The following is a 72,089-nucleotide window of genomic DNA, read 5'->3' on the forward strand; positions in this document are numbered from 1 at the left end:
GATGTCATAACTGCTAGCTAGCTTTCTTTGTCTTGGACTCTTTGGCTTTTTGTTTCCTCAAAGCTCAGAGTCGAGATGATTGCCTTTTGTACTGTAAGTGTAGTACATCCGCATGTTGTCCATCACTGGAGAGATTAGTTCCAACTGACTTTGCTCGCTAAATGAATCCACAGATGTTGATGATTCCATTCAAATGCCTGCAAATTAAACATTTAGTGGACAGGTCACATGTTGAGAATGAACCCCCATATTGACAGCATTTAGGAGGCCGGGAAATGGAAACGTACGGATCCACCGCAGGCTCAAGGAGATTTCACAAGGTCATGAGTCCAGCTCACCATCTTTGGTGCAGATCAAATTAATCTGTCATCTGGTTTCAACCTTACCCACATGAATCAGACACCTGGCTCTTTTTCAAACACACATGTTCACCAGTCATTATCAGGAATGTTTATATAGACGGCTGATTTATGTTGCTCTATCTCACACCACTGATCAGATTGATGAGGAATGATTCATGAAATGGGGTGGAGCACAGTCTCTCACGCACTTTACTGGCATGGGCTGATAATTGTGCAAGTTCGTCCTTGCAAAAATCTTTTGTAAATTGTAATGCCCAAATGGTCCCAAGTGCAGGAAATAATAAGAGATAAAAAAAAATACATATATGAGCAATTACCGCCCCCTCAGGTATGAATTAGTCAGATTAGTTAGAAACCAGGTGAGTGATCACTGCTGATGATTTTAAACACTGTCCATGCCGCACTGATCTCTCAGATCTCTAAACCTTTGTGAAGATTACAAGAGGATCACATTTCAAGCACAGTTTACATTCCCCTCATTGTACACATACCACACACAGAGACTTGGTTTGCTGGAGAGTGGAAATGTCCACAGCCCTTGAAGAATTAATTTTGAGAAGAGAGGATTTCCCAAAGGACAGGAATACAGACACCATTTCATTTGGCTTTGTACTCTTAGGTGCTTCATTATAAACAGGTGCTTTATGAAAAAAAATCCAAAAAGTGTTGTTTACATGAGTTGTGTGACCGGCTCCTGTCAGATCTTGTTACACAAATTCATGCATGAAAGGGGCGAGACACCTGGACTTGTGACATTCTTTTATATAACATCTACAGAGATGTCTGCTGTCTGTCAGATAAACATGAGTTTCCAAAGATTATGAGGAAATAAGGTGTGGGATGGTTCTTTTACTGACTAACAAGGAACAGTTGTTTTTTAAAAGGTGATACATTCCCAACTAAACAATACAACAAAAGGCAGCTCACGTGGCACATGACAGAAACTATAGCAAACATGCTCATTTCTCACCTTTCGCCTTTCTTTTCCCCTCTGCCATACTTCTTTTTGAATCTAGCTTTCGCAAATGTGTGACACAAGTCATATTGGCAATTACAGATGTTGTCATTGTGGTTGTTCAGACAAATAAATCTTTAATCTGAATTCATCAAGTCTCAATATGATTGTCTCAACATTTTGAGAGCTTTCTTTGTGAGAAACACAGCTGAATCACAGCCATAACAGAATATTCCTGGTGCCACATGGAAATGCAGCATATTGCCTGAGAAAGTCGGTCAGTTGGCACTCGGTATGTACTGCAACGTGGAGATTTTTCTCAATGTCCAAAAAGTAACAACAGATTGTAGATCTCATTCATAAAATATTTAGGTCAGCCAGTGCTAACAACCCGGTATTGAGCCATATGAAAATAAAAGTCGACCTAGTAAAACCATAAAATGCTACTTACATCAACACAAGATTTCTACAGAACACTCACACACCCAGTGATTACTGTTTTATATGCAAGAATAGAAGCTGTGATTGCTTTTGTTTAATTGATGGTTAACTACACTTGTGCTTAGAAATCAAGATCATAAAATGTTGTAAAAACATGAGGTAATGACATGATTTTACCACTTTACTGTCACTGATGTAGGGTCTGCTAATAACTAAACCCTTACTCATGATGCCACTGTCATTGTTCCACTTAAACCATGAGTGGAAACAATGTGCTCAATGTTCCTATAAGGGCAAAGTTATGCATATCAAGCATACGTTCAAACACAAGTGTTTATGTGTGGGAATTTCCACTGGGTCACCTTTCCAGGAGGATTGATTACAGATTTGGCATTTTAGTGAAATGTTACCTCAGTAATAGAAGTCATACGAACTAAACTGAACCTGAAGCAGCCAGGCTGTGAGGATGCAGTGATCTGAACTTAACTGGTCAGCTTAGTTTAGTCTATAGGCATGTTAGTTTTACAACTGAGGTTGAAGGGATTGTTGTTAATTTATGCATGCATTTAGTCATAATCCCAGCCCTTAAATCTCAGCCCTGTGATGGCACTATATAACAGTCAGAGGATCAATAATGTTATTAATGTATTTCCTTGGAGGAATATGAATGATCAGCTGTCAGTGAATGCACCAGATGCACAGCCAGTCCATCAAAGTTGTGCCGCACAAAATAAAATTAACTGATAGCGTGATGAAAAAAGTTAAGAGATCATTAAAATCTTTAGAAATCCTCTGGGGACTACGAATGTCTGGAAATTTTATGCTAATCCGCTAACCCACTAACCTTGTGGTGGCATCAGTGGAAAAAATAAAGGGATCACCAAAGCCATTGGGTTCATCCTCCAGGAACCATAAACGTCTCTGTCAATTGAGGCATTTCAATCCAAGTGGTGGGGTAGGTGACCAACATGGAAATTCCTCAAACCACACTGCCAGTGTGACTACTACAGTTTATGTATTAAAGGGATAGTTCAACATTTTGCAAATGTACAGCTGAAACTACATTCCAGACGTGGCTGCTGGGCGGAGTGATTTCAGAAGCGCAAGCTGTATTTGCTTCATGTGTCGTAATGTTACATAGTTACACATGATTATTTCATAGCGTGGTGAATGTGCAGGTCACAACTTCTCCATGAGAGCATTTTGGTGTGTTGGATTGTGTATTTGATGAGTTTGATGAGGGACAGGGCACCTGTACCGTTCACCTCCATTGTGTTTGCTGAGCAGCTCGCATCTCTGCCTCGCAGATCTCAAAACAACATGCACTGATAATTAAAGGTAATGAACCTACTCCTATGACTACAGGGATTATTTCAATAGGCGAACTTTCCAAAATGTTCAACTATCCCTGTAAAGCTCGGGCCTTCTCTGGTGCTATACGTACCTGCAAGAGGTTTTGCTTGTGCTAACAGTGAACAGAGTGGCTGATCTGACGCAGCTCTGCAGTGAGGCTGAAAAAACAGAGATGTGTGGACTGCAGCTGAGATTGTTAATCTCTTTTGGATGGCAGGTAGGAGCAGGCTAATTCACCTTCAGGAGAGTTGTGTGTATCCAAACTGTCATAAAAGATCCATTACTGCTGTCAGTGTGTGCGCAATCCCACTCTTATAGAGGCTGCACAAGGAATCGGTACACAACCAGATTGGAATGCACGCCCATACACATGTACTTCATACACTCACTCGTCAAACGTGCTGTAAACAATCCCAATTCACAGACATTACGAGTAAACTCGCACCAGGTTTGAGGCATTGCACTAAGCTCAGGTCTAGCTGAGAGAACAGATTCAGGACAAGTCTGGAAGCGTGTGGCTTGGAAATAAATATCATTAAACTCAGCTGTCAGATTGCATTTGGCTCTGGTGAGAGCGCCGCCATCCATAAGAACTTGGCCATCCTCCATGTGAGTGCTGTTTTTCTCTCTTTCTTCCGTCTTAAACACACACACACACACATGCACATGCATTCTAACATGCTAAAAAAAAAACACCACTCACAGAGAAACAGACACAAATACATCCACGAACACACACAGACACACAGACACACACATACACTTAGACCACCTGGGAGATCTGTTTATGGAATCCAACAGAGACCACACGAGAAACAGACGTGGCTTTTATTTCACTTTAAGCGCCTAAGATCTAAATAGCCTCATTCATTTACATCAAAAATCGAGTTTTGTCACTGGGAAGCAAGGATTACAAAGTTATCCTGTGATCACAGACAAAGACCTGCTGTTGTAAACATGCACAAACGCACACTGGAACAGGGTAACTGGTCTGTAGCTAAAGGCACAAGAGTAAATATTTTTTAACTGCTACCTTGCCTTGAAGCCTATTACAGAGATGGGGCAGTTAAATGAAGAAAGACAACCCTAGCAACAAAAGCAACCAATATATAGTATGACAACAAAACACTAAAAATAAACACGATGATAAAGGTTATCATTATCCTGGAACATTAAATCTTCTTGGCTATGGCATTTGCCCTCTGATTGACTCCTGTTTGAGTAGGTGTAAATAAGGTGTGTGCTGGTAAACCTGTGTTGGTTTCGTGCAAAGCCAACGTTTTACAGGCACTCACCTAAAGGGAGTTCCTCCTCCCATTTGCACGCACGGCCCTTTGTTGTCTACGCTGTGAGCCCTTTTTTTCACCCTGTCTTCTTTTCTCTCATTTGAAAATAACCCAAACAGGTCCTGTAGACGTAGTAACGGCGATATTATCTAAGCATACTTCACCTGAAGGGGATCCCATCACAGAGATTTTTTTTCCTGCCTGCACGAAGGAGGCCTGGAGGCCTGAAGGCAGGCAAAACAAGTTGAGCATGGTTGGGGCAGGCTAAGCCCTGCTAACAGCTTTTAGATTCTTTTTTTTTTAAATAGGTTGCTGTAATTGCTTGGGTAATACATACAAAGTGGAGCTGTCGCTTTGTACACATTAACGGAAAAGCAGTTAAATGCTATTACGAAATGATGACAGTTTTACCCAGTAATGTGATTTTTGACTTCAGATTCTTGGTGTTCTGTCTCTAATCTTTTTGAGATGATGTTGCAATACTTTAGTAAAGCTGTCAGCATGCACAACTTGAAAAACAGACTTGAAATACAGTATGATTAAAATGTTGATAGCATCAGAGCTTCCCCTCAAGATCCCACATGTCGATTCACGAGAGCAGCCTTAAATGTTTAGGCACAGGGCAGCAGAGCATGGCCTCACGCAACTGTTGTTCTTGGAGATACAGGCTGTAGATTACTGGTCAGACAGACCAGCATTCAGACTTGTTTGTAACAAGAGAAAAACATCACACCTACTCCAACCAGTGTCAAAGCTTTCCTGATACACTCAATTCACATTCAAAACCGACCTTCCTTTACCAGTTAGATGAATTTGATACAGTTTACATGCACAGCACTGCTAATGCTACTAGCTTCAGTCCGGTAATGAGTTGATTATTACAATTTGCATGTATGTTTTGATTTTAGCCTCTCTTATCGCATTTTTGAAGCCACTTCCATCAGTGTATTTCTGCAGAGGGGTTTTCAGTGTTTTCTCTCAGGAAGTGTGTTGTACTGTAGTCTTCCTCAGAGACCCTTTGTGCTGTTTTTTTTTTTGACATCATAAAAATCAAAGTTAGTGTGAAAATCAAAACAAAATATCAGTGACCACACACAGCAAAATTATTGAAGACAAATGTCCAGGTTATGTTGAATTTTATACACTGAAGTAATGAAGTGTTAGAGATTAGAAATAAAATAAAAGTCATCGTCATTTAGTCTCCGGCTGTAATGAAGAATGTCATAATGTTTACACTGTCTGTCTTACATTTGCATCTCGGGTGCCAGGTTGACTATAACCAGCTTTGTATAAGTCGTCATGACCAGAGAGGGAAATGAGGGCAACTTGTCGAACTGTTTCAGTCAAACAATGATTGAACTTCATGCCGTTGCCATGTAACCGCTGACACGGCAGCACCGACATCTGACCGGTAATATGCAAACAAGTGGAACAAACAGATGAGCAAGATCTGCTGATGTCTTTAATTACATACGGTGTGACGCAAACTAATATCAAAGAAATGAATATGAATTTGGATTCTAGCTGTATAATATCCTCTTTCAGTTTACACAGGGCGCCGACTCAGTGTAAAGGTCCGCCCCCGTTACCTTGATATTTTAATTCCAAACTTAAGCTCGTCTCGCAGCCGCGCTTTGATCGCTGCGGTTGCATATGGCTTCGGCTTCCTTTTGGAACATTTTGTATTTGATTGAATTTTACTAAATTTATTTGTTGCTATTGGCAACATAAGTTACAAGAAGAAAAGGGGGAAACATGCGTTTTAAGTGTTTACAGCTTTGATTTGTTACTATTTTAGTTGCAGAACATGGTGCCATGTTCTGAAGCTGTGGACATGAAAACAGATGGAAACAAAATGTTTAAAGAGTCTTGGTCAGAGTTGGTACAAGTGAAGTTACCTGCAGGATACGATGGACCTGCTGTAGCCCACACTGCACACAACTCATTTAGTAATCGTAGTTCTTTTGAGGGGCTTAATATTTATATTTTCAGGAATAACAGAAACCCCATTGCCTACTGGTTAAAGTGAGTTTTTTTAGAATCAATAAACTAGATTTTTTTCGTAAGTTTCAGGTTAATGCAGAGGGTGATTTTGTTTTTCTAAATAAAAAGAAAAACTGTTTCTCAAGGCCCCAACACAGACCTCGACCCAGAGCCTTGAGGAGGTTAAATTGAGAACCTTAAATTTTTAACTCTTTCACTGTCATCGCTCACACTATTATACTTGACCTCCACTCCGTGTGGAAAATTGCCCCCCATCCACTGTCAGTGCTGCGTCTTTTGGCATTCCGTCCTTTTTGTCTAAACATGAGAGTGGAGTTAAGTGGTGGACTCACACATGGCTCCCATAAGGCACATGCCACTACTTTTCCAACAAACCAGTCTATACCAGCCAACCAAACCTGGTCCCACCATGCCTATAATGGTATGTGATGGTGTATCAGAACAAAATGAGAACAGTTAGTTTTCAAACTCATTATTATCTCATTTTATTTTTTACAAGTAATACTGTTTTCTTTTACGGAGACCAGACTTGGATAATGTTGGTAGTTTGTCCGTCAGTGAATTTACCAACGTTTTATTTAGTCGTGCTTTTGATTGTTAATGTGATTCCACTAAAAAATGCAGATCTTTTAAATGATGCTGCACAGAGCAGACAAAAAGTGTATTGATAAATGGACAAGCTGGATAAACACAATGTAGTGCAGCACTACACCATACGTAAAAAGTAATCCTTGATAAATACGAAAATATAGGCTGGATATATAATAATACATACAGCATGAAACAGTTTTACAAAATAAGACACGTACATTGTTTGCTTAAGTAGGATACAAATGTAAAAAATGAACATTGAGAAATTCACTTCACTACCCGTAAAGAGTTGATTACACATCTGTAGAGGGTTATAGATGGAAAATATGATCGTGCTACCACAGAAAAATATTTTCTTATTTTGAGCCTTTTTCGCAATATACGTCTGGTCTGTGAACTGGTCCCCAGTCCCCACATGAAAGCGCAATGGGAATTCTTTTTTTGTTTTTGCTTCTCATTTGTTTGACAGCTCTTTTACCTCTGAAGTGACTCGACCAAGACAGAAATATCCAAAACCAGCAACAAGCAGCAAGGCCCTGCTTTCTTACCGACCTACTATTTTTTATTTTTTTTTAGTAAAACCAGAGATGGCAGAAATGAATGTGATCTTTATTTTGTGTCATCTTTAAATTTTGCATCTCACACATTAAAGGGTGAAAAAAATAAATGCTGAAGTTTCCAGGCAGTTACCCCTGAAAGGACGTGTGCGTGCATTTATAGGGTGGGAGCAGATATACATGAAGAAACATGTAGTGCCAAATATACAGTACATGAAGAAACAGACTGTTCTGTAAGCTGTCTGATGATGACTAAGGACGCATGCATGTTTGTGCAAAATCCATAATGCTCCAGTTGAATACTAAGACACTTAAAAACAGGTCTGTCAAAATACTATAATTAGTGGCTGATGAAATATTTGAGGTGTATTGTTCAGTGGTAACAAACATGCCGCTGCCATAAATAGCATGAAGGAATGCATGGAATCAACATGAAGTGCTGTTTCTATTTTGAACCACTGAAGACGTCCCTGACCGAGCGTTACGTTCTCAGCGGCGTAATCTTCTGCAAAACATCTGAACATGCAAAACGTTCAGTGGGAGTTGTGCAAACTGAATCCTCATCAGGTTGACGTCTTCACACAGTTATGTTTAGTAATAATACTGTTTACATTGTTCAAATGCTCAGCAAGGTTGAAATATTTGCGTACTTTGAAAAAATGTCCGTATAATCTGTCCTGATATTTAAGGCAGTTATTTTAGGGAATACAAAATGACAATATTAAACAAATATCACAGTAATATAACAATAGATCGTCAAAATACAATATCAAATACTATACAATTATATGTCTGATCAATTTACTATACACACACACTACATTGTCTGTTTGTTCTGATCTTTAAACCTATAGCACATCTTTATTTCTTTTTCCACATGAAGTTGAGACGTGATTGAGAAATCATTCAACATAAGGACATACACAATGTGTTGATGCTAAATCGACACTCGCATCACAAAGCATTTTGTGTTTTCCCTTCTGTTCCGTGTTTAGCCAGAGCTTTGTTCTTTACACCTGCAGTCAACTAAGAATATTTATTCCTTTTCCTTGTGCCCTCCAACAGATGACTGGAAAAGTATTTTCCTCTACAAACAACTGGACAGAGGGAACTTATTAGAAATAATGGGCCTGTGTCGTGAGTTACTGGTCTGCCAGCTCGGTGCTGTTTAACTAGAGCGTAGAGCAGAGCTCCGTTATGTTATGTTATGTGCCACACACACTAAACTGTAAGTAAGTTCTCATGCAGCTACTGTAGATGTATAGATGCATGGACAGTGATGTCCTGTCTTCATAATAATGTCTGTGCATGCAATTTATTATGCTGGCCTGATGTTAGTGATTCTTGGCTGTTTATAAACTGAACACAGAGCCAACAAATCACTGAACTGTTAACAACAACCAGGGTGTTGGTCACAGTCTGACTACATGCTTCATGTGTTCCACCTCCCAGTACATCAACAACAGATACCTCAAGGCCACAATCAAAGCTGCAGTGACAGTACATTGTACTGCACCCAAAGACACATTTGCATAAGAAATGTTGAGATTATATTTATTGTCGTCAGAAATATAGAGACCAAAGTGTATGTGCGTCATTATTATGCTGCACCCACTACAGCATTCTGTACTACTTTTCCATTTCCATATCTAACAGGTGTGTACTCCCAAAACCAGTGAATGAAAACTATAAAAGGCCTTATCTGATCTTACTGTCTGGAGGAAAAAAACAACAAAAAAAATCATCACGCTTTGATTTAACCTACTCGTAAATCTCACAACGCTGACGTTGCCAGAATCAGAGAATGGGTGAGTCGGTAAGAGCAGGAGCTTCTTGTGCAAATTATTTATGGCTGTATGTCATTGACTGGGGAAAATGTAACTACTGTATATCGACACTTATCCAGTCTCGTGTTTATCTGTCGTCTAAGGTTATTATGGCTGCCTGGCATTTGAGCTGCCATAAATATACTTGTTTACAATACATGCAGCCTATGTATTTATATTATATAAGGAGTTGTAGGAGTGGTAGGAAAGAATATGTACATTAGGTTAATTCAGTGCAGTTTGCTGTGAATATATATACATGACAAAATAGAATTCAAATCAGCAACAACATCATATTTTTTGTATCTTGCAAGTAGGGCTTTGAACTTTTTTTTATTTCTTTATTTGTATTTTTACAATGACTCATGCTGTATTAGTCAGTTATAAGCCATTATCAAACACTAATTATGGGTTGCCAAGTCTGTGCTAAAACAAAGTTGCTTTTATTTGGAAATAACTTATTATTATAATAATAATAAATATTTTTTTATGAATCATAAAGTTTCAATCATCAAGTCTCCAGTTATTAGTGATGAATTTTTAAAGTGATTTTGATCCATGCTGTCTGTAGTGGTCAAATGGTGATTGTATCTATCCTTGATACATTAACCATGACTATAATCATTATGCAAGGTGTTTTTTTTAGAAAGTGGTACCATTTTTTTCACTTCACACCTTTGGAAGCGAATGAGGCACACATATTCCTCTCCTGTGAAACCATAACACATAGGGCTGTTATTAAGTAGATTCTGATGTATACAAGAATGCGATGGCCTCGCAAGCTGCTACATGCTGTGAACAGAGTGAATACATGGTATTTGAGCTCCTGTCATTGTGTGGTTAGCTTACAGGAATCCATCCCTGACATGCCACCTTTCAAAAATAGTGACTTCACCGTGGATTGGGTGTCGTACTCAACACAAACAGATTATTACCTGAAAATCAAAACATTCACGCCAAGCACAAACATGCATAACCTACATACAAAAACAGCTTGAAAAATACAGTTTGTACGACAAAAGTTAAACCACTTGGCACATAGACAACATTTCAGAGGCTACATTGTCATGTCAGTGGTTTCCAGGCAGTGTCTGCGGGGTATAATTTCTTTCTTTTCTTTTTTTTTCTCATTGGATGTTTGGTGACAGCAAAACCAATGATACCAGTGATTTGGTCTGATAATTTGCAGGATATGAGACTACCAATTTGCACAAAGATGGGTTGCTGAGTTCACCGTGACTGCCGGATGAACCCAAGGGGAGTGTGAGGGAGGAGATCCGGCCTGTGGCGTGGTGGCGCTAAATCAGAATGAAACACTGACACAGGCTATAAAAGACATAATATAGACTTCAGAAGTGTCTTCAATGGGTCCGCTCACCTGTTGGCCTATGTTTTCATTATTGAGCCGTTGGAACCACATCACAAGTGACTCAAAGGTCTTCCAAAACCTTTAGGCAGTTCTTTCAGGAAGAAAATAAATCACCAAAAAGTAATTTGCTGGGTGAATCCCCTTATTCTGACATTAAGCAACAGGAAGGACCAGACCCACTATTTGTCTGAGGAGGGGAAAACACACAGTAACACTGGTTTCTATGTGGGCTGTTAAGCTGGCGTGAACATGTAAAGTTCACACCTATAAGCACAATGCAAATCTGGAGAGCACCTGTGTGTCTATATCCTGCTCACGTGCAGCATCCTCTCTCAATAGTTGAAAAAGACGACTACACTCCAGTCTAGAAAAACAGAACTGATTGCATTACACCAAGGATGTAAAGAAGTTCACTTTGTATAGGATATTTCTGGCTGACATTACAGTGAGGTTGACAAATGATATTGAACTACCTGGAGGCACCGCACCTTAAAAATACAAAGGAAACATACGCCACCTGGTTGTCTCAGGTGAAACAGTCCCAAGGTGTTTTGGCAGGATCACGTTTCACAGGTGAGACGGTCATAAAGCTGCACCGGGTTGTGTTAACACGTCACCTCTTACTAATTGTCAAATAGTTAAATTTAACGTCGTGATGAAGCTTTTGTTATGAGTCATTGTTTTGTTTTATAGACTATCATGCACGCAATAAGAAGATGTTGTGTGATGCTCCAAATGATCTAACTCCGCCCACTTTGGGGTTGGTCCTGAGGTGAGCCGGCTATAAACTGCTGCTCACACAAACCCGTAGGTGAGACGGGCGTTCAGTTCCTCTTGCAGGTATGACAACTGAGAAGGGAGTTGTTGGATCTTATTCAAAACAGTCCGCGTCTTGACGCACACAAGTTTACGGACTTTTACGCACGGAGAGAACAGTGGACAGATTTTTTCATTTTCATTTTCATTTTATTTTATTTTATTTTTTACATAGAACTAGCAAAGAAAGGCATAAAACATGAAGTTGGAGGTGTTGTGCGGGAGCCACTATGACATGAGACATTTGGAGATGTCTAGTGATGCAGAGGGGAGCGTGCGCTCTCCTCTGTCTGCTGAGGAGGAGCTGGGGTCGGATGGTGACTCCGTGGCGCACAGCCCTCCACCTGTTACTCCGTGCAGCGGCAGCAGCAGCAGCAGCAAGTCAAAGCCGTACACACGGAGACCCAAGCCGCCGTTCTCCTACATCGCTCTCATCGCCATGGCTATCCGGGACTCCCAGTGCGGACGTCTGACTTTGGCTGAAATAAACGACTACCTGATGAAGAAGTTCCCGTTCTTCAGGGGCAGCTACACCGGCTGGAGGAACTCGGTTCGGCACAACCTGTCGCTGAATGACTGCTTTCTCAAAGTGCTCCGCGACCCTTCGAGGCCGTGGGGGAAGGACAATTACTGGATGCTCAATCCCCACAGCGAGTACACGTTCGCCGACGGGGTGTTTCGACGCAGGAGGAAGCGCATCAATAAGAGGCTGAGCAACAGCAGCAGCAGCAGCAGCAGCACGGAGCAGGAGGAGCAGGAGGAGCAGGAGGAGTCCGAGCACGAAGAGGAGCAGAGGAGGTCCGCAGCCTCCGGCGGCACCGAATCACGCGCCAAGTTCACGAGCTCGTTCGCTATAGACAGCATCCTCAGCAAGCCCTTCAAGAGAGACTCAGACAGGGAGCTCTTCCCTCCCCTCCCCGCCTTCACCTGGCCGCGCTACACTGAACTCATGGCGCCTCGCTCACACACACCTGCCTCATTTCCATACGTCAAGGCACCTTATCATTTAGACTCCTGTGCTCCTGCGCACGTTCCCAGCATCTATAGCGCCGGGCTGCTCTCTCACACAGTCTTGCAATATCAAAGATAAACTCTCTTTAAAAAAAAAAAAGATGATTATAGATCATCGATGTGCACTTACAGTATGATGGACCCAGAGGAGGGAAGGGACCAAAGAGTGTTTTGGATTTGATATTTTCTGTGGTGGCATGCTGTTACACTTTCTAATATGTTTGTACATTTTTAAAAAAAAAAAGTTTTATCAGATCTGGATATTTTATAGACATGTGTTTGTTGTAAATGTTACTGATAATAAACATGTCGAAAAAATAGATGCACTTTGACTTTCTGTGTTTGTTTCGCTCTTTGCAATGAAATGAAAATAAAATCTGACTCATGCTGATTTTGTTTTCTGTTGTTGTTGTTCTTGGTTCATGTGGAGCTAAAATAGAACTCACCTGTATGAGACAGACACCTGTTAGATGCCAATGTTAACGCTCACCTGGGCGTGGTCATGTTACTCCACCTCGCTCTCTTCCTGGGGTGGCTGCAAGGGGACGGAAATAAAATATTCTTCTAATAACAGTGATGTAATTAACCCCAATAATCGCATTTTATTATATTATATAACTATTGACATGTGATGTCCCCCTCTATCCTTTACGCTGCCAAAAGAAATAGCCTTATAAGTATTTACTTTTCTGTGTTCAAGAAGCTCGCTGCTGCCGGATAGGGGCATTCAATATTTATGTTTTCTGTCTGGCGCTGCAAATAGCTGTCGCCTCAGTCACCCGCACATGCGCAGAAAAGAGTTTATACAAACGGTGCATCCTGAGCAAACCGAGCTGGAATCCACAATAGGAAGAAATGTCTAGCAAAGTGGGACCCATTCTTCTGAGGCTAGAAAGTAAATTTCCTTTTCAAAGCAGCTGCGCATCCTGAACGCAGCAGGGTCGCGAGTTTTGATGTCGCCCGGGTTGTGTTGTAACTCTTGCTGGTGTGTGTGTGTGTGTGTGGGGGAGATTATTTCACGTCATGCAGTGATTAGCTTTAACTTTCAGTGAATTCTAGTTGTAGGAAAGGATATTTGAATATTATTATCTGACTTTTTCCTTGGAACATTTGTCTTCTTCTTCTAGATTTTTTACAATCAATTCATTTCTCCAGGGATGTAATCCAGGCCCCCAAGAGGTAAACTGACTCTTATGCGCTGTGTGTGGTATGTTGGCACGCTCTGATGGAAAAAGCATGCTTCCTCTCATGTCAGAGCTCTAACCCTGAACAGATCCCAAACAAATCAAGACCCTTTCTCCTTTACACCTTTTCAACATTAAAACCACCAGCAGGCTTTGTCACTTTTTTGTACAGCTATTACGGGAGGGGAGGGGAGGGGAGGTGTCATTTATCCAAATTGTGCCTCTTTATACATCGCGACATGTCAGGATATCGGGCCAAATATTGGTCTGACAAATGTGGACAGAGGTGTTTTGGAAAGAGAGTGGTAGGAGGAGATTTGTCTTACTCCACTGTGCCGTGTCCGGCTTCTAGTCTGGATCCTGGCCAGATGGGGAGGGAGTAGTTCCTGGAGATTTCTTGGAGGGATTTGTGGGATAGCGGGGCAGAGAGAGATTTAAGAATTGATAGGTGGTCGAGTTGTGTTTGGCCGGGTGGATATGCGCAAGCAAAGTCTTGGAGCTTTATTCCCCCCCTCATATGGGATTATTGCCAGCAATGGACAGAGAGAGGAAGGAGGCACAGCGGCTGGCGTTTCTTGATTTTCACTCCAATAGACGCGCAGAGCATCGCACTGACCTCTTTAATTGTCACATTAGGGGTCCTTTAATAGTGTTTGAAGTATAGGGAGTTACCCGAGTGTTAAAGAGACCTCACAGTGGTCGGATCCAAAAAAAAAAGAAAGAGGCGCAACCATGACGACCGAGAGCTCCCAGCAACATTTGGATCCATCTAATCCTCCGCGCTCCAGCCCAGCGGCCGGTGCTCTGAACGCAGCTCTGCTGAGCGCTCAGCCAATGATGGAGAGCGCGCACGCTGCATCAGCGAAAGGGAAGAAGGGAAACTCGGGATTGAGGCGCCCAGAAAAGCCCCCCTACTCGTATATTGCCCTCATCGTGATGGCAATTCAAAGTTCCCCGACCAAGAGGCTCACTTTGAGTGAAATCTATCAGTTCTTGCAGGCCCGGTTCCCTTTCTTCAGGGGATCGTACCAGGGATGGAAGAACTCCGTCAGACACAACCTGTCCCTGAACGAGTGTTTTATAAAGCTGCCCAAAGGGCTCGGCAGACCCGGTAAGGGGCACTACTGGACCATCGACCCGGGGAGCGAGTTTATGTTCGAGGAGGGCTCCTTTCGTCGCAGACCCCGGGGGTTCCGCAGGAAATGCCAAGCTTTGAAACCAATGTACAGGATGATGAATGGCATCGGCTTCGGTGCGTCTATGTTGCCGCAAAACTTTGATTTCCAGTCACCCTCAGGCTCATTAGCATGTCATAACGGCTATAATTTAGACCTGATGGGCAATCCGGTGCCAGGTGGTTTCGAGGGGATCGGAGGGGGGCACCACGTCCCACAAATGTCATCAAGCTCCGGGTCATCGTACATGGCTGCCTGTCAGGGGGGCTCCACCGCAGACTATTGCCCGGACAGCAGCAGCAGCCCCCTGCAGTCCTCTCCAGCCATGGTCGGCACCCTGGACTGTCAGGCGCCTTATGCAAATGCAGCCTCACACTGGAGTTCACCGGGTGTGCCTTCTTACATGAAACAACAGTCTTTGGCATCAAGCAGCCCCACTTCTTCCGCTCTGCACACGGGGATGTCATCCTACTCCCTGGATCAGGGTTATCTGCATCACAATGCGCGAGATTCCTCTGACATTTCAGGTAATGCCTCACCTTTCCCTCATGTGCGGTTTTTAAAAAACATTTTTTATAAATATTTGCACATTGACAAGTCATAAGGATCAGAGTTAACTTATATCACTCCGAAATAATCACACATTCTGTCATTAAAACGTAAAACAGTAAAATAATAAACATCCAAGTGGCATCATCACAAAGCATATTTTATCATTTTATCAAAATCCGTGTTTGACTTAAAATATCAACCACTCAGAACGAATCCTCACTTACAATAAATGAGGTAACACACTAATGAGCGTTAACCGATTATTGAAATAGATGAATCATTTCGAAACTAAAACCCTTAAAACAAATCATTTTCAGTTTCTATTTAGTCACTTTTCATTAAATTGATTGTAAAAATGTGCAGAGCGTTTAATGAAAATGGTCAGAATGTGATTGCAGTTTTGTTCAAGCTTCTTTTAAAGGCCTCGGTTATAGTATAACTGATAATACGCACACTTGAAATAAATAACGAAATGGACTTTAAACGCAGTCAAAAAATGTTTTATTCTTATACATGAAAGAAAAGAAAACAATTGACCAATTTCAGTGGAACTTAATTTGGGCCTTTAACATGAGCAACAGCATCTCAATAAACATTTTCTTTACGCGGACTATTTATATATTTTTTTTTTCATCTTTTTTTGGGTAATCATGTTTGTGATACATGTGGATGGGACAAGCTCCACCAAGGTCTAATAAAAACCTGGCTTTATTAATGTTTTACAAATGATTTACTATAATCCATTAATCGGAACAACTTTTGAGTTGTGTTCTCCCCCAAGTGCCACGTGCTTTGTCATTTTAGCTTAGTTTATCTGGAGGATCTATAGCCTACTCACATACGCAGATTGAAAACGTGCATTTTAACCATAACGTGTTACCACAACATCAGACCATCATGGTTTTTATGAATTAGAACATTAGAAATCCAAAATCTACCAAATGACGATAAACATTAGCCACATGAGTTTCAAGTGATCTATAAAGCCTTAGTAAACGTTTAAAATCATTAGTAAAACCACAGGGATAACACACTTAACCTATTGAAGGGTGTAACAAAACATTTGACCTCATGCATTCGTCATAGAAAATGTATGTTATCCAACATTTGGACTAAAGAAAACAGACATAAACCATACAGAGAATACACACACTGCCTGACTAATGAAACGATGGATTAACCTCTCGCCCTGTTCGTTTCCAGTGGGCCTGTCTCGATACTCCAGCCACTCAGCTCCTGTGTGTGACAGGAAGGACTTTGTCCTCAACCTCAATGGAATCTCTTCCCTCCATCCCAGCAGCGGAGGATCTTATTATCACCAGCTTCATCACCACCATCACCACCAGAATGTCTATCAGGACGTAAAGCCATGCGTCATGTGACAGAAGAAAACGCAAATGGCCTCTAGAGACAAAACCCCTCAGGTGGAGTTTTTATACTAAGAAAACTTGTGGTGACGAACAAGGTGATTTTATTCACTGCAGACTCATCGTGGAAGCGGATCCACTTTTCTTCAGTGAACTTTGACCTTTTAACCCGTTTAGTAATGGGTATGATATGGGGACTTGTCGCACTTCACTTCACTAATGGATAAGCAATATCTACATTTGTACTGCAAAAACACACAGAACACGTACCAGAGTTAATCTTAATTCATGCACTTAATTTTGTTTTCCCGAATTTTACTGAAATTGTTGTTGATTCTTTGCAACAAGTCATTAAAAAGATTTATTTTTATTTTCGAAGTGTTTCATGTTTTGGGGCAAAATGTTTCTTTTGGTTACACAAAATTGTTCTTGACCAGCAATCTCATTCCATTTTTTCCCCCTTCTGCCATTGAATTATTATTATTAATAACGCGAAAATTGAGACAAAATCTGACCGCTGACTTTAGTTATTTGTCTCTCCTTTATAGCATGCATGAGACTAGGCATAATAGAAAATATTATGATCCATCTTTGAATTGCGACATTTTAGCCGTATATGAAGATGATTAAATAAATAGACGTTAAGTTAGTAAAATGAATATGAATATATTGATTGCACCACTATGATTTTCAGTTCTTTTGTTGAATGGTAATACTTTAAGGTCGGGCTAGGTGCGACAATTTAAAATGACCCATGCTGTAGATTTTTTTTTTTTTGCAATTACTGTTGCTTGAGTTTTAAAAAGATTTTCTCTTCTGTTCATGGGTTGAGAATCATTCAGAATAATTCGTGTCCCTTCTCCGTGATGTAAATGTTATTATTATATTAGTTAGCAGAGAGACACAAGGATGATATCAAAACTTAATCCAATATAAAATGAGAATTAATTTTGAACAGGAGACTGAGATTAACAGAGATGTTTCACTCTTCACCGGTCCTGTTGGCTTCCACGTGACTGTATCGCCACCTAGTGGTGATTGAGAGTCAAATGGCTCCAACAAAATCCCTTGCTTTCTTTCTCCATAGTGGAAAACGTGTCCAAACCACGTTCAGAATCAAAAATAGAGATACTGCTAATGCTTGTATGTTCATGGTCCCCAACTACGTATTCTATTCTCATATAGGCCATCTGATAGGTGCTTCAATAAATAGGTTTCAGTTCACAGACATCATTTTCTGTCAGTGCAGCAAGTCATCTGTGTGGCAGTATTCATTTGATTACTCTTTATAGGCGCACAGCAGTCTGTAACTCAGCCTTAAATATTATAACTTTAGTCAATGAATGAATCCATAGCTTTCATGTTGACAGTTATTGTCATATAAATGAACAGTAACATCATGGCAGGAAGGGTGCCAATAGTCTAGTGTTATTTTTTTTTTACAGTTCTTCTGTAATCGACTTTACATTGTGTAACTTTTACAATATGTGTTGAATTACGGTACATTGCCATATTTTCCCGATTACAACAGTAGCCTGCTGTACAGGGTAAATGACCATTTTCTGTGCTTTTCATTATTGTAGGGTTGATAATTAAACTGGCAATATGAATGTTGATCAGAGTGATTCCAGTGATCAGCATCATTTTCCAGAAGGAACTTTAAATAGTTTAGTTTGAAGAGAACTGTGAACATATTTTAGCTTTATCATATTATTATATTTTAGATGCTTTGCAGTTATACGTCAATTTGAAAATATCAGCGTAAGCCACCAGATAGTTCACTTGAATCTTTTCTTTTTCTTTTACAATATTGCATTAGAAGATGAAGCAGAATGACTGGACTTTGGAAAATCCTAAATATGCACAAACACTAAGTCAGACATGAATGTGCCATGAGTTTATGATACCAAAGTTTCATTGTAATACATCTACATTTATTCATTTTGGCAGATGCTTTTATCTAAAGCACATAATAAGGTGCTCTCTGAGTCTTATTTTACCAGCCATGGGTTGCTAGTCAAGGTCTATGAGCAGCAGAGTGACATTTGCCCTTTGAGGCTGATCAAAGACCAGGAACGCCACCACATTCTGGACCATCTGTAATGATATGATAGTGTTTAGAGTATACAGTGGGGTCCAAAAATCTGACTCCACTGTGATTGGTTCTCAACATTGCTGTCAACATGGTTGTTTCTGTCTGGCTGTCATACATTGACAAGAGAAGAGATGGGAGGGTGATGGTGAAAGAAGCTGGCGGTACCGATTATTGAAGGGGCATGCAAGACATGGCATATCAGAAACTTAGTTCAACATGTCACTGTAAAGTATTATACAGGGACCCCGAATGTAATGGATCCAAGCTGGGCGTCACTGACTTGTCTGTTATTGTAGACTAAGTCTGTCAGAGCTGCTGGTTAATCTCTATAGTCAATAAGCAGTTCTGTTATTATGGAAGTGACGTCTTATTTTTAATTTAATGTGGTACATTAAATACATTAGAAGAAGACAGAAGAAAAATCTGCAAATAGTATGAGGATTGTTCCAACATATTCTATGAAATGAATTGACAATAATTATCAGAATCTGTCACTTAAAGCAGATATCAGTGGAATGTTTTTGTTAATATAAGTCCTAAATAGTCCTATTTTCCGTCAGCAATCACTTACATGAAGTATTTCAGCCTAAACACGAGTCTCTCCGTCACTCTGCTCTGCTGTAACCCGAGGAGAAAATTTTCCTTGTGGGATACAAGTGTTATCCAATGAGGAGAGAGAACGGCATGAAGGGCTGTGTGTGCAGCCAAGGGATGCGCGTGAATGTGGTGACGTAGCACGAGGACCAATTGATGCCTGACAAGGGCGGGGGCTGCTAACTCATGGTGCGTTCAAGGAAACTCGTACTTTGTGTTTTTCCTTCCTGTGAAGTCATACCAGTTCGATCTGGTACGAGTTCACGGGTCGGAAGTTACGAGTGGCCGTTATAGGGAACTTTCACAGACAACAGGACGGTAAAAACACGAGCTACGGGTTACCTGGAACGCTACCAAGTCGTAGTTGTGACTTGAAGCTGTAACTTACGGTTTCAAAAGCCTGCCTTGAACACAGCATTAGCCGAAACGGCCGTGCCACTGATATCTGCTTTAAAGCAGAAGTAAGCGATCCGGTCGTTTTGGCTAACTTTCTGTCAGCCGATGGAGTTAGCAGTCCCCGCCCTCGTCATGGATCTATTGGTCCTCGTCCCTACGTCACCACATTCAGGCGCATCCCTTGGCTGCACACACAGAGAGGACCGCCCCTTTATGCCATTCTCTCTCCTCATTGGATAAAGGTTGTAGGATACAAGGAAAGTTTTCTCCTCGGCTTACAGCAGAGCAGAGTGACTGACAGACCCGTGTTTCGGACCAAACACTCTATATAAGTGATTGCTGTCGGAAGATATAACTATGTAAGACTTATATTAACACACACATTCCACTTACTTCTGCTTTAAGTTAGAGTGGTTTTTCATTGAAAAGCTTCAGGTTTCCCCCAGTGTTTAAGAAATTAACCCTGGCACAGGAATTTCATTGTAAAATTCTATTTTTGCATTATAAACTTAGCATACACCTTTCCATGGATGCAGGATTGGCACGGTCTCTAAAACAGAGGACCGGTCCTGACAGAAAAATGGTTTTCATACATGTCTTTTTGATGGCCTATAATATAAAGTCTATAGCCTCAGCAAGTGTGTTTAAGCATCCCAGAAATGTCCAGAACATGACCCATGCTGTTTAACTTGAATGCTGGCCCAGGTTTCCCCTCATCTGCTGGTGTCTTCTTGCTGTCTATATTCCTCTATCCGGATCCCCATTATCTGCAGCAGCTCCTCTTCCTGGTGTCCATATGCAGCAAATTACACTTAAAGTACAGCAAATGATACAACAAACATAACATAAAAAAACTAACAAAAACAAAGAAACTACGAAAATAAGAATAGCAAACAAAATATACATTAAATACAAACGTAACAAGACATAAGGCATGTATTAGTGTGTATTCTCCCATAAGTTAGTGTTATGTGAAAATCCCATCGCCTCCACCACTGTATTGTTAGGGTTATTTTTCCATAGTCCTTTGAAACTTATTCTTATTCTACGCTGTCATGGCTCTATACATTGTCTTTGTGATGACTAATGAGCTTTTATGCCCCGTCAATCATTATGTGTATTACTGAATTAGACCACGAGGTGGCAGCAGTGTGTTATAAATGTGCAGCAACCTCTCTGTCCGCGTGGTCTCCCATCACACACACACACACACACACACACACCAATGAACAGCAGCCTATATTCATCTTGTCACACATCTGTTTTTATTTTTGTGTTTCACAAAACACAAAAAATAATTTTGTGAATAGTTGGAGGTTATTAAACTAACTTGCTCTAGGTTTGCATAATTACTAATAACACTAAAAAAAAAGTTACACTAATCAGTGTAATCGACCGTACTACATTTGACCGCCAGAGGGAGCCACATTCATACTTATGATGTCTCTCTCTCTCTCTCTCTCTCTCTCTCTCTCTCTCTCTCTCTCTCTCTCTCTCTCTCTCTCTCTCTCTAATATAACAAAATCATTGTGAGCTATTGGGTAGCCAACATCAGTATTTGAATATAATGTGTCTATCTCTGTATGTATCTCTACTAAAGTATAGAATGCATTCGCTGACTTGGCAATATGACACTATGCTCATAATAATATATCCATACTGCCATTGTTTGATTATTTATTATGATCTCGGCTTTTGTTGAAACACAGGCTAATAATAAAACGGTAAGATGCAGTATGTTGGTATACACGGGTGGCACATAGTATAAGTACAAATAAACACAATTACATAAATAAGAATAAATCAAATTAAATTCGAGAAGACATATTTTACATGACAGGTTTGCGCCTCAGCTTCAAAGATTATTTATACTGATAATAATCATCGTTATGTAGAAGTCACAGTGCTAAACAATATAACGATCATCAAATATTTCGCCTCTAGATTTTCTTTTATTTCTCAGCATTTGGACACGTTTTCCACTGCGCTTCAGTCGTGGATGCCTTAAATAATAATAGAGTTAAAGAGGACTGGGTGGGCAGGCCGTGGTATTAAGTAGAAGGCCCGTCGTGAATTGTGTAAACAGCCCAGGGCGGTGGAAAAAGTTCATACCCGGGTCCATGTAAGGAGAAACCGGCGCAGCACCAGGCCACTGCACGGACATTTAATTAAGACGACCTGCGGAGGATTACACAGATACTGGGACTGTAACTTTGCCTCACAGTGACCATTAACAATTTCATGCGCAGTCGCCTTTGACAGCACGGGCGATGGAAAAGGCCTTCAGGGGTCGGATTTTTGACTACTCTGCTAGCTTTGACAAAAAAAAAAAAAAAAAGTTACATCCTTTTGATTTGCTTCCCAAAACTCATCTTTAGAATGAACGAAAAACCACATAAAAAGGATAAAAATAAATAAATAAAAATAAAATAACAGACATGCTGAATGTTTTCAAATAAAGTAAAAAAAAAAATATAGTTGTGAATATTTGTACAATGATGCCAAAAATAGAAAGAAAGAAAGAAAGAAAGACAAAGACTTAAAATTATAATACCAGTTTTGTTTACTCCCTTAATGAGGCAATAAACTCCCCTAAAGGCCTCAAACCTCACGACAGATGAGACATTGAGACATGTTGATGAGAAGCCTCACACAGCTACGAGGTGTCATGGTCGTCCCATTTGGTTCTTTTTGTCTTTAAATCCCCCTTCTCTTGAATAAACTCTCACCCCTGCTCGCTCTCGGGCCCCAAACTGTCTTTAATTCCCGTCGTAATGAGAGATTGCACTTCACCGCCCACTGACAGCGGACAGTCAGGCTTTGATCTCGCTGCGATCAGCTGCTGCTGTTGAGTCTTATAACTAATAAAATGCTCCTTTAAAAAAAAGACGTTAAAACTCCACGTAAACGACTGCCATTTGGCCTGCTGATGGTGTGATTATGTTCTCTATTAGAAAATGTTTATAAAGTGAAATAAAAGATGAAATATATTATCGATAATTAACTTGCCATTAAGGGTGCCTGCCAAATAAAATTCACCATGTTTTGCGTAAAATGTGGTTTATTTTTATTTTTATTTTTTAAAGTTTTTTTTAAAGCCATAATATAAAATCTTAAAAGTTTAATATTTCCACATTAGAGATCTCATCACCTTCTACTTAAAGACAACCACAGGTCTGATAAGAAGGATGTGTGTTTGTGTGTGTGTGTGCGCGCCTCCGTTGATGTGACTGTGTCCATGAGAGTTGGCTCTGTCACGTCTGAAAGCCTTTGGCCGGAGTGGGGCTGGGAGTTACCGACACCTTCTCTCGTTTTTTAACTGAAAGCCTCTGAGTGTGGCCAGGAGCTGCTCTGTCCGCTCTCTCTCTCCCTCGACTTCCCATTGGACGACCCGCGCACTTTGACTGGGAGGAGCTCCACTGGAAGCAAAAAGGAGGAAAGAATTTAACTGCGCAAAAGTCCTGTGCGGTGACGGATGTCCAAAGTTCAGCAACTTTTTCAATGTGCAGTTTCAGAGGAGGCACAAGAGATGGGGACGGCTTAAAACGCTCGCTGAGAGCCAGCACGCTTCGCAACTGTTGTTTAGACTTTTTCCTTCTCCCCTTTTTTCTCTTGAGGTGAACAGTGAGGAACTGTGATTTGCGCGTCTCTCTCACTTCAGAGGAGGGAGAAGTGGAGCTCTCTGCCTGCCTATTTTGGAGCTTTTTTATTTTTATTTTTATTTTATTTTTGCCGGATCAAAGTGAAGACATGCAGGCTCGCTACTCCGTCTCCAGCCCCAACTCACTGGGCGTCGTGCCGTACATCAGCAGCGACCCGAGCTACTACCGAGCCGCTGCCGGTGGGGGATACACGGGGATGCCAGCACCTATGAACATGTACTCTCATGCGGCTCATGACCAATACCCAGCCAGCATGGCCCGGGCATATGGACCGTACACTCCCCAGCCTCAGCCCAAGGATATGGTCAAACCCCCCTATAGCTACATTGCGCTTATCACCATGGCTATCCAAAACTCGCCTGACAAAAAGGTGACCCTGAACGGGATTTACCAGTTTATAATGGAGAGGTTTCCATTTTACCGAGACAACAAGCAGGGCTGGCAGAATAGCATCAGACACAATCTGTCTCTGAATGAGTGTTTTGTCAAGGTGCCCCGTGATGATAAAAAACCCGGGAAAGGCAGCTACTGGACCCTGGACCCGGACTCTTACAACATGTTCGAAAACGGGAGCTTCTTGAGGAGGAGGCGGCGGTTCAAGAAGAAGGACGCCCTCAAAGAGAAAGAAGAGCGGCTGCAGAAGGATGTGCCGCCGAGGCAGCAAGGCCGGGAGCAGGAGCAGCCGGTGCAGGGCTCCCAGCCCGTCAGGATCCAGGATATTAAGACTGAGAACGGCTCGGTGACGCCGCCGCAGGCCGACTCCCCTTCTTTGAGCACCGTGCCCAAAATCGAGAGCCCGGACAGCAGCAGCATGTCCAGCGGGAGCCCTCACAGCATCCCCTCCAGTCGGTCCATCGGCATGGACAGCTCCGAGCACCACCAGCACCACGGCCAGGCCTCCACGCAGGGCTTCAGCGTAGACAACATCATGACCTCCCTCCGGGGGTCTCCGCAAGGGGCCACAGAGCTCACCTCCACCCTCACCGCCTCCAGCAGGACAGGTATAACACCGTCTTTGTCCTTAAACTATTCTCCCAATCAGACGTCTGTCTATAGCTCGCCGTGTAACCAAAACTCCATCTCCACTACCTCCAACGCAACCTATCATTGTAACATGCAAGCCATGAGCTTGTACGCCGGGGACAGATCTAGCCACTTGGCACCGAGCACCACCGTGGACGAAACGTTGCCAGATTACTCAGTCACAACCACCTCATCCTCTCTGACCCACGGTAATCTAAACTCTGGTCAGGAGGGCCATCATCCCCACCAGGGGAGGCTGACCTCATGGTACCTCAACCAGGCCGGAGACCTGGGGCATCTGGGCGCAGCTTACCCAGCGCAGCAGCAGAACTTCCATTCAGTCCGAGAGATGTTTGAATCCCAAAGAATTGGCTTGAATAACTCACCGGTGAATGGGAATAACAGCTGTCAGATGTCATTCCCACCGAGCCAATCCATCTATCGCACTTCGGGAACTTTCGTATATGACTGCAGCAAGTTCTGACCAAAAAAGAAAGAAAAAAGAAAAAGAAAGAAAGAACAAAACAGGCTCGATGTTTTCCTCACCATGTTTGAACTCTTTCAGTAAAACAATTTTTTCTCGTTTTTTTTCTCCCTCTTACCTGCCCACACCACATGGACTAATATGAAAACAAAACCAGAAAAGACTCAATCTTGGTTTTTTTTCTCTCTCTAAAGAACAGTGTTACTGCAAATAACACGTAAGTCTCTCTTTGCTTTTGTGGCTTCATGTGATAGCCTATGTTAAAGATAATGCCAGTTTTCATGGACGTGTAAATTGCATATAGTAATTTATTTCTAAACTGTAGCCGGATATTATGGACCAAACACCAAAAAAAGTGTTTCTAAATTGAACTGCCTTAATTGTCCAAAAAATGTTCCACTATAAAAGTAAAAAAAAAAAAGGAACATGTATATCGCCGTACTATTTCAAAGATTCTTCATTTGTTGAAAAGTATTCTGAAGGATTTTGTTTGTTTGTTTAATAAATTGTCATTTTATGTGAGTTAAAGTTACGCCTCGTTTCTTACAGAACTTGAACCCAGGCTAGTGATATTTTACACTCAGTCTGACCAGTGTTAGTTTTGTGCTGGGAGGTAAATAGACCTCGTCATTCTTCTGATCTGACCCTCAGATTTAATTTCTTAAGGGGTGAGTTCATCAAAAGATAGAAATAGAAATAGGGATGTTTGGACTGACATCTGCTGCAAAGATGCAGCCCTTATACTGTCATGTAAAGCTCATATTTATTTACTTATGTATAATACCCCGGAAGCAATGTTATATATTGTTTCTTCTTTTTTGTTTTTGAAAAAAATATTCAAGGAAATTGAGGGAGGGGGGGGGAGTAGCCCTAAAATCCAACCCATCGGCACGCGCATGTTCACAGAGAAAATGCATATAAAGATAGTGTTTATTTCTAACTTTCATATTCATGCTTCATATTCAATTTCTCCTCTCATTGTCACATTAGAAACGTTTATGCGAGATGATTGCAGATCGTGTTGACCTCGAGGCCTAGACGTGGGGAAGCAGCCTGCACACTGCGCCACTTTGTTTTGGATTGCGTTGTGTGTTTACTGGCGCATACCAGTGCTTACTTAATATCATACCACACATGCCAAAGATAGTCCCGTTGTCACCTCAGTTTTGATGCTTCAATTCTCACCAGTCTGACACGACGCTGACGTGACTGGAGAAAACGGATTGTACCGCCGTCAGCTTTTCAGTGCGCGCAACTCCTGGATGTTTCATGGCGAGAAACGTGGAGATATTAAATTGGCTTTATGAATCCGAGATGTCAAATTGAGGTTTTATTGTAATCCTAGTGGGCAGTCGTTTTCAAAATGACAGAGTTATAAAACCTTAAACAGTTGGTTCTCCTCAACGTGACAGGGAGTCAGTCTCTTTTAATCACATTAAATGACAACTCATAAATCACCTTCAAATACACGTTTATTTTGCTATTATGCGTATTATCAATAGAAGTTGTTTAAAATAATCTAAATACAATGTATGCCTGTCTAACCTTTTTTTTTTAACCTTATGTTATGTTATTTTAGTACTTTTTCCACTTTATCTAATTTTATTAAATCCCCGATTTACAGTGTTTACAAATATTTAGGCTATTAATAAGTCAATTTAATGATATTTATTTTATTTATGATATTTCTGTCATTAATATGTACGATATTAAAAATATGTATTAAAATAGTGTTTTCCTGGATTGACGGCGAATAGTATTATATTGCTATTACTAATAATACTAGGAATTAAATAAGTATTGAAATACTATATAGTCTTCACTACCAGGTATAAACAAGAAATCTAGAATTTTATTTAAATATTACAACATGGCAATAACATAATTTTTTATAGTCAAATGAATATTATGTTGACAAATGTAAAAATCAACTGCATTAGTACAAGACAATAACAATAACAATACACATATACATGTACTTTTTTAATTGCAGAGCAAGTGTTTTTGTTTTTATCTGTAAAACTTTTTACTCCCCAACGTTACAGACAGTTTAAATGTTTTTGCATATTTCCCCACAGACCCAGAGTGGGTGGCAACAAGTCCCACAGATGCTTAGTCAGAACCAATGCGCTCTTGATCAAATAGCCTGTCATATTACAACATGTCAAATGTGTTTCTGAAACTCTGTTTCTATAAAGCTGGAGGTGGGTTTTTGCTGCTCGGGCTTATTCCTCGTGTCATTTTCAGTTGCTCCAGGCCATTGGATCAACAAGGCGAAAGCAGCGGCAACAGCAGAGGGACAGATAAGAACAAAAACATATTGAGGGGGGGGGGGGGGGGGGGGGGGGGGGGGGGGGGGCAGCAGGGCGAGATATAAACAACAGTATAGGTCCTTACTGGTGTGATCTGTATTTGTAAGCAAACAAGGAAAATATGTGAATTGTTCACTTCAGCCTCAGTGCCCCCGTGCGCACCAATCAGCCTCATAAAAGTCATTAGATACTTTCCCAAGTATAGGCCCAATAAACAAACGTCGTGTTAGTCAAAAGATTGATGGCGCCCTCACAGAATAGAGCAGGTCAGGAAGAAATAAAATTCAATCAGAGAGCTGGAATCGTTTTTCATGGGACGGAAAAGGCAGAGAGGGAGACGGGGGTCAATGAGGAGGATGTCGGTCGCCAGAGCACCATCAACATTATAATAGGACATAGCACACACAGAGAGAGAGGGAGAGGGAGAGGGAGAGGGAGAGGAAGGTTGAGAATGAACACCAGATCACAGTTGAACTTGGTGTATGTTATTTGAATTCTTGTAAACGACTGTAAACAATACAATTAAATAAGAAAAACAGGCTGTGCATAAAGAAGCTTTAAATGACGCTACACTGCACAAACCTGCTGGAAAAGAAGATTATAGCTGATGTGGCTGTGGAAATGAACTGATACTGTAATTAGCAAGGAGCCTATAGTTTTCTATGGAGCCCGGGACCTCTCATCCGTCCCACAGGGGTCCCACAGTAAAACAGTGGTACAAATTGAATTTCACTTTCATTTCCCCTCTCAGAGAAAACAACAGAGAGAAGAAGGACCTCTATTTTTTTTCTTTTCTTTTACAAATAGGCTGTGCCCCCATCTAAAATATACACACGGTAATGACACTCGTTTCCACAACAACAATAACAATATCAGATGCTGCACATGGCTCGGAGGGGCCCATGTCTGTTTGGGGTTCCTGGACACTGACATATTTGGGGTCCCCGTGTTTTTTAGCCTGTACAGAAACTTTACTTTCCCCCTGAAACGTTCCGCTACATTCCTGAAAACGCACAACTTCCCTCGCTGCTCTGGGTCGAATAACAAAGACAAAAGCGTCTGTGGTGGCCACGTCTTTAATATTCAACAAATCCAAACCACGTCCTTTATTTAAATTTTTCTACTACTTATAATATTTTTAAAATAACTTTTTCATGTTATTTTTGTGCCTGGCACGTTGATTTTAGATAAAGCGAGTGTAGGTTATTATTTAAGGGGAAATAATTATCTAAACCATATAATCTTTTTAGTATATTTTGGATTTAATCTAACAAATTTAAGCACCTGAAGGTCAGCTGCCCTGATTGTTGGAGGATAGGCCAAATTTGACGAAATGCACATAAGAATAGGACTAAATAACAGCTCTCCAATTACTTCTTATTATGATTATCATTAGTCTACTATTATTATTATCATCATAAAATAAGCGTGGATACAACATCTACTAAATATCAAATAATCTATGAAATTACATTCGTGAACTGTGCCTGTAGAGTTGTAGACCACCAAAAATCTTGTTCCAAACTTCACCTTCCAACCTTCAGCTTTGACACTCTGCTGTCATCAGCCTGACTGTCTAAAGGGCAAATGGCTGTAAACGGGAATTGCATTTGAGTGATCTATTCTGTACTCGGCCTTTTGAAGAAGAGATGCAGAGATTTATTTGACGCAAGTTTTAATATGCTCGTGTATTTTTATCTCGACGCAGTCAGGACTAGACAGGATAACATTTTCCACAATGTCCTCCTCACCATCTCTCTGGTGCGTTTACGGTCGCGGGGATAGTTAAAGAGCAGCGAGACGTTTAGTCTATAATGCTTTGCATTTTTTTGGTAATCTAGGAACCGATGATTTACTTACTGGTCGCTAGCTGTGCGTAAAAAAAAGTTGTTTTTGTTTGTTTTTTTCTCACAGAAGGCAACGCATACGAGGCAAACAGCAGTAATGCGCTCTTTGTCACTCATCCTCTGTTCGGTTCTTGTTTAAACGAGGGAGAAAGTGAGGGAGAGAGAAAGAGAGAAAGGGGGGAGGGCAGAGAAATGAGGGAGTAGATGCTGATGTCTCGCTGAGCCCCTGCAGACTCCGTGCACCTGTATGGCTGGGTGACCACGCTCGAGCTCTGTATGGAAAATGCAGTGTGTTTTTTAGCTCTTGCGTTACAGTCAATGCAGGCTGCAGGACCCGAGCCCCGAGCGCCATCTGCTTCTAATTAAGAGTCCATAGACGCAAACTGTGTCTGCTCTGCGGCCAAACGAGTGAAATGTTGGAGGTGCACCACTTGTCTCTCAGAGGGAAAAATAACCGCCGCATGCAGCCTCTTATCCTGCACGTCTCATTTTAAAGACAAATGATAATTGTCACAGAGATGATTCACTCGGCTTTGTCAAAACAGGCAGAGCGATGAGGTGTAAACAAGTGCTTCTGGGTTAAATATGATTCTTGAAATCAGTGCAGCATCTCCCGAGTCAAAAAGGAGTGAACTCGCGCAGAACTCATATTATAGGCACGGGGATGGTGGGATAATGGGGTACTGTGTGAATTCAGACAGGGAGGGGGGAGAGGTAGGAGGGGGGCGACCTGCGAATAACCCGACAGCCTTGGCGAGATACCTCAAAAAACGAACAGAGTTGCCTTCAAGTTACACAAAACCTGCTTTTCTGCTGCTCGGGTCTGCGGTTTCTAATTATAGCACCCTTTTTTTTCTTTTTTTTTTACGCACCGAGCACTTGAATGTCCCAATTATACCAACATGTCATACAGTTATTTATTGTCAGGTAGTTTAATTTTATGAATATATTTTTGAAGGTCTTATAGCCGTGGACTTTACAACCTTCTCCTTTTAAATCTGAATGGTCAGGGATAAAGCTCCATTCTGTCGCAGGTGTGGTTGATAAAAGTTTATACACTTGCTTGCTATATTTGAATTGTTTAAAAAAAAAAAGTATAGAATCATAACAAACAGGCATAGTATTTATTTTTTAAAGCTAGAAATAAACAAGAGTGTAAATGTAAATAAATGTAAAATAATGAATGATTTGCCAACTACTCAGTGGATTACTACAGTGATAATTATTCTTGATATTATCATTTTATTTTTTAAGGTCTGCATTGCACACAGTCTGAGACTGTTTGTTAAAATTGTTTAAAAGTTTAAAAAAAACAACTAAATATATATAACTAGAACAGTTCCACACCACAGTGCAGCGATTAATTACAAAATGCTATTGAAATACTGTTTGCAACTTAGATGCACATAAACAATGTGGCTAACATAAGAAAAAGAAATTCACTTTCTGTGAACTGCTAATGGCAAACGCCCAGCCTCAACCAGCTTGAACTCTGTAACTTGTGACATGATGAGAGGGCCGCTTCAGAGCCATCCAGCTACTGCTATTTGAGCCACAGTAGCAGTTGTCTGTGTCTTTCGTGGGTCTCATATCATTTTATGGTGCAGGGCTTCCACTGGCCTATGAAAACATCAACAGCAGAGTCAGAATGTAAGACTGACATAAAAAGCAGCCTCTTCTTTTAATGTGCAGACATGTTTTACAACAGAGTTAAAATTACACTTCAGGCCCCCATCATCTCCTTCAACAGTATAAACACATATGTTTAAACATTAGTTTCAAACACTACGACAACCTGAATCTTATAGGGTTGCGGCGTTAAGTCTCCTTTATTTTTAAATGTTGTATGTTGTGAAATAAGCAGTACTTGGGGGTAAAAATAAAATAAAAACAACAATAAAAACATCAACATTAATTCATCTGGGATTTGTAATTCTATGAGGATTTTAAAAACCTCTTTTTTCATTAAACTGAATGCTACTACTTTTCAAACATCAGGACTTGGATCAGTTGTTCAGGCCCACACGTGCATAAGGACAAACTCTTAATGAGACATTAGAAAGAAAATGATTTTGCAATGATTGCATATTCTTCTTCAAAGAAATGTAAGTCATGATAAATCCCCACTGTATGGGCATATACACATTGTTGACGTCATCAGTTTTCACTAGACCCTCCTCTGATCACTCACATCTTTTCTGCTCATGGAGGTGGGTGGATATGTGGGGGGATATGTGGGGGTGGCTGTCACCTGCACCATGAAAAAAGAAGAGAAAAAGAGATGGTGCAGCAAATGACCCATCTCAGGTTTGGGTCCCGCAGTCCCTCGCTGGAGGAGAAAAGAGAGCGTCACACCATCCAGAGGGAGAGACAGTGATGAATTGGACTGAAGAGTAAATGTCGTCTTCATACAAGGAGAAGTGGCTTCACACAGGAAGGGGATCACTGGGGAAAACAAAGTTGAAATTTGATTTTAATGGGAAGGGGGTGGGGGTGTTCACCTCACCTGTGAGTGTATGTGCAGATAGAGCCAACTGAAGTCTTATAGAAGCCCATTAATTCCTGGCAGAGTGAGTGTAGTACTCCACCGTGCAGGAGAGACATCATGAAATCATGTGTATTAAGTTTTTCTTTTCTTTTTTTGAATATGGTGAGCATGAAAACTGACTGAACAGACTTCCTCTTGAATTATTCCCCACTTTTGCTCGGTCAAATCCTCCTCCCTCTCCTGCCCAGGCTTTTATTTTGCAGTTCAAATGGCAGCAGTGATTGTGTAATGCAAAAGAAGGCGATGCTGAGCACAGCTCTGTGCTCCCTGGGACACTGAGACCGTATACTAATCCAACACACTACAGTTGATTTATTAAAAACAGATTCATCTTTGTTTCTTTCTTTTTTTCCTTCTTTTTTTAACACCCATCATAGATTAAAATATCTGATCATGTATTGGCTCTGTCAATCACACAGGGAGGTCAGCAGTTATCTGATGGAAAAGTGATGAAAATTCAGAGCTACTACAGAACGTCAACAATAACACATCCAATTAGGGAAGATGTTGTGTCAGTCTTTCCTGCTCTTTCTCCTCGCTCCTTCCTGCCTTTTAAAACGCTGACACACGTGGTAAGTGATGTTTAAGTGAATCGTCAGTTGCAGGATTAAGCCCCTACAAATTCCATTCGCCGATTCAGTGATAGGTTTCTATTAGTTACGTAATGACACTTGTTACCACGATTAAAGATTATTTCAAGCTTGAAACGCGAGCAAATGTTAAACATCGCTTTTCCTTGCAGGTCAATTACAGCGTGACTGATTGACTTTGCCATGGCTGCAGTTTTATTCACAACACAGCGCTCCTGAAAGACTGACAATGACGCTGTGTGTGTGTGTGTGTGTGTGTGTGTGTGTGAGAGAAAGAGAGAGAAAGAGAGAGAGAGAACACCCAAAGGCATAACTGTGTTCAAGTGACCGTCTTGCAATCATGCATGCTGCCCCATGTTTCGTATGTATCGTGATCAGTCTGGGATTTACCTGCAAATCCCCTACACACACATCACAACTACTGCACACACACACACACACACACACACACACACACACACACACACACAAATAACACGCTGTGATGGAGGGTGTGAGGTGAAACCGAGGCGAGGAGAGGAAAAACAAACTATTTCAAAGAATAACACTGACCTAAGCCACAAGTATTGCAAATTTTCACAGTTTCTGAGGAGATGCACGAGTAAATTAAAAAGGAGACCTCGTGTGCAGATGAGGCAACACATAATCACCACATGGATCCTATTGGCAGCTTTAACCTCGAATGGACGTGTTTGCCGTGACTTGATACAGAGTCAGCATGCAGCGTAAAGCTGTGGAAGCGAGGGGAACACGCAACGTGGAACGTAAACAAAATCCACCAAAAACATGGCAACAAATGAAACATTTAATCATCTCATGACAGTTTTGCAAAATACACAACATGCCAATGTAGAAACAAATGCAACGTGAAAAACAACACGCTCTTTGCAGTGATTCAAAAATGTATCTCAGATGTCAACTGTCTGAGCCGGTGTCAGTGAACAAACTGCCCTCTGACCTCTGACAGGAAAACCCTTCCTCCAGACAGTCTTGTTGAGCGGCCCATTGTTTACCCTTCAGTCAGTTAACTAATTTTATTCAAGTCATCCTTTCTCTTTTTTCATGCTTTCTTGTGTTGCAAAGAGCTTAAAAAAAACAGAAAAGAATGAACTTGAATCAGTGGAATTCGATCTGTAGACACTAAAAGAGAGAACTGGTGAGACAGAAGAGGGAGGCAGTTTTTTATTTTTTTATTTTTTGAATGTGAACCAGTGGCAGTAATGGCCTTTTTAAACTTTCCTCCACTTTTTCAGGAAAAATCCTGAACGTTTACACTTTATTGCTTTACACAGTTTGGACATTTTCACATAATATTGTGTGTGTGTTACTGTCGGGTGTGCAGGTGTGAGGTCTTCTCCGTCTGGTGAGAGGCATCCAGATGGTGTTTGTGTGTGATGGCGAGCAGCGGCGATACAGCGGTGGTTCCTTTCACAGATCAGCACTCATATCTCTGTTCCATCTCCAGGCTCTCCGCTCATATAAACATCCCCAGTCCAGGGGCCTCTGATGTTTCTGCCATTGTGTTTACAGTGAGAAGTCAGGCAAATACGTGAACTTTAAGACAAAGAGAACAAGCATGAACAATGGACGGAGGGGTTAAGCGCATGGATTGGTCTGTGGTGAATAATTTTACTTGTGCTCAAAGGTGGATTTTTTTCTTTCTTTCTGATATAGCATAAGTTTATGAAAACAAAGATGTGAGAGTCACTCTTTTCCTATTGCATTTATGCTCCTCTATATTACCTGTTGCCAGTGGCAATCAGATCTTCCAGTGGGATTAAACAAACAGTGTTTTACCCTGTGGAGGTTTTCATATACACTGCACCCTTTGGTCTGTTCACCATCGTCTTACACACAGTAGGAGACAAGTTCAATTACACTGATTCAGCATAGACATAGGCGGACCCAGAAATAAAAAAGAAGAAGAAGTCACGTTTCAGTGCTCAGGGTCTGCGGCAGCTGAAATGAAAAGTTCAGGAAAAGTGGAACGTAACACACACACATGCACACACACATGAATGCCCCCTCACAGTTCTTACTCATTCTGCCATAAGCTTAAATTGTCTTTGCAACGAAGCTAATGAGATGTAGCGTTCACTTTTTGAAAATGGAGCTTTGTTTGAAAATAAGCTTGAAAAAAAACATCAGCATGCACATTTCCAATCAAACCCAAACCCCATGCAATGCTACAACTCCCGACATCAAAGCGCGCTCAAAAGCGATTGTCTCCCCCTTGCTCCCTTTAAACTGCCTCTCTTTTTCCAATGCAGAAAAATCCCCTTAAACATCAAAGAGGGAGACAGAGAAAGTAATTTAGCCTTATCTTAATTGAGCTGCAATTTTAATAATGATCTTACACATTGGGACCTTGGAGGAGAGAATTAGCTGCAGGCTGCAGGACGAGAGGCTGGCTTCCCTGCTCTGTGCTCCGCCGCGCTACTCTTGGTTGTCTAATCTCAGCTCCAGACATGTCATTGGCCAGTGATTTATGATGACCTAATGTTTTGTTTACTTCATGCTCATAACAGGCGGGCAGATTGCATAGGGCACGCCGTATGGGGAAACATGAAAGCGCTGGGGCTGCTCGCAGGGCTGCAGTCCCCAGCAGTTCACCGAAATAAACAGCTCTGTATTCCAGCCACCTGGCACGGCACCTCCTTCAAATTGAGGGCCAGAGCTGCTGGCCACTCCGAAAGTTTAGAAAAATCCCAGGCTGTGAGTTTCATTTGCTGTCATGAGGCAACCATCAATCTTCAATGTGGAGGTTACACACTTGATTTAACCTCTGGAAAAACACATTGACCCCTCTGTTCATGCACTTTCTCAATAATTGACTTGCCTTTGCCATATGAGAGGACAAACATATGGGGTCTGACAACTGCTTGACAGTAGGGTCAAGAGTCCAGTAAGTCAGTCCACTTTTAAATGTCTTGGATTCAGCTTCTGTCTGTGCTGTTCTGGTATTTAGAGGAGCGACTGAGAGGGACTCAGACAGGAAATGCTGTCGCTGCTAAGGAAAATAAACACGAAAGTAGCTCAGTGTGTGTGATTTTAAATGATATGACAATGCAAAGCTGTCACTGTGGTTTCCCTCATTGGAGAACAGTTAATGACCGTCACAAAATGTGTGTGTAATATCCTTAAACCTTGTGTTTCTTCCAGAAACCTCACCCTGCATATCTGATCTGGACACAGTGACTCGAATGTCTTTTCTCTCAAAGTAATGAGAAATATTTGTGGCGTGATGCGTGTTTGCGGACAGTGAGAGCAGGGAGACAGGAGAAAGCAGAGGCCACCTCGGCTTGTGTCTCCACCCGCTGTGGGGGTTGGACACACATTTCACCTTACTGATGCAGGCAATAAAACAGTTATGGCGCCACATTCTTTTTTTCCTGCTTCATTACAGTTGACAGCTCATCAAAACATCTGTGAATAGAGGCCTCAAATACTAAAATTTACTTTTCAAAGCAGTCACATAACTCTAAATTTTCTTTGTCTTGTTTGAGTCTTTTAATCTTAATATGCCCAGTATATTAGAAAATAAGTATGATTCACTCAGTCATCATGCTGACTAATGTTACTTACATGCAGGAGCTGATCTAAAATCAGCCTACGGTCAGTCTCTTCATGAGAAATAGTCCTTCTACAGCATGACACTGTTACAAAATATGTTACATTGCATTTGATTGATACTAAAAAGTTACTATTAGACTTTGATAGTGCACTTTGAATTAAATCAAGTGTTGGGATTAAGATTAGATTTGTAGATACAGGTTAAATGTGTATCATGTGTTCACATTATTGTCATAAATGGTAAAGGTTTAAATCATTTTACTTAGTCTAATATCAAATTAAACTTTAAAAACATGTTATCAAAACAGTTTTGCTTTTAAAATATCACCTCTAAAAATCTACTATGGCGGTTTTCAGATAAAGATTTATTATAATGCATTTCTTATATGTGTTAGAGAAGTGAGAGATGCTGATAGGTCACATAAACAAAACGCCTTTGGCCACATCTCAGCAATCTTGTGAGGTCACGTGTTCAATTTGATGTGTCTCTGTTGTTTATAACACTGCCCAGAGGCCATGCCAACAACTCCCAGAGATGGAGATGTCAATAGTGTAAATATTTTTCTCCTTCCCTGTCTGGCCATTCAAAATCCAATTTGAAAACCCCATCAGATAGGCATTTCCTCCTTCTGCACCAGCAACCAGAGCAGGCGACTGCTACATTCTTATCTTATCAGTAGCAACAATCTTACATCTCGTCGTGCCCAAACAGGGAGAAAGAGAATCATAAAGAAAGTGGTATTTTAGCTCCCACCTCTGCAACAAATAAAGCACATACTTAAACCTAATATGCAGCTTCTTCAGTCATCGACTCATATTGGATATTGGCTTTTTGTCAAGCAAAAGAGCATAAAGGAAAAACCCTCTTCTTGCTCTTAATACTCCCCCAGCTTCCCCTTCTTTTCTCTTCTCCTGGCACGGTGACATGCATGATAAGAGCAGCGAAGCGAACTGTGAGCTCTGTCTGCGTCTGTACAGGAAGCACAAGGGAATCAGTGGTGTTGTCCATCAACGACAGCTCTGCTGCCGTCAGAGCCTAGAACAATGGCCACAGACTCCCCTGACATTGGGAAAACTTAGTCAGCCAGCGGTTCTCTCTAGCACTGACAGAGGAGATAAAGTTAAGAGGAAAATGGGAGAAAGTAATCCAAAAATTACTCACAGGCACGTGGGCACACAGGCAGATTTTAAAATAACCTGTGGTGTTTCTGAATTTTAAAAATGACTGAATATCTCGGTGGAGATTAGCCTACAAGCTTCTAAGACGGGAGTCATGAAAGTGGGTTGGAAAGTTCACCCATTGAGTCAAGTTACAATTAACCCTTTAATACCTGGGTGCCTTTGGATGAACACACTACAGTAAATGCAGTACACATGTCAGAATGTTTCTAATCAGCGAAGTCAACAGTAATTTTCCACCTTTATAACACACAACTAATATATCATCACACACTGATCATTCACTACCCCACCCAGTTTTCCATTCTGGCCCTGAATGTAGGCTAAATATTTTTTTTGATAAGAGAAGCAGACAATTTTTTATTCATTAATCTTAATTTATATAAAGTGTTATCTTTTAGCAAGTTATTTTCTGGTGACTGTAAACTGATGTAGTACTGATTTTTATTAGCCAAAATGATGTTAGCTCCATGACTAAATGTGCCGTCTCCTGCTGATTAAAACCTATATTTAGGTTAAGGAATATTTTCCTTCTCTTGCAGTGTGGAATTGGTTATTCAAATAGTAATGTATGACTATTATTTCTGCACAACACAGGTGTGCTGGTTACTTTTACTACGTGTTGTCGTTTTCACTCTATTTAATGAGCAAGACAGAACCAACAGTGTTAGCTTAAATGTTGGTAGTGGTAGAATCTAAAACCAGAAGATTTGTGTTAGCCATTAATGGGGATATGTTAATGTAGTCTACTGTGGTTAGCTGATGATGTGTTCCTGAGCCTTGCCCATTACCTACTACCATATGTTAATATGCAAGTTAGCCAGACATGCTAACATCTGTGGCTCACATTAGAACAGATACACATCGTTTAGTCCCACACCCCTTAGATTCTTGCTGTTATATTTTCGATTTTTTGAAATATGATTGAAAAAAATCTATCTAGATATCCAGTACCTCTTTTATTGGAGTTCTCTATGCATTATTTAGGGATGTGGAGTAATGCCCAGTTTCATAGGTTGGCTGTGTCAAGCAATGGTTGCTAAGCAGTAATGAATCCATGGACAATCACTCTTCTGGGGAAAGGTAATTTCCTAAATTGAGAAGATATCACATTGGAGAAATGTTTTAAGTGTCAAATACATATTTTGGTTAGAAAGCATTGACATTCCTGCCGTGGCTTTCTTTACACAGCAGGAAACCTAACCCAATCACCCAGTTGTAATGTAAAGGCTAGGTATACTATGAAAACAAACAAAGCACTGAGGCTTGTTAATTTAATGCCATGGCATACACTATTGTAGAGGAAACGTTTTTCTCTGCCAACATAAATACATTCCACCCTCGCATTGCACATACTGAGGATGAAATATAATCAATAATGCAGTAACTAGTGTAAATAATGGCCCTCTGCGCAGCTGTAATGATGATAGATCTAATTGCTTCTGTACAGAAATGTGTTCAGGCTTCTGAAACTTAAAAAGGAGGGAACATGTGGGCAACCAATAGCTAACATCCCCCAAAAGAATTTTTACAGTGATGGAAAGTAGGGAAAACACAAAGCCATCTAAAGACCCCTCTGACACACACACACACACACACACACACACACACACACACACACACCATCTGTACTGGACAGGACACAGCGAGTGCATCCTTCAGCGCACACTTACTGGAGGGGAAGTTGAGCCTTGAGGCTGTTATATGACATCAGCACAGCAAAAGCGACACCATTTATCACCGAGCACTGAACATGGAGACATTCATAACATCCTGACAGGAAAATCTTGTGGAAAATAATCACTTGGGCTTTGATAACAACTTGGCTCCTTCTTTCGCTCCTCACTTGGACAGTGTCCTGTTCGGGTATGCTATTCTTTATCTCTGACCTTTATTCATTTATTATGTATTCAACCTGCTGTCATATTATTGAATGTTGTAATCATCTTAGTTTCAAAATAAAAGGCTATCTATATAATAAAGTAATACTTCAAATTCCTGATATTGAAAAAGCTACTTGTCAAGTCGAGTTGGTCAAATCATTGTGAACTTTATTTACATGTGATTGTATATAGGCTATCATCATCTATGGAAATACACGTATCAGTGTGATATCAACATTATGGAAAAACTACAATAGAAGAAGGAGGAGATGACCAAATCTTTCCAGAACACGCTCATTTGGGTCCAAAGGTTATTCGGGCCTTTCCCGTTTAAGCCGAGTGCCGAGTCTGTAGCCGCTCTTTGTAACCGACCTGGTCTCACTTTTGGTCTCCCTTTTGTGCTGAGGTGAGAGAGGAGCCTTTGTCACATGTCAGAGGAGCATGGACTGCAGCCAAGCCTGTCCGTTGGTCTTCCTATTTTGACACCCTAAAGCACCTGCCCTCACTGAAGCATGGCAGGGAACGTCACAGAGAGAACAATAGAGAAAAGGGCCTCTTTCCAGCCACTCCTTGCCGGCTGATCCAGCATTGACAGCCTGTCACTCAAATCCATTAAAGGGTCATTGTAGCCTGCTCTACAACGAATCTACAACACATTGTCGCCCCCCTCCCACCCCGACAACAAACCACCCCCTTGCCCCCCCACCCTCGCTCAGCCCTCAGGAGGACACGCCCTATGGACTCTGCCACTTTTTACATTCACTTTTTCCTCTCCACCATCTCTCCTTTTCCCCTCAGAGGTCAGTAGAAGGGGATATCCCAGAAGGAAATGCCTGAGCTCTGAAGGAGGTGCCTTTTGCTCTCCCTCGCTCTCTCTCTCTTCGTTTTCTTCCTCCCCCCATTTCTTTTACCATAGTCCTGGGTGTTATCGCACTTATGTAATGGAGTGCGGGGCGCTAATAACGAGATGTCAGAGGAAAACACAACCCGCTTGAACTACATTACCCCTCTCTAGGTTTTTCTTTTCTTGACAAAAACACGTTTACTTAAATTAAGCCGGTGAAAGACAGACAGACAGACAGCGAGGAATTTATTATGTTACAGTGAGAATTTTTCGACATCTGAAAATGGAGAACCTTTGTGTGTCCCCTCTCTACTAATACATGTTATCTCAGGAGTTATTGGAAAGAACCAAAACAAAGTCAATGCCAGCTTACCGTTTGTGCTATTCTTATTCTTAATTAGTAAAACAGGTAGAAATATCAGCTTTATTTCTTCTGTACAGTTGATCTGATAAAAATCCATTATTATTATTCATATCCTATTCAGATATTGGTGCTTTTTATAGTAGCACTTCGTCACATTGTACCTCTCCTCCTACCTGCTGTGAAGCATTGTTGGGGTATAATTTTGGCTGAGAAGTATTTCCTTCTAGTGTTTCTTTGTTTTGGATCTGTTTACAGTCACACATGTCACCATGGGTGCAACTGTTCACACAAGTGCCTCACTTCAAACAGCAAACGAGTATTTCAAGTCAGTTAACAATTCATAATATAATACATTCAAAGGTGATGATGTGTTAATTGAGGGTGCCAACTGACAGTTGGTAACAACCCATTGCTCAAGCAATAACTCATTGCTTCCGAACTTACTAATTAGTCTCCAAAAGTATGGAATGTTGTTTGCACCATTTTGACCTGAAATCAACCTGCCATTCAAAGAAGTAAGGTGCCTGAAATAACCCCATGCACATTGAACTGTGAATGGCTGCTTGCAGATCAGGTGGTTCTAGATCATAAATTTAAAAAATAAATGAATGGCTTTCTTATCTAGGTTACCTGGAATCATCCCCCACATCTGTTAGACCACACTGAGGAAAGGGAAAACTGCTGCACCTCAGCAGAGGGCGTGCACACAAGCATGCATGCACACTCAAGCACAAGTGTGTTCAGCCATATCAGCCCTGGCATTCCAGCCCCTAGCTTTGGATGCGAGAAATGATTTAGGTCTCTTCCTCCTGATAAATGCATGCCTTCAGTGTAGTAAAATGAGGGGGTGTAGGGAGGGAAGTATGAGGCACCTGAAGCGGTGAAACTAAGGAGACAGGACGTTGTGGTGATACTTCAAGCGGCACCTTGTTCATCTCTGGCGTTGTGAAGACAGATAAATCTCTTTTTTTATGGCAACTCCATCATCGAGTGCAGGAGATAGAGTGCCCGCTGCCATGGTGATGTCGACTCACCCCTATCGCTGCACCACACAGGCCTGAAGTATAGGGAGTTATGTCTGACTGCCTGCCCTCAGTATCCATCATGACCAGATATGAAAGGACTCTGATAAAGAATATCGCCTTTTTGGATGAAATGGGGTGTTACCTTGTGTGCTGCTGATGAAACATGTAAAACACATATTTTCTATATAAGGGTAGAATATCCAAAGGTCAAGAGACACAAAAAGCACAAATGGGCCTTTAGTAATCAGGCCTCCAATAGTAATGAATTATGCCGACAAAATGAAGATAAGATTGAATAGCATTCCTTAATATGAAAAAATATACATTTATAATATACATCACACATGGGGAAAGTAAAAGCAGAGACCCACTCCTGTGGAAAGTAAGAATGTAACAACCTATAAAAATCAATGTGTAGACTTGCAAAACCTTAAAAAATAAAAGCTGCAGCCACATAATAAATGTCCTTGTCGTCTCCAGGATTATACATCTCATGAAGGTGGAATAAATGGCTAACCTCAGCAGTGATCTTATTTTCCCTGTTTAACAGCTGAATCGCATCAATATCCTTTTTTCCCTCTCCAAGGACAGGACGTGAAGGGAAAAGTAACTCCTCCAATGATCTACTAATAGCCCCCGGCAAGCTTCAACCACAAGGCTGTCCATCATCAAGCTACAGTTCCTGCCTCTGGGTTAATAGTGAACGTGCAGATAATGTCAGTCAGTTTACTTGCTGCAGTGACAGCTTTACTGGGCCCGTTAGCTTCTAGCTTTTTTTTTGCTGGTAGGTTCAAAATAAAAAGTCTTTGCCTGGTCCAAATTATTTTTAAAAGTATACTGTTTAAAAATAGGGTAAAACGTAAAACATGGTCCAAGTAAAATGTAATGTTTTCTTGCAGCTGAAGGAAATGCAAAGTAGAAATACAGGCTTTAAAAAGCCTTTTGTTATTTTATCATTAAATCTCACTAATACAAAAAAATCCACTCAGCACAGATGTTTGCATTTTTATGCTTTTTTTCTTCTTCAAGATCAGATTGCTTTTGAACTTGCTAGTGTACAAGAAGTTGCATTTTTTTTATTCCACCTTATTCAAAGGCTCACTTTTCCTCAATGTGACATGAAGCAGTTTGCTCAAGATGCCAAGAAAATGTCAAGATAAACTGCTCTGACAGGTAAAATCATAAATGTGACAATAAATGTGCTCATAACTATGTATCATATCACAACACAACCAAAATCAGCTCATCTGAGCACACCAGAGCCAAACCTGTGCTGCTACGCGAGCTGAATATTTCATCTCTGCCTGATGAATAGATTGTGAGCAGAATCTCAAAATATCAGAGATAAATATCACCAATATTAATAAATGATTTGCCAAAATGTGAAGGTGGTCGAGCAAAACAGAGCTCATCAAACTTCTGAGCCGGGTCGTAAACCATGTGAGCGAAGGAGATGATAGCAGGTCGCCTGCCTCGTCCATGGCAGCTGTCAGCCTTGGCTCGTGGTTCCCTTCTCTGGGTCAGAGGTCATCCAGCTGTGCCCCCCTCTCCCCTCCCCCCCTCCCTCCTTCTCCTCACTTCTTCTCCCCCTGACGCAGCAGATGTGGTCGGACCACCATGGCGAGGGCCTGACCACATCTGGCTCTGATTACAGCCAGACAATCCAGCTTTATCAGCCCCATCCACTTTGCTGAGCTCTGCTACACTCATTCTCCCAGAGGTGATGTGTGACACATTCTCAACTCACCAATACCGGCTTTACAGGGTGATTTATACAATATGTAAGTCACCAAAACTGGGTTATATGGTGTTGAAGTTCTATTTTATTTTGACTGCAACACGTGCACTTAATATCTGACTTATAAAACTTCAAAAAATCACTACAATGAACTCCACATTTCTTATCTCCATCTGTAGTAAACTTTTATGTTCCTTGCCCTTTATTTTCTCCAACCTTCCTCTTAAGGAAAAGTGATAATTCTCAGCTTGTCAAACAAAACTAAAGACTAATGACTTAATGATATACTGCTGTTTCTGAGGGCTGCACAGACTCCATCAGTTTTTTGACCGTCGGTGCGTCTGTGTTCAAGTATTCGCCTGCACTTGAACGTGTCAGCTCAATCAACAAATCATGGGACGGTGTTCTCATGAAGCACAAATCATTTCGCCGCCCGTGCTCCCTGCGCACATGCCACCTTTACTCTGACGGTCAGTCATGTGATCGGGATGAGAAATATGTCACACTTGCAGATAGAAATCCCAACATCCATAAACAGGGGAGTTTGAGAAAGTATTGTGTTGCATACACGGATCACTGGCTGCAGTTTATTTTCCCAGGGTGCCTTTCCCATTATTCCCCCACCCTTTTGCCAATGAAATCTCTGCAGCCCTTAGTTCCTGTGGTTACATTGGGATATCTCACATCACTTCAAACAAACAGTTGACAGATGAGATGGAATTCCACAAATATGAAAATATGAACCTGAAATTGAGTCTACCGTGAAAAATTCATGAATACTAAGTGCATGTGTGTGTCTTCGCCTTCCTGCTTGACTTTTAACACATGCGTCTACGCTTCATGCCACTTCACATTCATGCCATGTCTTGCACGGCCCGCCGTCCTCATCGCACCCAGAAGTTGTCGCGGTGGTTATCACACAATGCTTTAAACCCTCTCCCCTCCTTCTATCCTTCCAACCATCATCACCCACTTTAACCCCACTCAACCCTAACGGCAGCCCAGAGCCGGGCCACTCTCTGCAGGCTTCCACATGTCAGGGGTCCCCGTGCAGTCCACTCGCAGGGACACAGGCATGTGCACTAAAGCTGTCACCGCCTTCTACTGCTGCCAGCGCTGGAGGTTATCTTCCACACAGAAGTCCCAACTGACCCACTGCTGCCGTTTGATCTTTAATTCTACCGAATGACTTTTTGTTTCCCCCTCTTCCAGCTGTCTTGGAATTGAGATTTGCAAAAAATCCTGGCAGCCATCTGGATTCATCACACGGAAACATCTAACATTAAAATAATATGAATGCACTTGGCAACAAAACTGCAACCTACAGTAGAGCAGCTCTTGATGAGAGCTTGGCTGCGTCGTAACTACAGTTCTTTTCTCGCTAGTAGGTCACACTGCTGTTGAGGCCGTTGGTTTATGGATCCTATCAGCAACAGGAGGAAGTGGGTGAAGTTTGTTGCTCTTGAACTGTGAGAACAAATAAACAGAATGCTAATTAGAGAAGATCGGTTGTAAATGAGCCCCCCCACTGATGGTGAAAACTGTCGATCAGCGAGGAGGGTGATTCACCTCTTTATTACCAGTAAGGTGATAATAGCCCAAAAGGTTCTTCAGAGTTGGTGTAGTGACTTTAAATGTAAATTTCCTTCTCTGTGCTTCAACTTTACTTAACAAGGAGCTTGAATCCAACTAGCAGCATCTCTAAAGCTCACTGATGAACTTAACTAATGATATTCTAACCAAATAGTATGAATGACAGCTTGCACTTTTACACGATTATGTGTTAAACTAACTTCATGCTGGTTCTACTGGTTTCCTGGCCACAAGCATATAAATAGCCAAAAACACAACCTCATTAAAACCATTATGGATTAAACAAATGATGTGGTGACTAGTTGATTGAGCCACGCTATCTGTTTCCCCCTAAGCTTAAGCCAGTGACATAATTATAATGCATTATTTTAAAAGGTTGCATAAGAGAAAGGCTTTTGCTACAGTTTCACACATAATATCTGTCCTTTTCCCACATTTCTCCAAGATCATTTGCATATGACCAACACCTACGATGAGATAAACTTGTGCGGATCTGCCAATCAGTCAGCTCCAGTGTGAAAGACACCTCGCACCAAATTGGTAATCGGGGTTTACTTACACCGAACCGTTTCTCTCCTTTAAAGTGGAAAATCATTCAAATCAGTAGCGCTGCCAACTGGGTTAGGTGTTTGCTACTTTTAAGGTGTCATCAAAGTGACCCAGTTGGTTAAACCTCCAACATGTGTGAGAGTGTTTTCTTTTTGGGGGGAGGAGTGAAGGTCTTGGGGACTGCAGGGAGCTAATTAGAAGCTATTCTCTAACTCAGGGCCAAATGGAGCAATTATCTGGCCGAGTGAGTAGATAATTCCCTCCCATTCATCTCCCACTGTCAGGGTCCCTCTACCCACCAACCTGCATTATAGAGGACTGGATGCAGGGCCCTGTTGAACCTAACCTCTCACTCCTACTCCCTGCAACTCACTGCTGTCTCTTAGCAATGGCCAACGTGGTGGATCACCAAGCTGATCATTTCTCTCATGGTTGTCACATACCATCGCCAACCCCCCAAAAAGGATTTATGACTACCACATCTCAGGTTCGGCTAATGAGTCTGTTGGACACTGGTGGGAGAGCTGGCTGTAAGGGATGATTAATGCAACAGTCTGATAGGCCCCATGCTTGACACAGGGAAAAAAAAGTTAGCAACATATGGAGCTGCTGATTGAATTAGAATTAAACATGGGGTTGGCAAAAGGACAAAAAGAAAACCTGATTACCTGGGAAAACAAAAGCTCGGCCACAGAGCCTGGATTCTGCAGGTTAAGCACACTCCTGCTCTATGCGAGGACTTACAACAGGTGATAAGTTTGTTTTCGTTCGAGTTCAGTATTTTGGAATGCTATGTGAGAATCGTAAGCTAATATTTTCTGCACATGGGGAGTTGCAGACCTCATGTCCAATGTTTAACATTTCACTGCACATGCAAGGTTGGCAAGAGAGTTCATACCGTTGACAGGAGTTGCCATTTATTACCACGAGTATCTCACTTAGAACCAATACATAGACGGCATCCTTTCAACACGTTTCCCGTACTGAAAGGGAGTGTTGAGAAAACAGGGCTAAAAGACGTCAGTCATGCAGAACTCAAGTACGTGAGTCATAGGTAAGTTGTTAGAATCCCATAAGGAAAACATAATGAGAGTGGTGTATATAATAAGGACTAATTGCATACCTTAAAATGCATGCACTTGCCGTTTTTATGTTATCTGTAATTAATTTTTAATGCGGGCAACAGTAGTGAGATCTTTATGTCCATGTTGTACAAACATGTAAAGTTCAAAGCAAATGCTAAGTGGAGTTTGGAGCTGGTGTGAGTGCAAAGTCAGAGCAACACAGATGTTGACAAAGAACTGATGCTGGTGCAGAACTTCAACAGCAGCTGCAAAACAGTTGACACCTGACTGGTCACTGGAAACTGATATTGTTTTTGGTGAATATGTAGTGGCAGATATTTTTCACAGACTGTGAGACTCATCTATGAGATCTATTTACACAATAATACAAAAATATCAAGGTTTGTATATTTTATTCCAGCTCATGTGGCCGTGCCTCAATCTGCTGTGTCTCCAGTGGAATCAGGTTAAAAGAGGGAAAGATTTAGAAATATCTGATGTCTCTATGGGTTCCGTTAATAAAATCAGAAGCCAGGATCAGGGACCCCCACCCCACCACCATCCACCTCCAGAAATACATGCCCCATCATACCTCAGTAATCTGGGCTCTCAGATCTGTTGCATGAGGAAACTTCTCACTTCGGCCGAACGTCTGTGTGACAACAGAGCCACTTTCTGAAAACCTCTCTCTTCAGTTGTGTTGCTCACTTCCTCTCCTTCCCTTGCAGCTGAGGTAAGCAGCAGACGGGGTGAGAGGAAAGGGGCCGAGGCATCCGCATGACCTTGGAATTAGTAGAACTCCTGGGACAGAGCTCGCTGGGTGGGACTTCATTGGCAGCTGCTGGGTTTTTTTCCTCCCGGGTGTACAAGATTAATGCAGGGGGGTGGGGGGGAGGGTGGACCCAGAGTGATTTGGGACAGGTCTGTGCACTGTGGTGTGTAATCATAATTGAAAGACTAATGCAGTACTGCTCATTAATATCTCTGAGTCTAGATAAAAAAAGGTCAGCAGTGGCGATGCAGCATATTTTAGACTGTCTGACCCCTGCATCACACTGTTGCACAGGATCCGTGTACTGCTTCCTGTGCGGCCACACACACACACACACACACACACACACACACACACACACACACACACACACACACACACACACACACACACACACACACACACACACACACACACACACACACAGGCCAAACACTCCGGAGACTGAGAAATGTCCCCCTTTTCCCTTCTTATGTGTGCACAACAGTGATCCATTCACAATGCTTTCATACTCTGAGGATCACAATTTTCATTTCTTACCCATGTGCTATAAAATCTACAAATCAAATCATGTTTTTATTGTGCAAACTCGACTGTAATGTCTTCTACAATATGTTTTTCCTCATCTGTTGTCAGTGTTTTCCATTCATTTTGTTTTGAAAACAAATCATGAGATGCTTGCTGGTAAAATGGATAAAGGCAGATCTTCAGAGTTTCACAAAGAAAATTTCTATAGCGTTCTTTTGAAAATGATTGCCAGCAACGTTATAAAGTTTACACATTTTCAAAACTGCACAGTAGAGAACCCTGGATGTTTGATTTAACAACTGCAAATGTTGCTTAAAATATTGCACCTACCTAGAGGCTAGGCAGGATGGCCATGTGTTAGCTGATGCCCTCAGTAACAAATCTTGAGTGGCCATTTTCCCAGAGCTCAGCACCCCAGGAGGCACTTTTACCTTCAAGTCCACCACAGCAGCACTTCCAATGGAGCTTCCAGACCTCAGCGTAGCTCAGCTGCTCAGGCAATCAGTGCTCTCTCTCGCTCTCTTTTTTTTTTTCCTTTTTTATTTTGGGGTGACTGTGGCTGTGAGCGCACGTGTGATTGTTTGTACACTGTAAGTTTGTGTGAACATGCATATATCATAATAGCGTAGCATAAATCCCATAGCCTCAGGTCCTAAGTGTCACCAACGTGGACAAATAAATACTAGATATAAAAGGTGCGGACTGACTGACGTGTCATCTGCTGTTTGACTTCTGTATGTGTACTTAGGCCACATATAGTACCTATTCATCTAACTGTATTTTGATTAGCTGAACAAATGTAGAAAGATAAATGCTGAAACGGTTGGGTCCGTCACATAAAGTGTATATTTGTCCTGGCACTGTGCAGTACTTTATAACACTAATCCTGGAGAGTTTTCATATATAAACAGTATTTGAGATTATGTAAAAACATTTTAGGATTATGTAAAGGAGCAATTAGTCAGCAAAGCTGCCGGGCCGGGCTCCACAGCGTGCACTGACGCAGCTCAGAGTGGCTGTACTCAACAAGCCCTTTCATCTGGTATTAATTGAGACATTTCATTTAAGTTTCTCTCTTCTCACATGTAAGTTTGCCTATCTTTGTGACAGGTGTTGAAACAGGAAAGCTACTACACATTCTGACAAAGCGATGCCGTTAGCTATAGCCCCCCCCCCTCCCTCCCTACTCCTTTTTATTCCATGATTTCTCTCTTCATTTGAATTCCCACTGACCTCATGACGTATAGCGAGGAATCAGGGTATTAATCGGGACTTAGGCCCAGCCTGTTCCCGGCCTCTCATCTTAGGAGTGCCTACAAAGGTGCCCAAGCGGACCAAATCCTGGCTTCATTTCTCCATATGAACTCATTTCCTTGTGATGGTTCTCGAGTTCATGGTAATGTAACCTGAGGAGAGCATGGACTGAGGGCCTCCAGGGGATGAAAGCATCCAAAAGCCTGAGAATTAACCCCTCGGGTCAACTGCATTATCCACCTCTATTTATAGTTAAACTTTAATTTTTAGCGGGTGAAAAAAGGCAAAAAAACAGGATTACAGGGGTCACAGTGAGAGATTTGCAGTTAATTAAATCAATCGTAGCGATTGACTAAATCTGTGGCTTTTTCCCTTCAATATTCTATCCACTTAGTGACATCTTAATTAGATTACATGACTAAATTTCACTAACAAGTTTTGTGAGAGAGCCCGGATCTTTTTCTTTTCTTTTTTTTCTTTCCTTTATCTAACTGAAAAATCCCATGCTAGACCTACTGGTAATCTTATTTATGATAGAAAAAAAATGTGCTATATCACATTTTTATACTGTCTAGATTATTTTAGTATTGATTTATAATTAACTGTGTCTGTAATCAATTCAATTACTGCCTCACATCCACTTTCATATTTGTTGATAGTAATGAGGTAAAAACAATTTATTTGATTCTCTGCAGGCGGTCTACACAGGACAGAAGAGTCCTTTCACACCATTGCGGGGATTTTTTTTTCTCCAACTTTTCTTCCGTTTCCAAGTAGTCCAGACACATTAAAAGCAGATGTTGTCTACTATACTACAGGAGCAACTTATATGATCAGGAAAAATGTTCCATGAGTTGACTATCAGTGATCAAAACACCGGCTGATGGCAGGTTTGCGAGACAGGAATGTTAACATCTGAACTCCAGCGGTGTCAACTATAAACAGCCACATCGAAGGAAATCCACCGAAATATCTTGACAGCTATTCTGGAATAATAAACATATCTTTAAATATTCAGTTTTAAGCTGTTCCTCTAAATCTTTTTGAACTCCCACTCAGCTCCCATTGGGAGGAAGTGGAGCAGTCTGGCCTGGTTATATTTACTCAAATCTCAGAATAGCGTCAGTTACGGTGATAGTAACATCAGAATTTAGTTACATTTTGGCTGGCATGTTATTGTGCTTTTTAGGCCATGCACAAGTGATTTAATAGGTGTGTGGGCAAACTAAATAAAAACATAAATAGAGCAAGAGAGAGTGAGAGAGAGACAAATCAGAGGCATCTCCCCATGCACACACACCTCAAACATGATGCTCATCAACATCCAAATAAAAACTACTTCCAATCCTGTACATTCACCTGTTGTCACTTCTTTAATGATGTTTCCTGTTCTCAGCTTATGATTAGATAAGTCATATCAACAAATAGCACCAACATAGTATTTATAATTTTCATCCTGATTAAAACCCACCAATCGCAGGCTGATAGCGGCACTTACCAGGATCCAAACATGTTCGTTTTTGTTTGAGTGCCTCTAAACAGACAAACTCCGGAAAAAAACTAAATATTGAAATATGTAACATACACATATTATGTGTGAGTCCTGACGTGGAGCAGGGTATCCCTTGTTGTAATACAGATCCCACCATCCCAAAGCATCTGTAGTTGGATATCAGAACATTTCAAGATGTTACATCTCCAGATTTCAATCTCTCGTCTCATTCCCTTAATGACTGAATAGTTTAGCTCAGTCGTATTTGCTACATTACATGACTAATTATTCACATCCACGTCCTGCGCTGCAGAAAATGCACACCCTGCATACATTGCATATTTCAATACACATGCCTACCAGTATTTCCAGAACAGATAACTAATCAGAACAGGCTGAGTTTACAAACTCATGACTTATTGACCAGTCATAGCAGGAAAAGCACAGATGAAGCTAACAACCTGAATCATGGTCTTTTTCCACTAAAGAGCGCCAGTAAGCGCTGCCAGGAGGTGAGCGTTTTGCTGCGGCTGGGCCCTCTTACTGGCACAACAGCATGAAATGCAGCCATTACTAATGTTATAAGTTACACCTGTGTATGTGAGCTGTAAGCTGGAGAGAGAGAAAAGGACTGGCTCCCATTTGGGACAGCACACAATGAATGAGTGGTTATTGAGAAAGAAGAAAATGAAGACCAGGTGACACCTTTAAATGAGAAGACAGATGATCATGTGTGTGAGCATGATAATGACTAAGTGGTAATTGCTCTAACAATATGGTCTTCCCCTCGTATTGCTCCGATTGGCCCCGCCCCTCTCCTTTACTGCAGTTTGCAGCTGCCCCCCCTCCCCAACCTCCTCCCCTCAACCCCATAGTAATGCAAACCCCTGCTCAGAGCACAATGGGAGCCTGTGTGAGGTGTTCACCTACCCCCACCTCTCTGCACCCACCCACCCCAGCCTCTCTCTCTCTCTCTCTCTCTCTCTCCCCCTCAGTGTGGCTGATGTGCTCCATTTGCTGGATGATGGACTGAGCGGGACAAGGCAAAAGTTCACACACCTTTCCTGTTCACATGGCAAGGGAGGCCGGTTTGACCCCGCTGAGCTGCTCGGGGGGTGGGTGGGTGGGGGGGGGGGCACCTCCCATGTGCCACTGCTGGCTGCTGGCCCTCCTCGGAGCACTACAATTTGTCCCCTCATTTAAGGCCGGGCCACGCCTCTGTTGTCCTAATGCCATAACTGCTCTCAAATGCGCCCGAGCTGCCCATTTCCTTGCCAAGGGATGGAGAGAGGAGGGGACGCAGGGGGACGCAAAGAGAGGAGTTTCTTTGTATAAGTTCAATAGTTGCGACTAAATGAGCGCACAATGAACACTCGACGGTTTGGCTAATGTGCCTAATATTTTGCTGAGAAAAAGAACCAGGCTGAATTCATGAGCTTGTTCTTTCCCTCTTATACCTGCACCACAACATCCTGTTAAAACGCGGTGGATTGCAGTTTTGCACTTTTTTTTTCCCCCCACATGGGCGAACATTATGTGACATGTCTGGTCAAAAAGTGTGTGCTTGCGTTGTTAATCAGTATGTATTCAGCATGTCTGGATGAGAGGCTGCAGCAAGCAAAACAAATGGCAGAACCACTATGCTTCCTCTTTTCCCACAATTCAGCTGTCTCAGTGAAAATGATCTGCTGGTGACTGAGCACAATTTGGCATCCTCCCCCTTTGCCTCCTCCTCCTCCACAGCCGCCACTACCACCACCAGCACCACCTTTCCACAGCAAACATAAACTCCACCCTCCAGCCCCCCTCACCCCCTCCACTCCCACTCACACACACACACATGCACGCGGCCCTCACTCACTCCCCCTCGCGAACACACTCCACTTCAGCCCAGAGGAATTCATTTTCTAATTTTCCTTGACTGAGAAAACAATACACATGCCTTAACAATGTTGACATCTCTAATGCCTTAAAACACAGTAGTAATGGAGCTTTGATTGGTAGTAAGTGGATACCCGATTACAAACACACATAGGGAGCTCCCTCACTGTACTGCAATCTCGCTGACCTCCGCTGAGCAAATATATTCAAAGTAGAACAAAGGCAAACACAGTATGAATCTACAACGGATATGTTAACCTTTAACAAAAACTCACACTGATGTAAGTTTATTAATAAAGAAAATAATAACACGATGGAATACAGTGGTGATTTGGAGTGAATACAATCCAAAGCTTTCAATGGATTTTAAGGTAACTTCTATACACATGTCATAAAGGACCAAGAATGAAATAAAGATAAAGTTGTATTTGGTTTTCAAGATTCTTAGTCCTGTGCATTTTCTGTGTGTGGTTATACACTAACTACGGAGTGGCACATTTAGACTTTATATGTGATTTATTTCTATTGCGATAAAGGTTAGACGGGCCTGAGGCACAGGGCTGAGGACACAACTCAAGACACACACACACACACATTTAAGAGCTGACGAATCTGCGCGTCTTTTGTTTTTGTTTTAAAATCTCTTGTACGAAGTGATGAGGTTATTTGTTGACAAAGCAACATTTAGGAACTAAACTGTGAAGTTAATAAACATCAAGCGCTGCCTCTCGGAACATGCTTTGGCAGTGGTTTGCTTCACAGATGGTAAAATGGAAAACAAAACAGGAGAGCAGGCTTCAAACAGAAGATCTGGGTTCATGGATGTTCTCTGATGATAACAGGCTTTGGTACATTAATCTTCGTTGAATTTATCACATTTGCAATATTTGTGTTCCTTTACAAAAACGACCAGCCTCATTCAATTAAACAAAAATCAGAACGAGACATAAAATATAATGCAACTGTTTGTAATTATTTCATATCAAAAGTTCTGCACATTTATAAAGGTTTTTTCCTTTAAAAGTCGTCTTCAGTTCTTAATTTGCCTCTGAGTTTTGAGTAAATAAGCACGATAATTTTGTATGTCATCATATTTTTATGTAAACATTTATTTTTTAAATACCCATAACTGAATCTGTACAATGTTTACAGTATAATATTAAGACCTCTTTTCACCTCATACCTCCAGTCTAGTTGTAGATCAAACAACAGTTACATTTTGTCCTGTACAGCTGTAAGTGTGTTTGTGCTTATAGCTGCTGAGTTTCAGCATGTGTGATAGTGTGTGCATGTATCTGTTCCCCATCTGTTAATTCTTCACAGTCCATTGACAGGATCATTTTCAGTTTTTGTCCTCTTTTTCACAGACGCTACTACTCCATCGAGTTCAGTATTGCTGCCCTCAGCGGGGCCGTACTCCAAGAAGAAATCAAGTGCCTCATTCACAGTTTGTCGCTCGCTCATTGTGGTGCTACCACAGGATGACATGTGAGGAAAATAGAAAACCCTCATTTGTAGACCAAAGTTATGAAAGCCAATCATAACTGATAAGTGTAGCAACACGTCATGTGCCTGTTGGATGCAATTGGTTGCAGAAATCTAGTTCAAATTTCATTCAAATTCCACATGTTATCTTTCAGATACGTTGAATGACGCAGTTCGAGTGTAGTGTATTCAAACATAGTGTATTCAAACTCCTGCAGTGGGGTTTAAACTTTATCTTTATGCAAACGTCAACTGGACTGATTTCTATCACTGTTCACTGCATTAAAATCATTAAAAGGGCAGAGCTGCTGTATGTGCATGTGATGAGAGATTACATTAAAACAAATGAGGCACATGCATAGTGCGAGTTAGCTGTATTCAGATGTCCTGCTGAAACGTAACACCCCAGCAGATGCTGATATAGTATTTGCTTAAGGACTGGAAGATGACCGTTATCTTCTTCATGAACTGAATCACAGCCAGCCATTCAGAAAAATGTGCGAGGTGTATCTGCTCTGTGGGTTTTCACCTCTCTCAGGTTACGTTCTGCAGGCTTCCCATGGCAAGTCCTTGTCTGACAGCACTCATTAACCAGTTTGTCTCCCATGAACACCTCTGTCTGTTATAGAGGCTAATTGTTAGCCAGGTTAACGGCAGCAGCAACCTCTCCTCCTCAGCAAGGCAATTCAAAGCAGTTCACATTTTTTGCTTGAGAAATTTCACACCAGGGCACCTGTCATCTCCCACATAATGCAGGAATAGTGGTGACACTTTGACACTTTTGTGGCTGTGACGCTCCATGCGATACATAAATTATGCAAAGGAATAAGCTTTTTTATTCTATACTTGCTGTTCTTTTTTAAATTCAACTCTTTGTAACTCTTGTGTTTACAATGACTGGTTCAGAAGGTCAAGAAAGTCATTTCTAGAGCAATTAAACAAGCAAACCTGTAAATTTCATCATATTCTGCATTCCAAAAAGTTAACAGTGTGGCTAATATGACGGTTTATGCATATGAGCAAGAGCATATATGGTATATCTCATAAAGTACGTGGTGTAGCATTTACTACAGACAGATGCAACAGCTTGTGCTCTCTGTTTCTTGTGCTGCAAAATTACATAGTGGTTTCAGAGAGACTGTGAATGTTCACTCCAATCAGAAAGGGAAGGGAAATACTCTCTACCTAGAGGAGAGGATTGACTGATTCACACTCATACCTGTGTGTTAATATGAAGCAATAGACAGCAGCTGGTTAATTTAGCTCAGCACAGTGACTGGAAATAAAGGGAAGGAGCTACCCTGTCTAGGTCGTGCTAGGCTTAGTGGCTTCTATCTGTATCAGTACATTTAAAAAACAAAAAATGACAGTAGTATTGGTCTTCTCATTGAACTTTTAGCAAGAATTAAATAGGGAGTATGTCTAAGAAAGGTCCAACTGTTATGGGTCAGGAAATGTTCAAGGACGTGCCTGGAAAAATAGACCTAGGGTCAAGCAGTCATTTTAATTTATTTACATAGGCTTGTCACAAAACACTTGAACACATTTGCAGTTAGTGATATGAGACTTCAGTCTGACCCTCAAGAGATGACATCTCTCCCATGTCCATGCTTGCCTGACCTCATCATGTCCCCCTCCGTTTATGTGTTACCATAAAATCATCTGTTTCTGGCAAACCGGCTGCTGAGTGACTTATGCCTGGCCAGGCAGCCGAGAGGCGGCGAGGAAGGCAGTCCAATCCTGGAGACAGGCTAGTTCGAGTTCAGCGGCCCACACACACAAAAAAAAAGACCCCTTCAATCATTCCCATGGTTCTTATTCTGGGCAGCAAGCGTGGTGTCTACAGTTTCCCAGGCCCCTCCTAAAAAATGACACATTCTCAGACCAGATGCTTGAGACAGTCAGTACAGAGCTGTGATTATTAGCAGGGCTCTCTTTTTTTGTCTGAGAGAGGGGGGCAGGCTATTTTTAACCAACGATGAAAGTTTGAATATCCTTCCACCCCTAGAGCACACCAACCACTGCTGCCAGATATTGCAGGGTTTCGGCCCAGACGTGGGGGTGTCTGGAGGGCATGGCTCCCATTCAGAGCAGCGAGACAGCACTGTGCCATTACAGGCAATGCTACATTTACTTCCTCTCACTGCACATAGCCCGCAGTTAAACGCAAAGGAGCTCTATCGATGAGTGATTGAGAATGCTGAAAGGTTGGTCTGGAGCTTTGTGAAGGCTTTCGGCCGCCTTTTGGTTCCTTTTGCCAGCCAGCCTGTGATTGCCAGTGGCATTCCACAAGGCTATATTTCCCATACATTCCTACATGTTTGGAGGGGGCTTCAGTGTGGGCTGTCAAGAGTGACATGCGGATGACGAGCTGGGATTGAGGGTAGAATGAGGGCTGTCAAAGCTCTGCTTTATTAGATCTGATGAAGGAAGATAAACGCTTACAGTCAGGACAAAATAACGTCTGCTGCACAGAAAAGGCAGGAATCATTGTTTTTGGTGCTTGCACTCGCTTTGAACTGGGAAATGATTTGGGAACCAAAACAATCATGTTATTATGGGAATCTGCGATGCCTCAGTGATCTGTTTTCTACTCACAGTTGCTTGCTGTCATGAGAACACATGGCGCCATGACACATGTAGCATGGGGAATATGTGCTTGCCAAAAAAAAAAAACATCTTTATGAAATTTTTGCTCACAGCCTCAGTTTTAACCACATACTTCTGATTTCACAACACTGATTAAACAAGAAGTGGTTTAAAATCCTATGAGCTTTGTGTGCTTTTTGTACAGTAGGGGGAGTGATAGGGATTTAGATGTGAGGTCAGACAAAGTGCCATTACACTGCATCAATTAGATTGTTGTCAGACCTCAAGAAGTGGCTGCAGTGCAAAAGGCGCATACTTCACACAGCCTGTCTGGCCCACATTCATACAAACTGCTTTACATGGCTGAAGTTGGCAGATGTATAAGAAAAGCCCATGGTCAGTCCCTGCTCAGAACTCCTTGTTCCCATCCTTCTAATAAATAATTTAAATTAAAGAGACAAAAGAAAAGCATAAAACTGAGAGGAGTTTTATGGTTCGACTTCTGAAAGCTTATCATGTACAGACAGTCGGCGTCCACCGCACGGGTCCCACGAGAGGCAGCCATAACTCTAGGGCCCAGCTCCAGTATCAGCTGAGTAAGCATCTATGACGAGGCTGATGAATAATGTGATTATCAGTGTCCTGCACCCACAGCATTTGCCAGAATCTTAACCGTCATCACATCTGCCAAATACTTTTAGATCAGCTGGGTGTGCGCGCATATATTTAATTTTAAACTCTGCCTCATAAACAAATACATGTACAGAATTATGCAAATTGTTTTTTTATACACATGTAAGCGATAAACCTGACATGCTCTATCGTTCTAGTGATGGCTCGCTGCCAAACAACTAGTAAGAATTCCTCTTGCTCCTCAGACTTCTGCAGGCGCCAGCCACCGCTGCACTGGAAATGTATTCACCAAGGGGAGGAGAGAAGAGGAGAGAAAGACTATTTTAGGAGTTTGGCTAAAAATATTTCATAAATAATGACAGGAATGAGTGTACATAGGTCAATGTGAGTTTATGAGTCACTAATAATGTTTGGAAAATGTATGCGATGCGTGGAGCAGTGTGTGTTTTTGTGTGCTTGTGCGTCCATTGTTCTGCAAAGAGGGTAAATGGAAAGAACATGCAGGGTTCTCTCATTCTTTTTCTCTCTTAGGCTCTCTGTGTCTCCTCCTTCTATCGCTCTTTCCCTCATCTCTCCATCTCTCTAGGGGAGGAAGGTCTCAGAGTTTCTCAGGAATGTTGACTTCTCTGTGCCTCGGCCCCTTGGGGGATGTTGGTTGGGGTCTTGACCCCTCTCCTCCTGTATCCCTGGAGCCTATCAGCTAACTAAGTTAGCATGAGATAACTCTCTGCTCCTGCCCCCCTCCACTGCAGCCTCTTTTCCTTCCCTCCTTTTCTGTTTCCCTCACCCTGGGCTAATATGAGACAGGAGCTTCATTAGAACCAAGAGAACATCCATCACACCACTGTCTAATCATGGCCTGTGGCAAAATTTGTCTTTCAACCCCTGTCCTCCTCACACTCACACTCAGTGCCCGGACACTGATGAAAGCTACTTTGCTAATCCGTTATTGTGCAAATGTTGGTGTATTCCACAATGATGGTTCAAGTTCCTCTTTACACTCATGCCATTTTCCATTTCAATCATCCACAATAACTTTAAGTGTGTGTTAGATGTAAGGGATCTAATTTTATGTGACCACACAACCAAAGTCACTAAAAATATACATCAGTGCAGTACCATAGAAAATGCATCAGAGCTGACACCCCATGTTGTCTCATCATACCTGAAAACGGCTGATATTCAGCATAGGCACCTTGTGTGGCACTGCCTTTGTCAACACAGTTTATTAAAATCAATCACTCCTATTGTGTATGTACATGCCTCTAGGCAAGTGACAGCAGAGTCTATGCCATGAGAGCTTTTCCATACACTTTCATTGAAATTTGGAGTGACCTGCGCTGGATTTTACATGGTCAAGTGTGATTTGGTTTGGATGTTATGGTAGTGGTTAGTTTGTTTTAAGTTCATGTAAATTAGGCCATGATTTTTACTTTGTGCTTCATTGATCAGATATTCTCTCACCATAAAAATCCAGTAATCAGTTTAATCTGGAATGCTGTATGTTGAGGGTGGACAGCGCTGCCTTTACCTTAGCCATAACCATAGCCATAACCCCTAACCCATACCTCATCAATCCTATTTTATAGGGTGTCTTCTGAATTTGACGGCTGGCGATCCTGGTGGTAGAAACAAGCATGAATTTAAATGATGACCTGTTTTTTTAATATATATATATATATATATATATATATATATATACACATATACAAATAACTTCCCTGACCACCAACATCAAATGGCCCTAAGAGTCAAAAAAAAAAGGAAAAGAGAAAGACGAATAAAGAAAACACCTCAAATCTTCATATTTCAATTTGACAGTTTATCGTTCTGTGCTAAAATGGTCTTTTGACATTCTGTAAGCCACTGGGTTGTGCAAACAAAGTTAAATTAAGCTGTTTTAAAAAAAAAACAAACCTGTTTTAATGTTGGAGCACAGAGTTCAGAGGCATCACCATTCATTCCCTCATAAATCCTTTCATACATTTAGTATTAATCAATGAGGTTCAACTTTAGTCCCTTAAGGGCAATACTAGAAAAGAAATGGCTCATACCAAGTGTTTATTGCTGACACTGGCCATCCATCATAGACATGGGAATATCGTTTTAATATGGGGATAATGGCACACGTTCAAGAGAAGTGAGCAGGAAGTTCAAATCCAACACACTTTCTCACACATGCACTGTTGCCCAATCACAGTGTAAGGTGGGATGTTGGATTGTTTCCAGAAAGTTGGAGAAATTATCAGACATAGACAGACCCCTTACCTTCAGTGATGACATGGTCAGTGATAATGATGATGTCAGTGTTTTTCAGTCATTGTCAGTTAACTTATTGCTTCGTGTTTCTTCAGAGCCAACATCACCTTTAAATTTCTATCATTATATAGCCACTGGCCATCGAAGTTGACCCACCGACCCGCTTCGTGACCTCTTCATGTCAGGCAGACAATATTTATCAGAACCATGAGCCGAAGATGACTGTGATCTGCCTCGTGTTTGTTGTGTATTTTCCCAAGCCTTTCTTATTTCCCTGTAAGGTCAGTAACCCTGCAATTTTCTCCCACACACTGCAGAGTATTGCCTGGCTCTAACGCTGGTCCACCTCTTGTTCTCCTCACCCCTCACATTGCCTGGGGTGCTGCATGAACTTAGGGACACACTTCGTCCCTCAGTGGGAGAACTTGGAACTAGTAGGAAATGGACTTTTTCCCAAGGTTGGGACAGACAGTGCTAGAGAAAACATGAGGATTGGCTTAGAGGAGGAAGCATGGAGATTACTGGGGCTAAAAAAGAAATGGACAAATGCTGTTTTAAAAAGTATGTCACTACAGAGAAGATGTTAAAGAATGTGTTTAGTACCGTCATGGTGACTTTTAAATAGCCTGAGGGGAGAGTTGCCTGACTCAAAGGTCAAAGTTTGAATGCAGAGCTTCAAATAAGAGGGGCATCTATGAACTTCCAAATTGAAAAATCTGGATTTGGTTACTCTGTTACAAGTTATTTTTGCGGCATCATTTCTCAGTGCACCCTTGTTGTGCCACGCTAAATATGAAACCACATAACACTGGCTATTATTTTTTATTTACGATTTCCATTCTGGAACTGAAAAACAAAGGAAATGGACAAGTCCATACCTTGTTTAAAACAAACCGCACTATTTTCCTCCCCCTCCTAACTTGAGCCATTTATTGCTCGTCTCTTAAATGAACTAGCTGCCTGTAGACGGATATTACTCATAACTCCAGCCACTGCCAAGTCCTGGTCTGAGGGCCATTAAGGTGTTTAAAGTCAGCCATTCATATTTGTGCTGGATCGCCTCTCTCTATTTTAAATATCCCCCTGAAATTTTCATATGAAATATAACCATGGAGATTGTCCGAGAGTGCACTGCATCATGCCTTACCATCCTGCATCATTCAACACCTTACAGTCAAATTACACCTCCATATTTTCTTGCAGGTATAGCCTGCTATATATATTATTTTTCTTTACCTTTGAACCATCTGATTTGGAAATTGGCACAAGGAGGGCATCGGCCAACCCGTGGCATCCTGACAATTAGATCAATTAGAGGATGTGAGGTCTTTTACTTTGTTTACTAGCCATAGTCTGGCTGCTAATGGTCAGCTCATACTTGTTGAGTCATTGTTAATGCTCTTCATCATTGTTCTGCACATTTTACTTTACATTAAATTTTTTTCTAGACAACCTGGGTGTGTGATTGGCTACTAAAACTAACAAGGTTTTATTTCACATTTTCAGTGCATGCCTACCGTAGCTCGAACCATTCTGTCCTCCTACAGCACGTTTGGTTTTTAAGGTGGAATTTATGAAGTAAACATAGTGCCCAGTCTAATCATGCATATACCTCCCAATCCCGTGCATAAAGCAGCAGTACGAATATAAATTTCTTGAACAAGCGTGTGCAACTTGAAAAACCAAGAGGCTGCAAGGTTTCGCTCTAATTGCTGAACCAGGTGATTTCACTCAACCACCCCCTCCCCCTGATTAAGGGGGTGCTAATCAGTGCAACCAGCTGCTGTCATTGGTCGGTATAAAAACGAGCATGCTCTTTGGATACCAGGTCTTCAGCGCACTCACCATCGTACCACTTTAAACAGAAAGTCTTTGTTAGGAATAATGAGTTTTGGATCTCATAGCTTCCCTCAGCATTTAAGCCCCTTTTGTTCTGCTTGGAAAAACTAAAGTGTGACACACCGCAGTCGAAGTTCAATAAAGAAATTGAGTAAAACTGGCTTTTCTGTGTGCTTGTGCAGAAAGGCCCCTTGGGGGTGCTTTACCCTGGAAGACTCCGTATATGAGAGGCTGGGGTGTCGTCCACGCGGCTTGTGTTACACCGGGCCCCTGTGACCTCGGAGTCATGGGGCTAAATGCAAAAGTGACAATGTGCATAATTGCCTGCTAAAGATAATGGACTGCTGATTGAGATCAATGACTTTTCCCAAAACACAGAAGTGGTGTAAACCAGTACTGAATTAATTCAAGGCTAAAATGTCCAGAAACACTGAACAATAGGTAGCCTGAGATGCTCTGCTGACCCAAAACAGCTTCCTAAACACCAATGTCAATCACAGCATACTCACATTCACACACTCAACGCTTGAGAGCTCACAAACAGGGGGTGGGGTCAGGTAGGAGGGTAGGCATGCACACACATGCACATTCGCACACACTACAACCAAGTGGTGCATGTAGGAATTGTGCTCTTATCTTACTGTACGTTTCAATGTTTCATCAAAATTCAAGCAGTGTGTAAGAGAAAAGTATTCCTGCAGAAAGATTACACAAGCGGAGCTCTTCTGTTTCATCAAAATAAATGGAGCCCGAGCAGACACAGGAATAAACACAGACATGTACCCACAAAAATGTATCCACTTAAACACATGCATACATAGACTTTTTTGTTGAGACTGTTTTCAACACATTGCTCCCGCAGTTTGAACCACTTTTTGAAATCTAATGCCAGCCCATTCTTCTCTGGTGTCAAACACTCAAAGATAAGGCTGATGTGCATGAGTAAGGGTCAAAATTACAGATGCAGCTGGTATAGAGAAAAGGTGAAAAGAGCTTATTTCTACTGTGTTTGTAAGAACAACATAGTTTTTTTGGTCCTGTAAAACCACTTGAACGTATTGGATGCAACTCAATTGACAGTAGCTCTGACTGCTGAAATACAGTGTCTCTCTTATTGAGGAGTAAAAAGACATTCTGTTGCTGTGAAGAGCCACAAGCAGACAAACCACACTGACCTCACTTGACTGTGACCTTGACTGTGTTACTTACCTTGATCACATCTATAGGACTTGATTTGCTGCACTTTTGTGGTCCTGTGTTGTTTCTCTTGCTCTAAACAGTTTGGCTGAGTCTGTGGAGCCATTCATGTCACTCTGGACTTCTTCCTCCAGGCACACTGCGATAAGAGTCTGCACCTCATTGTTCAACTAGCTGATAGCGGACTCCATTTTTCAACATTTTTCCAAAAGTCAACAAAGCCAATCGCCAAATGCAGAGAGGTGATTGTGTGACTGTTCAAATTATCCTCCTTTATTTGTGTGATGACAGATTTTTAAGACAATCTTGTGACTGGGATGACACAACTATCTTGAGTTGGCTGTCCTCCCTGGCCCTGCAGGACCACTGCGATGCGGCTTCTCCTTCACAAGAAAACACAAAATAATATCTGGTAAAGAAAACAAATAAATAAATTATAGGAAAAATAGAACAATGAATAATTACAGTTAAACATAAACAGTCAATATACAGTGTAGTTAAAAACAGTCACCATTGAATAAAACAAGATAGTTCATTAACTGTAAGCATCTTAATAATGTACTTGTATTTCTTTGCAATAAAACAAAGGGGAAAATGTAGCATTCTCTTTGTTTATAGGTTATTATGCTATTATTTTACTGTTCCGGCCCACATTAGATCTAATTGTCCTGTATGGCCAGTGGCCACTGAACTAAAAATTAGTTTGACAGCCCTGGTCTGAGATAAGGCTTGTGAACAGCTGTATTGATGGTAAAAATTCTCATTTTAAGACCTTTCGCAGATTGTTCCATGTGTATGGTGCATTATAAGAAAAATAAATGTTTTCCCATTTCGGTTCTGACAAATGGAATATGGAGCAACAACCAATTCTGTGAACTGTGGTACATAGCATTCAATGGAGTCAATGAATAGCTGCTCTTCCATAAATGACATCTCCATAATCCAAAGAGATTAAAAAAAAAAATAGTGCTTCCAGAATTTAAAAAAATATGTCAAGAAGATTAACATTAACATTAGAACATTAGCAGCTCCTTCCATTGAATAACTGTTGGTGATCATGAACAGAAAGCAAAAACTAGCAATCTATTCCACACACTGCTGTACAGAGTGAGTCCACATTTCTGTCACTCAGGTATTTCTGCTTTAATTAGTAACCCAGGTTTCCTCCTTAAGGCACAGAGTGTTCTGGGATGGTGGTGGTAGTGGTTCTCTTGAGGAAAGCTCTGCTAAAGTGAAAGCATATGAAAGAACCGGGGCTCCCGTGTCATGTTTTAATGAAAGATATTGTAACATGTAAGCTCCATAGAGAGCTATAATAAAAACCCAACGTTACTCTATCAACTTGTATTGAATTTTACGTAAACACACCTCACAATTGCACAGGATTTAAATTGCACATTTTAATGTTTTGGAAAAGTGAGATGTCAGAGATAGAGAGCAGATACAGACATGTTCAACCACAGTTTAGGCTGGCACAGGCTGTATTGGAGGCTGGCAACGTCTCTCTGGTTAGGAGAGAACATACACCCACCCAACACTGTTTCACAACAGCATCCATCTACCCTCATCACACACACACACACACACACACACACACACACACACACACACACACACAGAGATAGCTGGCTTCAAACAGCGTAAGAACAAAAAAGGAATTGACCTTGATTAGAACTAATGTATGGCAGGAAAAGAACCAGTGACAGACCGAGGCAGGTTTTTTAGCCCGGGTGGGATAATGCTGATGGGGGCTTAAGTGAGGGTGGTGGAGCAGGGCGGGTGTAGTGATGCTTTGATGTAAACAAGATGAATATCTGGCATGTTTATGCTTAAATTTGGTGCCTAATTGTGAGAAGATTGGTTACAAATTGAAAAATGAAGATCAGATGCAGAGTCTGGGAGTAATACTCACCTCACTTAGTGGAAACTGTAGATGCCTACAGTACATTCAAACACTTAACCACAGGCACTGAACCCCCCCACCCTCATTTTCCTACATCCCCTTGAGTAAGCCTCATCTCAGTCCACTGCAGTGACCAGGATCCTCTGCAGGTCCACAAAGCTCAGCTGTCTCCTCACCACCTCTACCAAGCTGGTGGGTGTTTGTACTTCCTTCAGCCAAACGTGTGCCCATAAACTCCGTGTTAATGTATTTTAGTCGCATATTTAAGACAGTTGTAAGAGTATTTATAGAGCGTCCGCATGTGAAGAGGGGAGAGGGAGCCCTAACTTGACTTGCACTGCTGCTGCCCGCTGTCCTAGGAGAATAAAAACATCTTGTTTTCATTACCAGGGGGTCAGGGGTGGGAGGAGGGCAAGAGGAAGGAGGGAGGAGTGGAGGTAGCAGTTTAATATATATGTTTGTCTGAATGGTGCTGTGTACACATGTGTGCGTATGTGTACAGTTAAGGCGTGGTATGTGTGTGTGTGTGTGTGTGTGTGTGTGTACTTGTCCATATAGAAAGACTAGCATAAGCCCTGTTAGGAGATGGTTCAGAGCCTGTGTGGACAAAGACAGAATAAAGAGCTGATGACATCCAGATGACAAACACCACACACACCCCCCAACCCCGTTTACACAGAGCTGTCTGTCGCCAGAGCGCTGCGGTTAGCTGACATGACATAACTCGGCGTCCAATTTTGTTTCTACTGTGACAGCCTCTTGTTGTAATGCACTGGCCCGGGCAGCATGTTGCGTGATGGCTGTGGTAATGTGATCAACAAGTATACGGCTTGCCTCTCAACCACAACAGACTGCAACATGCACGAGACTCAGGGGAGAAAAGTTTAGCATGCGCAGAATCCTCACCCGGCTACCTTCAGTCATGAACTGCTGACCCCTCTCCAGGCCGTCTCTCTGCGCAGCTGGCTCTCTGATTGTGTACAGATGCATGTGCATTAAAGCAAGAACAACACACACAGGCAAACAAGCTGTACCTTTAATGCTATATCACAGAAGTAACTGGACTCTTGCTTCTAAATTTCAACTTTTTTTTTTCTCAAGCGTTCTGCTGACTTGCTTACTGTAGGGTGACACACCAAACCATGTTCATGGGTGGGAAATTAGTGAGTGACTCCTCCTGGTTTGGCACGACACATGTCTGGCTTTAACAGACAAAAACTGGCACAAGCCTCTGCATACATAATGCTCCTGGGAAAAAGTTGCTGTCAGTGGAAAAGAAACAGCAGTGGGCAACTGGTGGGTTAACGACAGCGCAGACACATTCAGCGCATTTGCATGGGCGACCAGTTTTCAGTCGGTTTTCTGCACTGACCTCATTTCTTAATCGTCACGCATATGAAAAACACAGTTTCTGAAATGAATCTATATTTGTAGGCAGTGAATGTAAATGTGTGTTTTGTGCCAGAGAAAGGGATCGAATGTAGTCCAGAACAACATGGCTCTATTTGTACTGTATGTCTCTTACATATAAAGTTATATGAATGGATATTTGACAGAATATACAGACACTCAACCCATACACATGCTGAGACCTTAAACGGGACTCGAGGGGGATGTTACATTGTGACAACTGTGCAGCACAATGAATCGACTGAAATTAAAACAAGATAGCTTTTAAATCTACATAAAGTATCCACTGCGCTCAGAATTATTTAAAATACATGTAAAACCAACCTGTAATCAGATATTTCAGAGTAGCCTGGTTTCTTGTGTAAGTGTGTGCATGAATTTGTTCTATTGCGAGACACTGTGGTAGTAAAATGGAGATTAAATAGAGAAAACATTAAAAACTATGATGAAACAGTGTGACCCAACAAACTGATGTTTAAAGGGAAACTGTTCAAGTCTGGTTGCTTTTCTGCTGTTTTGCTAACCCTACTGTCCATGTTCATTTGTTTTCAACGAAGCTGGCGAGAATGCAATCCATGGAGCGATGGATAACGTTATATATCACACACGTTACGATATGTATGTAATGGGTCAGAGTCGCTGATCTTGCAAGGTTGGTTTTTGGCCAAGAGACGCGAAGTGGAAGGCAGAGAGCCTCCATTATCCCTCGTAACAAGTTACAAGTCATTTTTTTAACCATCACAATTACTCTGAAACTGTTTAATTAAGCTAAAAATGTAGAATAGTTACGGTGAAAATCTTGCATAGTTCCTCTTTAATAAAGTTTTCTCAGTTTTAACAAATAGTTTAATTGTTTTCCTATTGAAAGAGGATTAAGATCAACTAGGTGTTTATCTGAGCAGACTGTGTGTGAGTGTGGATCTAAAACAAAACACCCACCCACACATACACACACTCCCTACCTACCTGAAGCCACCCTGCTGTTAGCAACAACATGGGAGATAACGCTGTTTCCTCTCCTTCCTATGAGCTTTGGCTTTATCACTTCACGTGTGTTTATAAATGCTTGTATCTATTCATACAGCAGGAGCTGTGAGACACAAAAACCCCTGCTGTCTTCCTGAAACTGTTTTTCCTCTGTCCTTATCACGCTTGGCTCATCCCCTGTCACAACTCACAATGTTGACTGTCCATCTGCACCATCAGTGTCATCATAATACTGTATTGTATGCCATGTTCAAATAGGTGTTTTTCAAAAGTAAGTCCCTTTTATCAGCTTGCGGTGTGTGTGCATGTGGTCTTTTTCACATCAAGCCACTCACTGTGTTTGTAACCTTTGAGAAAAACTGAGAATTTTGAAAAGTTGAAATGACAATAAAACAACCTCATTGCTTTGATGAGAAAGAGCAAGTATACATGTGATAACATTTTCAAATAGAGCAGCTTAAAATTAATGTGAAGAAAATTTGCTAAATTCCAAAATATTCACTTTTCTTTTAATATTTAAAAAAAAACAGTAGCTAAAAGTAGCATTGACAGTAGCAAAGCATCACTGCTGCAGAAATTAGCACCAACTTCAAAGGTCTCGTGATTAAAAACAAAATCTTACATGTACGGTAGTTCCAAAGGCGGCACAACTGGTGTCTCCATCCTCTGAAGGGACTTTGAACACAGCGGCAAACACATGTAGTGGAAGTGTCGGAAACAGGTGCTTTGTGGCTCAGGCAGCTCTCCCTGTTTGATATCCTTTATAAGAAACAGACGGTTAGGGCCGGGCGTGTCCATAAACACAGCGAGCACAAGCCTGCGGAGACCACTGCATGTCAGCTCCCCCCTGTGCTGTTAGCCAGTGAAGAATAGGGCACTTTAACACAGTTATTGTATTAGTATTAAGGAATAACTATGGATTTAAAAAGAAGAAAGTTGGTGTGATTCACAGCTGCAGTGTGTACCATTTCACGATGAAATTAGTCTGTTATTGTTCTGTTTGCTAACATGAAATAGGAATCAAATAATAACCCACGCTGATGCTTAACCATAATCATCAATGTGTCTGTCATTCTCCACAACATTGCTTTGATATTATCATCTTTAACTTTCTCCTCTACACACACGTACTGAATCTTGAGCAACTTTTGAAAAAGAAAACACACACCCACACATCTTAAACACTCTCATGTGTTCCCAGGAGCGACGGTACAGTGCTAATCTCCTGTCAGGAGATTCTTCATCCAGAGAGAGACATCAAGGCTGAACTTGTCACTGCAGTGCTCCCCAGGGGAGAAGCAGAGGCCAGAACATACTGACATGCCCGACCTCCACCCAAATGATGCTGGCACAATAAAAATAAATCGCTTCTGATGATGTGTTAATCTGCTCTGACAAAGCGTCTCGCCTCTGAATTAAGATGTCATTTTTTATCACCAAAGTGACACCTGTTTATAATAGGAGGCCTGGAATGACTTATGTGGCTGTTATTCTTGCCTGTGTGAGCAGCGAAAGTGAGGGGAACTGGGCTGATACGTGTGGCCTTGTATTTCACCATCTTTAGAGCGTGGCTGAAATGAGCTCACAGGGGAGTGTCATGAAATTTTACTATAGGAATTAATTCATTTGAACAGTTAAATTGGGATCACGTTAAATGCGCAGATGCCTCAGTTCCCACACGTTCCTCTCATGCCATCTGTCATAAGAAAACCACGCATCAACTATTAAACTTATAATATAATGCGTGGGAGAAATCCCTCCAATGATTGTATTTAGCATGCTTCATTTATCAGGACTTGGCTCGGTTGGGTCTAACACAACAGTTAAGTGCTAGCACACAAAAGACCGCTGCCACCAACGTCACTGATCAGAATCAGCTTCCTGTGCAGCCGAACGCTTCGGCTCTGTTGCTGTCAGACTAAACTATGGGGAGCAGGAGCATGCAGTCCAGATGTGGGCCTAGGTGTCCACCCTCTCAGGCTAATCAGATTGATTAGGGGCAGTAATCTGGCGGGCTGGCACTGGACTCCGCACTTCATGAGTCTGAGCAGTGAGAACTCACAAGATGGCTGGATGTTACACAGTCCAGAGCTGCTTAGGCCTGCGTGCTCCTCCAGCACACTGACATGTGAACGCTTAGGTAGAGTGGGGTTCTGACTATGGTATTGTGTGTCTGTTTTAAATCAAAGCCACAGACTAAAAAAAGACCCACAGTCACATTGGGCATTCTCAGACCAGTCCTAAGCAAAATTTTTATCCTGTCTGTTTTTTGATGTAATATTGAAATAATTCTTGCCTTCTCAACTTGACTTCCTTCCATCGGATGAAACTGCCCAAAACTTCAAATCAAAGCGGCAGCACATAAGAGCGGAGCTTATAAACAGGCGGAGCAACAGGAGGTCTTATTCAGCTCCGGCCTGAATTTCAGACTTTGAATCCAACCCATTGAAATGATTTTGAGAGGGATGTGGGAACTGAGATAGCGGTGCTGACAAGCTCACTCAGTGATCAGAGAAGGAAATGCTGTTCTCAATGACCTTACTGTTACCCTTAACAACGCCACATAAGTCTCCCCTTTTCTGATATGGTCTGGTTCTGAAACATCCAATTCATAGTCCCATCCCAGGAACTAGCCTTCCTCTCATTTCCTGTCTGCGCAACAGCCGTCGCCTGTTTAAATTACGCCCTAGTGCCTCCCCAGTTCCCCTGCACATAGCTACCCCGTCTCCTGCTGTCTCTCTCCTCTTTCTCTTTCTCTTTCTCCCTCACTCTCTCTGTCCCTATTGGCTCCAACTGCCTCCCAAGCTATGTTTTCCTGGCAATACCACCAGACGCTAACAGGGTAGATTGCTGATTGATGCCCTGTGGGTTCCAGGGAACAGCCGATAAAGAGAAAATACATTGTTTTTTGCCTACAAAGTGGCAGCAGGGGTTTTAAAGGAGTAGTTCCACAGTTTAGGAATCCTGTTTATTTGTGTTCTTCCTGAAAGTTACTTGAGAAGATCGGTGTCAGCCAGACAACCAGAGGAGATTCCTGGAAGCTTCTTTTCCCAGCCAAGAAATAACCAGGCACATGCCCCCTCCCCTCCCCCATCCCCCCGGTACTGTGATAGGAACTGTTGATAACTCAGCTTCAGTTTTTGCGTTACTTTCAGGCAGATTTGTTCTAAAGCTTGCCATTTCCAGTTGTTATGCTATGCTATGCTAAGCTAGGCTAAGTTAAAGAGGAACAATGCAGGATTTTTCCCGTGGCTACATTTTTACCTTTATTAAAAAGCTTCCGAGTAAATGTGATGGTGAAATACATGACTTGCAACTTGTTACGAGTGAGCACGGAGGCTCTCTGCTTTCAACCTGGTGTCTCATGGCTGAAAACCAACCTTGCAACATCAGTGTAGTAGGGGAGCGCCGGGTCGATTGATACACGGGACGATTGATACACAGCGATTTCCTCGAAAACCACACAATCTTGAGCCGTCAGATTTCGTCACTACCTTCAGCACTCAACACCTACCAATCCTGGGAAAGCTCGTGAAATGACGTCACGCCATTCAAAAGTTATTAGCGCGAACCGGTTTTTGACTACGGAAAGTAAAATCTTACGTGCGGTAGTTTTTTTGTGATCAAAAGTTGTATTGTGTGTTTCATGCAATAATAATATGACCTAACAACAGATGAATTTGTACATAAACAGGTCCTAATGTATGCAATGTCATAGTTTTGAAGTTTAAAGGCAAAACAGGTTTAAGTGTCAGTAGTCGCTGCAGGGACGATTGATACAGCTGTTTCAATGTCCCTCACGCCACCATGCGTAGTCATTGTGGTCACATTGCGCGATCAATATCTGTATAAATCACCGAATTAATAGCCTAACTGTTTTGCAATAAACAACAACCTATTTGAATGAACAACTTGTATTTTTTAATAAACACCACATATTTTTAATGAACAAAACGTGTTTATGACATGAATCAACAGATATTCAGCAAAGTGAGGGGAAAATGCCGAGGGAAAAATGACAATATGTTCAACTGTGTATCCATAAACATGACTTAGGACAGGGAAATAAGTAAATGAAATGAAAATGCAGTCGTCCAACAACTCGTACAAAAGAAGAAAGGTGAGTTTAATCGAATTGCGGATCTTGACAATTACGCACAGGACAAAAATATTTGTTTGACCTATTTATATTGTGAGAAATTATGTGACATTTTGGCAATGACGATGTTGTCCGATATGCTTCATAAAAATGAGAGTAAGGTCAGTAGTTTCTGTTTAAAACATGCTGTTTCAACCGTCCCTCCTATGTGTCTCAAACGACCCGCATAGGTGGGGCGTTTGAGACAAATGTCAACTTACGTTCAAAGTTATAAAACAGCGTGATCATCCAACATATGTGTTAAATTACACTTGTGTACCTGGCCACTGACCAGGGGCCGTATTCACAAAGCCTTTTATCTTACCGCTAGGAGTGCTCCTAACTCGCACTAAAAGTTTTTACGTAGGAGTTTTTTCTTAAAAGCTATTCACAAAGCCGCTGAGACCTACTCTTACTAAGGATAAATCACTAAGAGCAAACTAAGAGTCACGCCCCTGGTGACGCCCCGTTGCTATGGATTACGTCAATTCTCGTGCACGAATTCGAGGCGCTCAACACGGTGATTGGTTGTTGAGTGCCGGCGGCGCCCCCCCTCACCTCCCTCCTCCTCCTCCTCCTCCTCGCCGCCGCCGCTCCGCTCCGCTCCACTTTTTTTTTTTTTTTTTGCCGTCAGGTCCGACGGGGCTTTTTAGATTGCTTCGAGTCCAAACCACTGTCTCTGCTGCCGAGTTGGGCTCTGAACTTTCTGTCTTTCTCTCTGCCATCTGCATCTTTCTGCTACAGTTTTTGTCGCGTCTCACTTTCTGCAGTGTGACGCTGTGCAAATGCAATGAGGGTCAGTGCGCACACTCGCAAAGCAGCCGCTGGTTTTTTTTCTTCCCACATTTTAATATTAATTTTCACATTCGTTGACAGCCCTATATGGTGATCATAATAATGATGAGAAAAGAAAATGCATTACCCACATTTGTGGCCTATAGCAGGATTTGAACCCAGACTAACAATAAGTTTAGTTTACTGGGGGAGCAGCCTTATCACATGAGCTATTACTACTAACAGATGTACATGTCTAGCTCACCCACCAACTTTTAAAAAATATTTTTGGCTCACATCAGCATGACTGCATCGCAGCAGTCGCAGTTACCTCGGTCCGACCGTTGTGACGCCGATATTGGACAGTTCGTCACCGTCACTACTCCCGTTTTATAGCGAAAATGTTGTAGATGACCCAAAAAAAAAAAAAAAAAAAAACACCAACAAAAAGGCACGTTGGGCATCAATGAGCAAAGGGGCAGATACTCCAGCTCCCCCCTCTGCAGCAATTCGCAGTCCTCCATACATTTGCCTGGCTGCAGTCATTTCCGATTCTTTGTGAATAGGTCTTACTGAGTTAGGAGTCCTCACGAGGACTTTTAAGCTCTCCCAGACTTAGGAGCTACTTTTAGGCATAAAATACTTTGTGAATTACTCTTATTTTAAAAAACTAGGAGTCCTAAATTTAAGACTGACACGCCCACTTTTTTTAGGAGTTGCTCCTAAATTCGGCCCT

At 41.7% G+C, this 72,089-nt stretch overlaps 3 protein-coding genes across 3 annotated transcripts; all 3 read left to right on the top strand.

The window, feature by feature from the left end:
* Window positions 1–11,563: 11,563 nt before the first annotated feature.
* Window positions 11,564–12,962, top strand: foxq1a (forkhead box Q1a). Its single transcript, XM_085805500.1, has one exon. It carries the CDS (start codon window positions 11,760–11,762, stop codon window positions 12,648–12,650), a length of 891 nt encoding a protein of 296 aa, XP_085661626.1. The 5' UTR covers window positions 11,564–11,759; the 3' UTR covers window positions 12,651–12,962.
* A 922-nt stretch (window positions 12,963–13,884) lies between these two features.
* Window positions 13,885–17,219, top strand: foxf2a (forkhead box F2a). The gene is made up of 2 exons (XM_085805550.1): window positions 13,885–15,457; window positions 16,686–17,219. Exons 1-2 carry the CDS (start codon window positions 14,488–14,490, stop codon window positions 16,862–16,864), a joined length of 1,149 nt encoding a protein of 382 aa, XP_085661676.1. The 5' UTR covers window positions 13,885–14,487; the 3' UTR covers window positions 16,865–17,219.
* Window positions 17,220–23,380: 6,161 nt separating this feature from the next.
* foxc1a (forkhead box C1a) lies at window positions 23,381–25,625 on the top strand. Its single transcript, XM_085805501.1, has one exon. It carries the CDS (start codon window positions 23,685–23,687, stop codon window positions 25,101–25,103), a length of 1,419 nt encoding a protein of 472 aa, XP_085661627.1. The 5' UTR covers window positions 23,381–23,684; the 3' UTR covers window positions 25,104–25,625.
* The last annotated feature ends 46,464 nt before the right edge of the window (window positions 25,626–72,089 follow it).

This window comes from Trachurus japonicus, chromosome 17, assembly GCF_045865225.1.
Source record: "Trachurus japonicus isolate A0001 chromosome 17, Traja_1.0".
Lineage (NCBI taxonomy): Eukaryota > Metazoa > Chordata > Actinopteri > Carangiformes > Carangidae > Trachurus > Trachurus japonicus.

Coding starts and splice junctions, on each gene's coding strand:
- foxq1a (XM_085805500.1), top strand. CDS start 11,760: ATGAAGTTGGAGGTGTTGTGCGGGAGCCACTATGACATGAGACATTTG.
- foxf2a (XM_085805550.1), top strand. CDS start 14,488: ATGACGACCGAGAGCTCCCAGCAACATTTGGATCCATCTAATCCTCCG. Junction 15,458..16,685: donor AGATTCCTCTGACATTTCAG/GTAATGCCTCAC, acceptor GTTCGTTTCCAG/TGGGCCTGTCTCGATACTCC.
- foxc1a (XM_085805501.1), top strand. CDS start 23,685: ATGCAGGCTCGCTACTCCGTCTCCAGCCCCAACTCACTGGGCGTCGTG.